Source organism: Notamacropus eugenii, chromosome 5 (assembly GCF_028372415.1).
Source record: "Notamacropus eugenii isolate mMacEug1 chromosome 5, mMacEug1.pri_v2, whole genome shotgun sequence".
NCBI lineage: Eukaryota > Metazoa > Chordata > Mammalia > Diprotodontia > Macropodidae > Notamacropus > Notamacropus eugenii.
In genome coordinates this window covers 88,459,825-88,531,913 of record NC_092876.1, presented here as the reverse complement: position 1 = coordinate 88,531,913, position 72,089 = coordinate 88,459,825, and the positions used below count along the sequence as shown (strand labels likewise).

The window sequence follows — 72,089 nt, the reverse complement described above, 5'->3', positions numbered from 1 at the left end:
GATACCAGATCTATTAAACAGTAGATTGTTGGTAAGGGAACATCTGAAGTTAAACCCCAAAATCAAGCTATTAGGCTTAGAATTTTAGAACAGCAACAGTTAGTTAGGGTCTGTTAACTCTTAGTAATAACATGAAGACAGAGTGAGGGTCTATGAGGTAAGCATGCTTAGTTAATATTATTCTTGTCTCAGTTAGTTAATGTTGAAAGAAGAATGGTTTGTGGTCCATCTTGTAAATACTTTAAAAGAAGCTCCACATGACCAGAAGTTGAAATTGTTTTATGACAAGACATGTAAGCTGTTAAAAATTGTCTATTGTATTTATATATGTAGCAGAGCCTGTGATTAATTCCTTAGTGAAATATCATCCTCCTGAAGGGGGAAATGAATAGTGAATTAATGTAAAATGTAAAAGCAGGTCCTAATGTGAATTTCTTAAGCATGACAATTGGCCAAGTTTCCAATTTTGATTTTGTAAGAGTCATAAAGAGTATAAAAATTAGGAATGGTAATCTCAAATTGTATCAGGGTCAGTTTTTGTAGGAGAGTGGACATCTGGCTTTCTGCCAGAAGATAACAGAAAGAAGATGCTGAGTTGTTGTGCTGAAGATGGCTTGAACAAGCATCCAGGCCAGAAAACTACTTCAGATGATGTTCCTCCCCAGACTGCTGTATGAGATGGAACTTGACAATTCATTGATTTGACTTTTTCTTTTGAGTCCCTGTATCTGTACTTATGAAAGGGAACTGCCCCCTTGTAATTTCTCAAAGTGTCAGTCAACGTTGCTCTCTTCCCATATTCATGCAAAGGGGAGAGAGATGACGGGAAGAATTCATAGGAGAAAGAAAATGAGGAGGTATTGATTGTATTTAGGTGTGAAAACAAATTTTGATAAAAAAAAAAAAGAGAGAGGAATTTGTTCCCTTTCAACAAGGTCAAAACTTTCAGTGGTGAAAGTTAATCAGAATTATGACCTAGAAAAGTTAGATAAAGAAAACTCAGAAACTTCTGCACAGAGTTCACAAACTCTTGGAGGGAAAATCTATCAGAAAGGACATGAAGTTATTGTAAGGAACCAACAAAAAAATCCAACTACACTTGCTAATGACAGAGTGGATGTGTCAAAAGTTTGTTACCCAAAAGAGAATGGACCAATCTTTCCTCTGATGGGAGGATCTGTCCTGCACTAACTTTACAAAAATGCCCTCACTTCCATCTCTCTCTCTCTCTGTCTCTCACTCTCTCTGAAAAAGGGTGGAGTTCACCTTGGCCAAGTTGTTCAATTCCTCTGAACTCCAAGAAATTTCCTTGATGCTTTTTTGTGTGTCAAGTGCATCTCTAATAGTATGTAGACTGTACAGACAAAATGATGCAAAAGGAAAAGAAAGACGAAGAAATTCTCATCTCTCACAGCTTTCTGGTTTTGGGGCCATTTTCTGATAATGTTTTCTGGTCAGAATGTGGTTTAAGCATTCTCCAGTAAATATCTTCTTTAGTATTCCTTGTAGAGATCCTCTTTCTGTTACAATCTCCTACAAAACTGATCTTAATACAAATTTACATTATGCCGCCAATGAATGACCAGGTCAAATAACAAAAGTTAACTCACCCCTTAATCCCTTATTATAAAATCAAAATTTGGAACCCTGTCCAATTGTCATGCTGCTATACCACAGAAACTCAAATTTAAAAAAAGAACCAGAAAAATGAGAACCTATTTTTTATACTTTGCATTATTTATTTTTCTATGAGGATGAGATTCCATTAACAATTATTAGCAGAATTAAAGAATTATTAATGGAAATATTGCCAGATTAACTACCATTGTCAGAAAAGGTTCAAGTATGGTACACATAAATACACTGAGTTGTTGAAGGCCAGGGTGGAGTGCGGTTGACCAGATCAGGATAGACCTTCAGGGAAAATTGTTCTTTGAGACTGCACTCATAATCATCCAGAATGGCTCTCCATGCCCCCCAGATGTTGCTGTCTCTGTGAGACAAACAAGACAATTACAGAAAACAAGGGATATGTAAAATAGATGCCCTCTAGGCTAACAGTCTTTAAAGACAATAAGACTGGCCAAATCACTGGGACAGGAGACGAGCAGAATGTCACATAGACTTGCAGTTTCTGTCTATATATACCTTAACCCTCGGATCAATAAATGGGTTGGTCTATCTTCTACCGCCTCCTGTGTCTTTCTTCTTCACCACATCACCGAGCCATGTGGGGATGCAGGCCGTCTGCTACACTGAGTAACTTATTTTGAAAGGGTACATGCTAAGTAAGTTATGTATAATAAAACAGTTCCAACTTCTAATGATGTTCAATAAGCAACCCCTAATTAAAGTGGATGTTCTTTTAAGGTTTTTACAAGACTAGCAGCCATTCTTCTTCTAAAATTAACTAATGGTAACAGAATTGACAGTTATGATATTAACTAAGTAACAAAATCATATCCCTGTTTCACAAGTCCTTGATCTGATTATCTCCATATTATTAGGAAGAATTTAAGACTATAAGTAATACAAGAATATATACTATTAACAAGTGTCAAAGCTAAATACTTACTTAGTTGTTTGGGCTAAAATTCTAGGCCAAAAACTCAGTCTTATACTCAAATCTTACTGTGGTAATCTCAGATGTTCCAGTATCAATCTATTATTTAATAGACTTAATAGGTGCTTAACAAGACTTTGATTAAAGAAATTTGTTATAAAAGAATAGGGACTTAACTATAGTAAGGGAAAAATGTTTTTCCCAACTTCATGTCAATTCCAGGCAGAAGTTATGTAGATGGCCAATTCGTTTGAGTCTGGTTTGAAGTTGGTCAGATGGGATATTCACATTGGGGAAACTGAGGCAGGAGAATTCTGCCTCAGCTCATGTGGAATAGTTGTTCTCCCAACTGTTACCATGAGATTGCCCTCTGTAGTTCATAGGCACAGTTCATAGACCCACAGGGTTGCTGGCATCATGGATCACTGGATCAATAGCATTCCTTGATAAAAATATCTGGAGTCAGACTCAGAATGTCAGTTAAGAGTCCTACCACAAGGTCTTGAACAAGAGGTTCCAGTAACAATTATATATATATATATATGTGATTATGGTGTAACCTTGGAAACAGTATAAGATTCATCACAGAAAAATACTACTGCTCTCAGAAGCCCTTTAAAAAATGGGAAATACTTTAAGGTGGGTTTTAAGTTGCACACACTTCTTCATGTGTTCTAATTCCAGATTAAATAACAACATGATTAAAATCAAATAAGATAATGCAAGATAGTTCATAAGTTAATCCTCTTAATAGATTCATATCTCTGTATTTCAAGTTTATGTGTCCTTCTCTAACCACACTCAATCTGAAAGAATGAGATACTTCAGAAATTCAATCATATATATACTATATATATGTATATATACATATACATGTATGTATATGTGTGTTATAACTCTTTTTAACTCTTGTTCGATCATGGAATAATTCAGATCAAAACAGCAAGGTACTTCCCACTTACAGCTTTAGTGTTAATTACCAGCTGAGATGTCTGGTGTTGCTTCTCTGACTCTGTTTTTCTGAAAACACTCATTTAAGGCCAATCCAAAGGACATAACAAATCTAGGAAGGAAACTCAACAATTCACAGTAGGTTTACAGAAAATTGTTACTGATATCAAAGTATTGTTTCAATAAATTAGCTTGTAAGTGAATGTTTAGTAGGCCTTCTAAAAATCACACAAAAGATTTTGCAAACATTTCTTCATAGAAGTATTTCTCTTTTTTTAAGGACCGGTCATAATTTATCCTGATGTTACTATAACAAACTAAATTCATGATTACCACAAAATTCTTAGTTACCTAAATTCTGTGGTCAAAAAGGTATTTGTAATGAGGACCTATTTACTCAGTAAGCATTCTACACCAGAAAACTCTTGCATCCAGTTGATAAGAATTATAAGGGAGATATTACAAGGTCATTTCTTTGCATACTTACCAATTTTCCTTTCACAAAAATATTGTTGTAAACACTTGACTTAAACAATAACGCCAAACAGCTTAACAGTCTTAATTGTCATAAATGAGAGTAAATAATTTTAGCTGAAGTTTTCCTTTTAAATATAGACAAAACTTGAAAGATTCTGAATTCTTAAACTATGGTACTTCAGAATATTGCAATACACTGTCAGATAGAATGACCTAATAGCTTCCTAATGCATCCATTTAAAAAAAATCTAACATCATCTAGATTATAAGAAAAATTGCCGTTCTAACAACATAGGTGACACAATTGTCACCAAATCACACAATGTAAGAAAATTTAGAAATATAACAATATCATAAAAATTACTATGTTTTTGAAACTCGAAGCAAACTCACTTCATTACCAGTCAGGTGACCTTCATTTAGTTGAATGTGTTTTCAAATTGTTTTACACAAAAAATCATTCATCTCATCACCATTGAAATCTGATCACATCTAAGAGTTCACAGAAAGTTATCAAGTATGAAATAGCTACATTTAATGTAAACAGTAAACATTCAGATAGCATTTGTCTTATGCCAAACGCTTTACAATCATATGATCCTCACAACATCCCTGAGAAGTGGGGTTCCATTATTATCCCATTACAGAACAGTAAACTGAAGAAAATAGAACTTTCTTGGGGCCATACATTTAATAAATTTTTTAACATCAAAGAACAATATCTTTTTTGTGCTTAATCCTGATAGGAAAGGTACATTCAGATGCTGCTCTTATTCCTTCGGGACAGATTTTGACTAAAATCAAATTGCTTCTGGATTTATTATTGCCAATGGTAAATATTTTAATTTTTTAAAAGTCTAATGCTCCTGGCACTTCAAAAGAAAATAGTATCCATAAATTCATATATTCCCTTAAAAAGACAAGTGGTGACAGTTCCCAGCTCTGAATAACCGTTTTTCTCTACTTCTTTGAAGATCTGAAGTCTCCTCTCTGTTTTAAGGTTTATCAGAGAAAGAACTTCCCAAAGCATTCCAGCTACCCATTCCATCCTCGTGGAAATTTCAGGCTGTATATACTAGGAAATTCATATAAAGTTTTACAAACAGTTCCAAATCACACCTGTTGCCATCAGATTAGCTTAAAATGTGCTATGACAACATTCTAAGACTCTAGGTTGTACTGCTGTTTTTGGCCCAGGCAAAAAGATGTAAGGAATTCGATTTAATGCTCACAGGATGTTGCCAGTCTCCACAGGCAGAAGCATACAGAGCTTTCAGAGATAATAATTAAATAATTGACTGCTTAAGTAACATAGTTTTCCAATTTGAAAATCATACTCACCTTTTTTTCCTGCTTCTCTGCACCTGTTAGCATCTGGAGGGAGTTAATGTTTAATAATTCCCAAATCAAGAGAGGTACATTTCTCTCACACCCTCCACAAACAGCTTTTATAGTGTTAATATGCATCTTAAACAAATCATTGAAATTCTGAAGTGATTGCATTTCAGGCTATGAAATAAAAGCCCTGATCATAGTGTCTTAAAAAATCAAAAAACCTAATTCTGCAGTTCTAAACACATTGTCCTAATGTCAGATATGTTAGGGAGAGGGGTGCAAAGAAAATTCTATTGGTATGTTAGGGCTGCTTATGTAGATCTTATTAGTATAAAGCTGCTGCTATCTGATTCCACCTTCCAACTAACTTCTGGGAAAGTTTTACCCTGCGTTTTCAGTTCCATTACTTATTTTCTAAATTTATTCTTATAACCCCAATTTGGCCAGTGTTGGGCCCCCTCCCCAAAGTAAAGCCTAGGGTGGGAGGTCTTTCCCAGTGTTTCCTCTAATTACAGAGATTAGAAGTTTTCCTGGATGCATTTCAAATCTTTCAACACAAACATGCTAGTCATTTTATGAACGGAAAGACAGAATGATAAGACAGAGTGCACAACAAATCTAATTTTCTTATTGGCTTTTTAAGCTGAGCTTGTTTTTGAGATAAACCAATTTAGGATTAGAATTTTATTTATTTATTTTTTTAGACTGTCAAAATTCAGAGTTATCTTTTAATTACTCTAATTTTCTCCTCACATCCTTTAAAAGCAACCAAATCAGCAAATGCCTCCCCCACCCCCCAAATGAAAAAATAGAAGACAATGTGAAATATCTCCTTGGAAAAACAACTGACTTGGAAAATAGATCCAGGAGAGAGAATTTAAAAATTATTGGACTGCCTAAAAGCCATGATCAAAAAGAGAGCCCAGACATCATCTTTCACGAAATTATCAAGGAAAACTGCCCTGATATTCTAGAACCACAGGGGAAATTAAATATTGAAAGAATCTACCAACTGCCTCCTGAAAAAGATCCCCAAAGGATAACTTCTAGGAATATTGTAGTCAAATTCTCAAATTCCCAGGTCAAGGAGAAATATTGCAGGCAGCCATAAAGAAACAATTCAAGTGTTGTGGAAACACAATCAGGATTACACATTGGTGGGGAAGAGGGGGGAGTTGAGAGGGAATGAGTGAACCTTACACTCATTGGATTTGTCTTAAGGAGGAAATAATATGCACACTCATTTGTTTATGAAAATCTATTTTACCCTAGAGGAAAGTAAAGGGGAAGAGGGGAATGATAGACGGGAGAGCAAATGGTAAAAGGGGGCAATCAGAAGTAAGCACTTTTGAGGAGGGACAGGGACAAAAGAGAGAATAGAATAAATGAAGGGCAGGATAGGATGGAGGGAAATATAGTTAGTCTTTCACAACTCCACTCTTAGGGAAGTGTTTTGCGTGACTACACATGTATAATCTATATCAAATTGCTTGGCTTCTCAATGGGGATGGGTATGGAGGGAGGAAGGGAGAGAATTTGGAACTCAGAGTTTTGAAAACAAATGTTAAGAATTGTTTTTACAAGCAACTGAGAAATAACATATACAGGCAATGGGGTACAGAAATCTATCTTACCCTACATGAAAATAGAGGGAAACAGGATAAGAGAAGGGGCCTGGTGATAGAAGGGAGGGCAGATTGGGGGAAGGGTTAATCAGAATGCATGCTGTCTTGTGGTGGGGGAGGGGACAGATGGGGAGAAAATATTGAACTCCAAATCTTGTGGAAGTGAATGTTGAAATAAATTCATTAATAAAAAAGTAAACAAATCTGATTATAATACAACTTATCACATGCCAATTTGCTCTGATCCATAGCCAAATTATGAAGAATATCGTTTCAGAGGAGAACCGTTTTGAGGTATCTACCCCCAGAGCCTCTTGGAGAGAAAGGTGGATTGCAACCAAATACAGGGAGTCCCAGAGATAGGAATAGAAATTTGGGGGTAAGACTCACCCACCTTTCAGGGCTGAGAGTTAAGGAGAAAAGAGCCCTGTGGATGCCTAATGCCTGCCCTATCAGGGGAAAAATGTCCAGTCTCTGATCCCAGTCCTAATCCAGGTCATGACACTATTAAATGTTCACCTCCACAGAGTTTGTTCTGAGAAAGACAAATGAAATTAGGTTGTGTCCACATTTTAATTTCTCCCAAGCTGGTGACATACATGCATTACATGGGAATTCTAGTCCAGAACTGAGCTCACCTAAGACAGCCAGTACAGATGTAGCTTGATTTGGAGCTTGGAGTGCCCAGTTTATGTATCTTTTCAACAGGAACTGATATCACCCCATTATTATTTTACCTCCAAACAGAGGAAATGTTCTATGAGAGCAATACCCAACCATACCAGCCTACTCCCAGCTTTGGGCTATGTAGACTGAAGAATCTGTCTCCAGCTAAGCTTGAGCAGAACACTGTGGAACTTCTCTGTACCTTTGATAAAGTCAGTTCAGGGTTGGGCTAGGGGTTGACCAGGATAAGGAGTCTCAATGCAACCTCATTATCAGTAAACTGAACTTTGGAAGAAAATGCATTGTTCACAATTCTAAAGACTTAACTAAATGGTATGCTTAAATGATTTGCAAGAATTAGAACAATGAAAGTATTTCTGGGTGGAAAGATTGACCAATTTAAATTTGTCAGTTTCAAAAAGATAATTAAAAGAGAAAAATAGGGAAACCATTATGTCATATTAATCAATATTGTTTTAGACTATTTAAAACAACTAGACAGTATAAGATTAGAATATAGTTGTGGTGTAGAAAACAGTGAGTTGGTGGACTTGGAAAAATATGGAAAGACTTGTCCTTATGAAAGAAAGCTATCTATACTCAGAGAAACAGGAGAAACAAGTCTTGTATGGTGTGGCATACATGCACATGAATATATATGTCATTATATGACTATGATTATAGATATCTAAATATAGGCATGTATATGTAGAAGTATATAAGTGTATGTATATGTATGTGTGTATATATGTATATACTTGTATATTATGTATATATGTATGTGTGTGTATTTATATCTGCACTTAATTGTGATCTTCTTGAGGGAAGAGGGAAGAAGGAGGAAGGGAGAAAAAGAACAAAGTAAAATGTGCACCGCAGAGAACAAAGGAAAATTTGCAAGGAAGCAAAGAAAAGATGGACACCTCTGAACACAATGTGTAGGATTGATTATATTGGCTTTCTTGTTATGGAAATTTTTTGCTGTATATTTTGAGTCCTTTTTAAGTTGTGCTGTGCACATGGCAGTGCATTTTTTTCTTTTCTTAGAATGTGTTTTTTGTTTTCTTATTTTGTATTTAAGTTTAATATAAATTAATTAATAAAAAAAGAGCTCCCTCTCCTATCCCGCACTCTTTGTTTTGGATTGGGCAATGTAGGGCTGGGAAGAAAGAAATATTTTTATAAATTTATCCTTGATTTTATTTTATTTTTTTTTGTGGTTCAAAGTGCCATTTCTTATGTTGATGGAATTCTAATAAAGCTGACCCTGCCCCCAATATTCTAACTTTCCTATGGGTCTCCCTGAACAACAGGCACATCCAGATTTAACCACACAATCTAGCTTTAACCACACCACAGGCTCCCAGCCTCAATACAGCCAATCCCCCTACCTAGCCACTGTGTCCTTCCTTCCCCCACTCAATACCCTGTCAACCTTAGTGTTGGTCTAAGAAAACAAACATGATTAGGTTGTGTCCACCATTTTATTTCTCTCAAAGGTGATGATGGGGTGCTTGGGTGCATGTGCTTGGACCCCCATTCTAAAATCACATTTCTCTCTAAAAATCATATTTCTCCCTAGCCTCTTAACACAATCCCAGACAATTTCTCCCCAGCCCAAGAACAGCCTGCCCCAGCAACATCCATTATCTCTCTTCCTGATACAGAAGCCAGTTGCACCTATAGAATTCTTTAGTTTAAACCAGCTGTGTACTTGTTGGACTGGGTCATAATGACATTTACTACTCACTGTCCAATCTTATGTATCTTACTCTTGGACATATGCAGTGTGTTCCCTTACATTTATCTTGTCTAACAAGACGTTGATGAGAGCAACCTGTTATTCCTTAGTCAGCCCTGACCATTATTTATTTATTTTTTACTTAGTGACACTTCAGACCTAAAACCACACCTCCAGGTAGCTCCCTCTTGGGCTATTTCCTGATGAACTTTGGATAAAATACTTGTGCAACTGATACCAAAAGTGCATGTTTCTTTAAGAACCAATCACTCCTTAACCACTCCCTAATCCCACCCCTAAAACACCTAGTTAGCATATCTGGCAAGTTTTACTATAGAATATCCTATATAAACTTTACTTGTATCCCTCTAAGGTTGCAGGTTCCCTAAGAACTCTTGCCAACTGGAAAGCATAATAAATCTTTACCTTGACCTCAACAATGCTTGAGTCCAAGAATTTATTCCAGGCAATCTGCCCCTCTACTCTCTTCTTTTTGGGATTTCACCCCCACCTCTTTCCAGGCCTCATCAGTGGTATGCATGCATTGGATGCAAACTAACAGTTTGGAACTGAGAGCTCCTTTTAGGGCTGAGGTACACAATTTATACACCCTCTGGAAGAGTATGTATTTCCAAGGGCTATCAATCAACTCTGATTGGTTAACACATTGGGAGGTGGGTTATATTAAAATGAGAGTCCTGTGGAAGGTGTCTTAAGTCACCAAATCTTTGTCAAAGAGTCCTCAATTTCCATATCCCACATTTGGGAGAATCAACATTTTCTCCAGACTTGTCTGAGCAAATACAATGGACAGGAATATACTGAAAAGCAACACAGAGTTTCTTTTACTGTCTGATTATATCTTGTCCTGGGTAAATATTTAAGAAAGATTTCCTGCACCAATTGGTTTCTGGCTAAGGAAGTAGAAAAGGAGTAAAACTTTGGTAAGAATCTATCTCCCCCTTAGCTTGAGGCCTCCCTACCTTTAGATTAAACTACTTCTGAGCTTGGATTTGACCAGGAAAAGGAAGTTAAATGCCATCTCTTTATAAGTAATGTCCTTCTGAAGAAGGAACTGAACATTGGAAGAATGGGCTGGGGGAAGAGCTCTGAATCTCATCTTTCACAATCTTAACTTCCTCATAAGCCTTACTGCCTCACCAGATCAACAAGTATGTCCATGTGATGGAATCCCAGTCCCTATCTCCACTAACCACTGCCTCCAGACCTACTTCTCATGTGTCTCACAGAAACAGGAGATGTATCCATGCATTCAACCATAACCACATCCATGTACTCTCAGAAACGACCACAGTAGCCAGCCAATCAAAAAACAGAACCACAAGGATACCTGAGCAGGATGTGGACTCCAAAATAATAGAAGGAACTTTTCTTAGATAGGTACCTGCACAGGAATAGCAAAATCTATCCTTTAGGTGACCTTATGACATAGAGAGGCTTACTATAATAGCATTATTGTACATACAACGGCTTCCCCTCCCCCCAATGAGATTTTCTGTATGCATTATGAGAAATTGCAAGCACAAATTCACCAAGGTTGGGACCATTTCATTATTACCTAATCCCTAAACAAATCCCCCCTGCCTTTTAAATATTCATAATTTCTGTTGTGTAATCAGCATCATTATACTATAAAATTACCTGTCTTGTCTTCCACTGTGATGTTATTCCTGGAGCCCAGCCCATTTGAGGCATCATTCCCAATAAATGCCTATACTTGGATTAGAGGAGGTCGGACTCTGAATTCTTTGATAGGGTCCCACCACAACACACCATGAAATCACAACAATTTTGGTGTCCTTGGGTGCATAGAGTCTCAGACTTTGACCACAACTAGTGAAACTGCAACATTGGGACCAAACAGTTTTCTATACAAAATTTACAATACAGCATAAAAAGAGAAAAGTCACTTAATGTGGCAACTGTGTGATATATGAGGTGTCAGTGAGGAGTTAAGAATGACAATGAGCTTGTAAACCTAATGTTATATTCTAGTCTTTTATGTTTTGGAGTCCAGATCCCAAAGACTTGGTCTTTTCCTTCTAGGGGTTCAGATCCCATTCTCATCATTCTCCCTTTAAACAAATGGGAACAAATTTCTTTTGGAGTAAGGGACAAAGGCATAGACTTCTGAAACTGCTTCCTGCTGGTAAAGAGTGTAGAGCTGTCCCTGCTCAGAATGGGTCCCCTGGGAGGAGTTTGACTGAAACAGAGCATAGGCTACATCCAGGGGACAATAGGTGAACACAGGCTGGTGCCCACTGTTTTCTACCAATTGTAGGTGAATGGTCTGTAGTCAGGAAGAAACATCTGACAAACAAGTCTGCAGGGCCCAAATATAGGGGGAATAAAAGTGTGAGTCCCATTAAAATCATTTACATTTGATCTGAAGAATTATCTGATGTTGTTACTTTCTCCAAAGTTTCCACTCTGATTCCAAATTCCTTTAGGAGGATCAGATCCTACTGGGAAGTAATCACATTTTCCCAGGTAGAACTTTTCCACCTTTGGTCAGAGACTGACTTTTACTCCTATTTACTCCAAGATTTTGGAGGATACTTAGGTAAGGATGATGCTAACTAGCCCCCTCTAAGAAAATTGATTGCATTGTAATTCTCTTCCTCAAGCCAAAGTGAAGATGTTTCTGAATAAATTTCAATTGTTTTGGGATTTAGAATGACTATACATTCAGGTCAAAACAGTAAGATGTCACATACTTGCATTGTGCTTCTATTTTTGCTAACCATTTGCTCTGATTATAGAAATTTGCTATACAAGAATAAAGCATGGACAAGATTTACAGTTCAAATATGACAGGATAAAATATTTTTAGAATTCAGATAATTCAAAGTTTTCCCACCATGCAATATCAATTTTTCCTCATAGGCAGACTCAGGAATAGCCAGGTGGGTAACATTTCTTTGTAAAGGAACACAATGGTGAAACTGAGCTAGGAGGATCTCATCTTAGCCTGACGCTAAAATTGTCCTCTCAGACTTTCCCATATGCAAACCTCTACCTGAATCATATTCTTTCTGAGTAGCTTGTGGCATTTCCCTCAGATGGTGGATTATTGACTATTAGTTATGGATGAATTGAATTATGATCTGACAACTCAAAATCAGTTATAGTTCTTTGAGTTTTTACCTCAAACATCAAGTTTCACTAATCACAGTAATGAGGGCTGGGGGTGGGGGGGGTGAGACACCCACTAAGACCAGGGTAGGAGGGGCAGGTCCCCTGGAAGGAATTCGCAGACTCAAGCATTGTTGAGGTCAAGGTAAAGATTTGCTACGCTTTTCAGCAGGTAAGAGTTCTTAGGGAACCTGCAACCTTAAAGGGGTATAGGTGAAGTTTATACAGGACATTCCACAATAAAGCATGTGCCAAATATGCTAACTAGGTGTTTTGGGGTGGGATTAGGGAGTGGTTAAGGAGTGCTTAGCCAACATTTGATTGTGGGTAACTCTGGCATGTCCCTTCTAGGCTTTTTGCCCTTTATTTTCCTTGGCAACTTCAGTTTGTACTCCCTTTTTGCTCCGTGTTTTTAGCCTCTCTTAGATCCACAATAGTGTGGGTCACCACATTAATGGGTCATCCCTCATACAGGGCTAATATAGCTACTAAGGGCCCAAAATGTTGAGAAGGTGTTGTCTGAAGCAGTAGGTGCCTCATACCTGCTGCAAAAATCTCCTAATCAGGGCCTCTGGTATTCAAATTATAGATAACATCCTTCTTATACAGTTCCCTTATCACCTGCTGTAGGTCAGCATAAGTTTTCCATTGGCTAGGGGCTGAGTGAAATGTGGACATTGTGAAGATTTCTCACAATAAAAATATGGGTGATATTGTATTTTCTTTAGCATGGGTTAAATAAAATTTCTTTTCCATAAGGCCTCTTTCCCTGTCAGGCATCCAGGAGTTGTGGGCAGCTGGGGCCCCTTCCCTCCTTTGTCTCTGTGATAGTGCTATGGACTGTAGCCGAACCTTGGAAGTTACTCAGATCTCCCCTTTGTTTTTCATACTATTGCCACATCAACACTACGAGCTCCCCTTTTTCACCTCCCCTCCTTTTTACTTTAGTTATAGAATAGCCACATCAGCAGTTAGTTAGGTATTAGGTAAGGAAGTATATTGTGATAGGTGAATATTTCCTGGGGTTCGTCTAGTTTTTCACCCTTAGACTGTAAGCCCACCTTCTAGCCAATGGAGAGGTAGGATAGTGGGGGGTGGGATTCTCTGTGTTAGAGCATATGATGGTGTGTGGGATGACAAGATTCCCTACTTAAATCAATTACTCAGAGGCCTCTCAAAGTGATGACAGAAAGTTTATTTATTCAGTTCTCGAGAAGTGGGGCAATTCCTCCACCAGGTAGTCTGGAGGCAGGAAAAGCCGAAGACAAAGAAAAAGTAGTGATATATATAGACTCTAATGCAAGTCCCTCCCTCCCCACTGACCATTATCCTCATTAGCTGAGAATATGATCTTACATTCTAGACATGAAATCGAGCCAATCCCTTTTGACATGAAGACATTGAAGAATTATGTAAGTTTTATCCAATCATTGTGACCCTAATGTACTACACAGTTTTATATCCTTATATGGAATTATTCCACTCTAAAAATATTGTAACCTTGAGCCTCTTGGTCTTTCTTACCCTTAGGAGAAGAATTACAATCTGAGAAGTCTTCACTAAACCTATTCCACTCAATCCCTCCTCTTATTTATTAACCTGAAGACCTCACAGATATTTCAACCAAAGTTCTGTAACATGATCTCACACTGTCTATTAATTTCTTTATCCCCATCAGGGTCACTCCTGTCTTTGGTCTCCACAGGTGTCCATCCTAACTCCTTTAGTATCATCAACTGAATGACTCCTTCAGTTCTCTCTTCTACTCTAGCAAGCCTTAGTAGAGAATTTCTAACTATTCTAGAAATAAGTGAAATCAAACAAGGTAAACAAATAGGAAGTAATACAATACCACTAATTGCTATGAGGCCAAACCACAGTAATCTCTTCCACCAGCTTCCTTCAAACCAAGACCACCAAGACATATTGAAAAGGGAGTTCCAAGTTTGTACAGTAACGTGGGCAACTTTCCTGATATTCTTGGTGATCTCTTTCACTATTCTTCTATTATCATGAATTTTCAAACAATATGTGGACAGATTGAGTTTTCCACAAACTCTCTCTTCTTCTGCAATTAAATAATCTGAGATCGATCTATGTTGTAGTACTGCTCTGTTACGAAAGAAAACAATAATAACCCTAGTATAGTTCCCCAAACAACAAAACATATAATGAATTTACATACAGGCCTCATTGGCTATCCCTTTCCAATTTTTGTGTGTTCTCACACATGCTTTAAATGGAGCTTTTAATACTGACAAAGTGTGTCTTCCAAGCATGAAGCTTGGGAGTTTAATAACTAATAGTAATTGCCAAGCCTAGAGGCCTGTATTGGGCTACCCGAGTCTTCCTTACCTCACCTCCCGAGGTCTTCGGCTGGCCACGCCGGATGCACGTATGAGAGAAAGGACGTTCCAGAGTCAAACAGGGGTTGAGCTTTATTACAGGGTTTCGGTTACAAGTGTAGGGGGTCTTCTTTCTTAGGACGAAGAGGGGGAGATTTCCTAAGGAGGCTAAGCTTAAGGGATTGGAAGTAGAAGTACAAGCGGGGAGAGAGGGGGAGGGGAGAGAGGAAAGAAAAGAAGCGGAGCCCTACTTTTCTCTTTGGCTCCACACGTGCTAAGAGAGCTTTTAGGCTTCCTCAATCCTACTTAATCTTCAGCCACACAGTTTGCATCTCAATACCGTGCTGTTAGGTAACTAGGTGTGCTCCAATCCGGGACGACCTTGAGGGCAGGGAGACTCCACCCATCAGGTATCTCTGGGGGAGAGGCGGAAATACCCGAGCTAGCCGAGCTAGCTCGGTCTGACCTTCTCGAACCCCCGCTGTTCATGGAGGGCCTCGTAAGACTCTAAGATTTAGAAGTCCCACTTTTACCTGCCCGAGACTGCCCACATGGAATTGAGCTTCCAGTCCCAACAAGTAATAATTATAAATGACAGTAAACAACTTAAAAATTTTTTTAAATGCAATAACCTTCCATAACTTTGTCTACTGGTTTCCCAATCATGCTACACATTCCCTAAATTGGGATGGGGGAATAGATAGTTCAAGGTTCAAGCACATCCCACCCATATTCCTCCTCTCTTCTTATTTATTCCTGTTTACACGCCTAAATCCAATCAATGTATACCTCTTCACATTTCTACGAATCCTTCCCTTCATCTATCTCTCTTTTTGTATGAATATGGGAAGGAAGCAAAGTTGACTGACACGTTGGCAAATTACAGGGGGCAGTCACCTTGTTATAAGTACAGATACAGAGATTAAAAGGTAAATTAATGAACTATCCATTTAGAGGTTCCATCTCATACAGCAGTCTGGGGAGAAGTATCATCTTATGCAGTTTTCTGGTCTGGATGCTCCTTCAAACAATCTTCAGCACATCCTCTCAGCATCTTCTTCTCTTTATCTTCTTGTAGGAATCCAGATGTCCCCTCTCCTACAAAACTGAACTTAATACCATCTTAGATTACTATTCCTATCACTCTTACAAAAATGAAAATGGAAACTTTGACAAATTGTCATGTTTTTTTTTTTAAAACAAGAAAATTCACATTAAAATGCAGCTTCTACATTTCACAGTAATTCATTATTCATTCCCTCATTAGGAAGATGAGATATCACTAAGGAGTCAATACCAGGCTCCAGTACTTACATAAATACAATAAATAAACATTTTTAACACAGTGCATATCACATCATAAAACAATTCCAACTTCTGATCATGTGATGCTTCTTTTAAAGCATTTACAATATAGTCCACAAACCATTTTTCATTTAACATTAACCAACTGAGACAAAATAATAACTATGCATGCTAGTCTCACAAGCACTTGACCTAATCATCTCCACACTATTACTAAGAATTAAAGGACCCTAACTTATTGTTGTCGATCTAAAGTCCTAAACCTATTAGCTTAATTTTAGACTTAACCTCAGATGTTCCCCTACCAAAAATCTATTATTCGATAGATCTGGTATTATAACTTACAAAACTCTTGATTTTAGGAATTTGCCATTAAGAGTAGGGACATTGCAGGGAAACAACATCTCCCTAACTTCATGTCAATTCCAGGCAGGAGTAGATTTTCAAATGGCATTCAGCCAGCCTTAAAGTCTACCAGGTGTCAGTGGGGAAATTGAGTCAGGAGAATTCTACCTCAGCCCAGACTGAACAGCAGCTCTCCCAACCTTCCCATGAGATCACTTTTTTGCAGTTCATACCAGCATTTCACAGGCTTACTGGCATTATGGATCAGTGGCTCAGACCACCTCTCTTGCTATCCACACCTGGAGTTAGACTCAGAAAAATAGTCAGTTAATAGTCCCATAAAAATCTTAAAATAGCAAGCTCCAATAATCAGTTTCAGACATGACTAATTTCACATTGGCCAAGGAACATCTTTTGAAGCAAGTCTTAAGTAACTTACATGCCTTTCTACACGTGTTCTAGTTGTGAATTGAATAACAATCGTAAGTCATTGCTCTAATAGATTTATATCTGTATCCCAAATTATTTTATTTCTTTCTGACCCTGCTCAATCTAAAAGAATGAGCTACACATGTGATAAGTTCAAACACTAACTTGAATTTTTATGTTCTTGTAATGAATTCAAATCAAAACAATAATTTAACTTTCAGTGCCAAATATTACCAGAGGCTACCTACCTCTAAGAAAATTAGACTGAAATTCTTTTCCCCAAACTGAAGATGTCTCTGATTTAGTATCAGTAATTAATTCAGTCAATTGTTTTAATACTAACTGCTTTTACATCATTTTGTAACATGTAAAGATCTCATTCCAAGTTAGGACCTTTGTCCATTACCCCAAAAGAGTTTTAGTCCCATTTGTCTAAAGGCCCTGGAAAGCCTCATCTTGAAAACTCCTTTTTTTTTTTTTTTTTCCCACTTGAACTGGCTCTCCTAAGGTCCACTCTATCACTATGTCCAAGTCTATTCTACTTCCCACGCTTAATTGTATCAGTCAAAGTCTCCAGTTTACTGGCCACTCCCATCAAGACCATTCCTGGAGCTCCCAGACTACCTGGGGCCACCGTTTTGTTTTGTTGTTGTTTTGTTTTTAGTAAGGGACTCCTTTCCTTGAATCCCTCTGTAGATAAGATACAATTACGGTTAACTTTAAATCCCAGTCTTGTTCTATGGAACAATGATACAGCATCTATTTATTCCCATTAGATTTAGAAAGAACGTTCCCAAGGATTTTATCTTACATCTTTGATCTTAAATTTGCCCTAGAAAGCCAATCACTGAAGATTGTTTCTTATACATTTTCAAATTCTCACCAAAACAAGTTCTATATACAATCTCCTCAGCTGTTGGGGCTGTACTTGTTATTAGCCTGAGGACTGCTTTCTTCCCCACATATACACACAGTGTACCAGCTTTAGGTTTTAGCATTAGAATTATAAATGGCAAACATAATTTTCATAAGCGATAACAAATTGTTTTAGCTATGAACCCAAACAATAAATTTCAGATGACATCAATTGCTTTTTCATATCCCATTAGAGAAACTAAATTCCTCCCACTTTTGTAACTTACAAATACAAATTGGATAGGTAGGCCTTCCAAAAACCATACAAAAGATTTTACAAAGTATTTCTTAATACAACAAATATTTCCTCTCTTATGAACAGTTTACAATTTATCACAATCCCCTTAAAACTAATTGACAGAAATCACAAGAAAAGAACTAAACCCAAATCCTTTTCACATTTGCCCATAAACTTTCTTTTACAAACATACTTTAGAGTAAATGCTTGATTCATGGCAAAAACAATTTTAGCTAAAATTTCCTTTTCAACAGCAGAAATAAACTTTTAACATACTTAATACATCCTCAGGTGGAACAGGCTTGAAAATCACACCCATATATATACACATGTACATTTTTAAAGTGTTCTCATTCTCTTAATAAGAATGCTACAACAAGGAAACTCTTACAAAACAATTCATAGCAGCTCCTTTTAACCAATTCATTAATTAACTTAATAATGCAATTCCTAATACAATATTTAGATGGATTACCTAAAAATTTAAACTTATTTAAGTTTACTTAACACTTAAAATAAGCCATTAACCCACTCTGCTTACCACCATGTGGGCACACTATCACCTGATATTCTTTCAGATAGAGTCATCCCAAATTACATGATTTTTCTTTCTTTTTCCTTTTTAAAATACTTCCTCACACCCTCACTACTTACTGAAACCATCTGCAAACAAAATCCTTATTTTTCTAAGACTCTCAATCCCACCACTCAAGACCATCCAGCCTTCCTCCACACCCCAACTACAACTGTCTGCGCTGGAATTCCCTTCCAGCCTAAATACACCATTATATAGCATACATCAGCATTTTCACTGCTCTTTTTTTTTTATAACCAAATATAAGTTTCAAATTATCAAATTTCTATCACATCCTTTTAAAACCCCAATCTATATGTAATTAAGTACAAAGTTAAAAATCGTGTAACAATTACATTAGATTAGTGTTGCATCTAACAAACACCCATCCTTTTGTTACTGGATCTAACATTTTTAATAAAAATGCCACCGGATGTCTCTGCCCACCTCTTATTTGCGCCAGGATTCCCAAGGCCACCCCCTTGTCTGTGTTCACAAAGGGATGAAAGGGCTTCTCTACTGAGGGTAGCATTAATACCAGGGCTGAGATTAAAATTTTCTTGAGTTATTTAAAAACTTTGTTCACTCTCAGAGTCCCATTGAATATGTTCTGGTTTTTCCTTCCAGTAGATGATTATGTAAAGGGTTTAGTTAGGACTGCATATGAGTCTATCAAGTTCCTGCAATATCCCACCAGGCTCAGGAATTTCAAGGATAGTCCAGCTCAGCCTTTCTGCTCCTGCTCGCTGGCTGGCTAAATTTACAACCTTATCAGATAAAACAGAGACACAGACTTTCATTCACACAGAAATACCAACACAACATATCCAGACCCAAACATTAACAAAACAAAATAATACATATAGGTTTAAAGTTTTGGCAAACACAGTCCTCAGAGGAACCATATTTCTGCCAGCTTGTGCCTCCTCCTCCGATGTCTTTTCACCCCATATGAAACAACAATACTTAATCATCTTCTTCTTATCCTTCCCTTTATATTTTGGTAATTTGTGCCAGTTCTGTAATTAATTTCCCAAGGGACTATTTACTGGTATTTCCAGACTCCACTCCGAAGCTCGGGGCTTGACCTGCTTCTTTCCCATTTTGTTTGCATGAGGGCTGTCATCAGACACCTCCGAGTCCAAGACTCAACGAATTATGCTAGCTCTCTTGCTAGCTCTCTTGCTAGCTCTCAGTGGGGGTTGCCCACCCACTAGCAGTCACCCGGCAGTGTTTCTGGGGGGAGGCCCTTTCCCCTGGGGTCTGCAGTCCACTAATTTGCTTGGGAGTAGTCACCTTCTCCCTGAGTCTGTCTAAGGCTCTCGAATTTGACTCTCAGCCCCCTCTCCCCCACCCCCCCTGTGCTTAACCCCTTGCTGGATGCGTACAAGTTGCCTGACTGTAACCTTCAACACCAGCTGGTTGGCATTTCAAACACTTCACAGCTTCAGAGTCTTTGGAGTCTTTATCTTTATGCTTTCTGTTCTCACTGAGTTCCTCTGCTTTGGGTCCTTACTTTGCAGAAAGGGAGGCTTGACAACTCCGTTTCAAGGACCATGGGGGAATCTCCCCACGGGCACGCCTATCCTTGAACTGAGTTGCCAGCCATCTCTCTGGAAAGCCACAGATCCCGGGCCAAGCTCTCAAAAACTGTGTGGGATGACAAGATTCCCTACTTAAATTAATTACTCAGAGGTCTCTCAAAGTGATGACAGAAAGTTTATTTATTCGATTCTCGAGAAGTGGGGCAATTCCTCCACCAGGTAGTCTGGAGGCAGGAAAAGCCAAAGACAAAGGAAAAGCAGCGATATATATGGAATCTAACGCAAGTCACTCCCTCCCCACTGACCATTATTCTCATTAGCTGAGAATACGATCATACATTCTAGACATGAAATCGAGCCAATCCCTTTTGACATGAAGACGTTGAAGAATTATGTAAATTTTATCCAATCATTGAGACCCTAATGTACTACACAGTTTTATATCCTTATATGGAATTATTCCACTCTAAAAATATTGTAACCTTGAGCCTCTTGGTCTTTCTTACCCTTGGGAGAAGAATTACAATCTGGTTAGTTTTCACTAAACCTATTCCACTCAATGGTGCTTTGTTCTTTGTAAACTGCCTCCTTCCATTAGCTTCGACCTGGTAGAGGGACACCCCTTTCTCGAGAATTGAATAAAACACTTTCTGTTCTTACCTTGAGAAGCCTCTTAATTTATTTAAAATTTTGGGTAAGGGTCTTTTACCCCACACCAGGCCAAAGGCAAATCTCCCTGATTTGACCCATTTGCCAGAGTAGCTGTCATCATCCATTCCAGCAGGGAATGATGCCCTTGGATGTGGTGACCTACCTGTAAACACTGGCAAAGAGCTGGGTGAGTAGTTCTAGAAACCACTTTAGCATCTCCATTCCAGATAGCAAAATTCCATTCATCCCCACATCCAACAGGCTCAGAGCTCTGCTGGCTAAAGCAGGTACCTAAATCCACCAATTCTGACTGGATGTGAGGTCTAAACATAGAATGCTCCACCACTTGTGGGAGGGGTGGGGGTTGTGCCTGCCCCTCAGTGACTTGTGGCTGTTGAGTTTTTGTTTTTTGTTGCACAATAGGCTGTGCTTTTAACACAGGAAAATTCAGAAAAGGTTTCTCCTCTTACTCCACTCCAATATATCCAGGCTCCTCCTCTTCTTTCTCCTCCAGCTCTGGAATGGAAGTAGAGAGGGCATCAAGCACCCAAGCTCTAAGAACTTTACAGTCAGTTTCCAACATTTCTCAGACTTTCCCCCAAATCTCTCTTTCCTCCTGCTCCTGAGATAAATCAGCCTGAACCTTCCTGAGACAGGCTTGCACTAACAACAACTTGTCATTAATTTTCTTTACGAACCCACAGCAACAGTTAATATCTATAAAGCTCAGGCACCATGGGGCCCTGCCCCCTGCCTAAAGGCTCTCTCCTGCATTAAGAGTGATTATCAGTAACATAAGCAGCCATTATTATCTGTGAAGCTCAGGCACCATGGGGCCCTGCCCCCTGCCTAAAGGTTCTCTTCTGGACCCTCCTGGTTTAAGAGTGATTATCAATAGTAACTGTTGCTTTCTCCCTGGCAGCCTGATATCTTTCTTTTCTTTGCCTCATTAAAGGGGCCATCTTCTGGCTACTTCTTTAACAGGCCTATTCAATGAATGGGCATTACCTCACTCTAAGTGAGTATCTACAGGTCTCCCATTGCATCTTGGGTCATCTCCAGTCATCCTGATAAACATCAGGGCAAGGGATACAGATGGCCCTGGAGGAGAAGTGAGATTCATGACCTTCACAGCCCTCCCTCACTCAAAACAAAATCAAGTGAAGTCATGTCATCATTTCTCTGATGGCATGATCTTCTTCTGCAATAAATGATGAACACAACCTGTGAGTATATTCAGCTCCTCCTCTCATGTCTGTCTCTTTACTGGCTAGTTTCCCTTCCCTTCCCTTCCCTTCCCTTCCCTTCCCTTCCCTTCCCTTCCCTTCCCTTCTCCTTTAATCTACTGCACTGTGAAGCTCCTCAATGCCTAGAACAACTCCAGTGATCTCACCATCCCCTTTCCTTTCCCCTTCCCCTTCCCTTTTCCCTTCCCCTTCCCCTTCCCCTCTTAAACCTATGACCCTGTGAAGCTAAGGCACTACCGAGTGCTATCCCCTGCTTAAAGGCTCTCTTCCGGACCCTCCTGGGTTAAGAGCCCACAATGAGGACTGCAATGAAAGGGCAATTAAAAAGATTATACTGTGACAAGTCTGTGATGAATCTGTGGGAAAGTCCAGGGGCTTTTCCTTTTGGGGGTCTAGATACCAAAGACATGATCTGTTCTTTTAGAAGTTCAGATCCCATCCCCATCAAGAAGCAGAGTTTATATTTGAACCTTTAGGTAATAAGGATGTAGTCCAGTTTAGTGAGTAGCGGAGGTGCATGGTCAGCCTTGGGCCTAAGAATAGTCACTTTGGTAGTTGTACAGATCATGAGTGGGAGGGGAGAGAGATGATTCCCTGAAATCTATTAGGATGTTACTCTAATATTCCAGACGATGGGTGATAAACTAAGGCAGTGGATGTGCAAGTGGGAAGAAGGGGAGTCCTATGAGAGATATCAGGGAGGAAGAAGCTAGTAGGTCTGGCAACTGAGTGGGCACATGGGATGATTAACAGGAAGAGTTGAGGATGACACTGCTTCCAGGGTTTTTACTGAGCCAGTCTCCCACTTGAGAATGCTCAGAGCCTCACAAAGCAGGCCCAGAGAACCAGAGTGCCAGTAATCCAGTAGTTTGATTAATCAAATTCAGAGTGAGGAAAGTTCTCTTAGCTGAAGCAAAAGCACAGGTTATATACTTAAATCCCAACTGGGGAAGGAGGGGGTAAGGTGGATTACAAACAGTTACTGGTTTCCCATTAGAAATCCATAAGTCCCTCAATACATCACTTCACAGAGTCCTGTGATGGGAACAGGTACTACAGTCTTTCATTTGCCTCACTTCAGGCAGGTAGACAAAAGGATGCCAGTGACTGTGTACCTTGTAAAGGTTTGATTGATTGGTTCAAGCTGCATTGTGATTCTGACTCACAAGCTGGAAAAGGCTGTTCTTGAGAAAACTAAATTATTAGTATATTCATTACACATATCACATCAATTCATATGTAAATTGTAAATTCCTTTCTCAACACAGAGGTTGTAAACTTGGGCAGGATGATGGTACCCTCAACAGAAAAAATGGTGAGGGTTGGAGAGATTAAGGAATGGATAGAGAAACCCCAAGATTAGAGTTCCCTTTGTGGACCTTCTGGAAAAGAATATGCAGATTCAAGTATTCTTGAGATTAGCGAGGTAAAGATTTATTATGCTTTTCAGCAGGCAAGAGTTGTTAGGGAAACTGCAATTTGAATGGGGTGCAGGCAAAGTTTATATAGTGCATTATATAATATAATATGTACCAAGTCTGAAGATTAGGTGATTCAAGGCAGGGATTAGGGAGTGGTTATGGAGTGGTTAGTTCTTAAAGGAACATGCACTTCTAATGTCTACTGCACAGGTATTTTACCCAGAGTCACAGGAAGTAGCCCAAGGGGGCTACATAAAGGTATGGTTTTAGGCCTGAAAATTGACTAAGTCAACTAACGTTGTCAGGGCTGACTGAGAAATACCCAGGCTGCTCTCCATCAATGTGTTGTTAGACAAGATAAATGTAAGGGAGTATACCTATATCTAGGTCTGGGATACATATTGTCAGGCCTAGAGGCCTGTGTGGGCTACCCAAGTCTTCTTACCTCACCTCCGAGGTCTTCGGTTGGCCAAAACTGGATGCTCATATGAGAGAAAGGACTTTCCAGAGTCGAACAAGGGTTGAGCTTTATTTCAGGGTCTCGGTTACAAGTGCAGGGGGCGGTCTTCCTTAGGAGGAAGAGGGGGAGATTTCCTAAGGAGGCTAAGATCTTAAGGGATTGGAAGTAGGAGTACAAGCGGGGAGAGAGGGGGAGGGGAGAGAGGAAAGAAGAAAAGCGGAGCCTACTGTCCTCTTGGCTCCTCACGTGCTAAGAGAGCTTTCAGGCTTCCTCAATCCTACTTAACCTTCAGCCACACAGTTCGCATCTGAATACCGTGCTGTTAGATAACAATAGTGTGCCCAGATCCGGGACGACCTCGAGGGCAGGGAGACTCCACCCATCACGTATCTCCCGGGGAGAGGCGGAAATACCCGAGCTAGCCGAGCTAGCTCAGTCTGACCTTCGCGAATCCCTGCTGTTCATGGAGGGCCTCGTAAGACTCTAAGATTTAGAAGTCCCACTTTTACCCGCCCGAGACCATCCACACGGATTTGAGCTTCCAATCCCAACAACATATGATAGGTCAATGAGTAGTAAATATCTTTATAACCCAATACACAGCCAGTTTAGCCAGTACATAGCTGGTTTATATTTATTTTGCTAAGGCAGGTTATACTTGGACTGGAGAGAAGCTGCCTGAGATAGTGTTCTGAGACCAAGGAGAAATGGGATTTTTAGAGAAGAATGTGATTTTAGAATTGAGGTCCAAGCACAGACACCCAAGTACCCCACCAAGAAGAGAGGTGGGTTTGGGAGTAGGATAATTAGGGCAGTTTTAAAAATTTTGAGTTTGAAATATGTATGGGACATCAATATCTAAATGAGTAGTAGGTAGTTCATGATGTGGAGTGGGAGGTCAGAAGTGAGGCTAAGACTGGAAATATAGATTTGGTAGTTTTCACCTTGGATACAGTCATTAAACATATGTGAACCATTGAAATCTAGTAGAAAGAGAGCCAGATAAAGAGTGCAGAAGAGTTCAAGTCCTGCCTCAGATACAAACTATCTGTATTGCTTTGACCTCTCGGTTTCCCAAGGCAACTCTGCATGAACAAAAGTTGTAGATTAGAGGTAGCTCTTTATTGGTGGAGAGGCTGCTCTATAACAATTGATTCACTGGTCTGTTAAAAATAAAAAAAAATTATTATTATTAGAGCTGTATGCCCTTATCTCTAAATCTGGACTACTTTTCTTTGATCTTTTAAAAAATTTTTTATGGTGTTCCAAAGTCTGGCTAATTAGCATTTTAGGATACAATTGGAGTGGTGGTAGGGCAAGTCTCATTTTCCTCCCTTTTTTTTTCCTGAAAATATCTCTTAATATTCCCTTCTGTCTGTGTGAAAATGCTTTCACTTCCTGTTTTTCAGGTGCCCTGCCTAACCTTCAGGAGGTCTCCCCAGTGTTGTGAACTTCAGACTGCAAGAAGAGCAAACTTTGGTCCTGTGGAAGGCTAGCTGCAATCAGAATTTCTGAAGACAGAGGGGCTTGGATAAACCCACTCATCTGAAAGGGAGAGAAGTCAACAGGTGGCCTGGAGTGCAAGGTGGATGGGGAGGGAAGGGCTGCAGGCATCCTGAGGAAGGGGAGATACAGAGAGAGGATGGAGTTGAGGTTAAGTGACCCACTAGAGGAGTGAAAGGGACTCCTAAGAAGGACCTTGGGGACAAATCTAGGCCAATCTGTTCATTGTGACAATGGGGAAACCAAGTTTCAGAGAAGAAAATTAGGTTACATTAGTAGTGGAACCAGGAATAGAGACAAAGGAACAGAGAGAGAACAAAGGAGGCACAGTTAATCAACCATTAAGCATTTATGAGGCACCTGCTGTGTGCCAGGAACAGTGTTGTGTGTCAGGGTGACACTGACAATGATGAAAGAGTCTGTGCTTCAGGGAGAAAGTGAGAAAAAGAGACAAGAAGATAGAACAAAGGGGAGAGACACATAGGTTGGGAGCCTGGTATGATAGCTATAAACAGAAAGAGAAGAGATAGAGAAAAAAACGGAGCTGGGAGAAGGTGGTGTGTGTGGGGGTGTGAGATTAGGTGGGGAGAGAGAATAAGAGACAGAGAGAGAGAAAGAACATTAGCAGAAAAAGAAAGAAATATAGAAAGAACACAAAGAAGGAGATGAGCAGGTAGCAAAAGCAGAGAGAAAGAAAAGACACAGAGAGTGGAGTTTTGTTGGAGTCAGATTAATCAGGGATTGAAAGAGATCAGAATGTTTGGGGTGATCAACTGGTTCAGGGATCCTGAATCACAGGCTTTAAGACTTTCAGGCAGGCATATGCTTCAGGGGTGCACTGGGGCACCTAGCTCACCCCCATCTAGAGTATCAGTGCATTCTCTATTCCATTTTCCTCTCTCCCCAATGCCAGGACCCACACCTCTACAGTCTTTCTATGGGAGATTACTTATGGGTGGTTCTGCAGTGCTTCTCTGGTCTCCCCCTTCATCCAGGAAAGATGTCTTTGGTCCTTTCTTGCTGAATTGGGCTTATCAGAGGAGATTCATTTATTTCCTCTGATGCCATGCAGTTTGCTGCCCCTTCTGTGAAAAAAAGGGAGTCTGAAATAAGGAATTACATTTTTGAGTGTTTGGCATTTGCTTTTTCATAGGCATGCAATTCCTATCTCCAAACTAGGACTTGTATTTGTTCTTATGGGAGTGGAGCATATTACAGGAGGGGAAGGAGAGCAGATGTTCCCCATTCCTCCCCCTTTCCTTCTATTTTTGTGGGTTTCCAACCTTTTCAAGAATGAGGACTTCCATTTTGTTGTTATTTTTTTTGAATGAAGGAAGCATTTTTTATGAGTATATTATTTTCTTTCCTGTGGTGTATTGATTTTTTTTAATTCATTCATTTTGAGTGCTCCACAGTCACTTCCATATAACCTAGATTTTTTTCCCCTCCCTTCCCCTCCTTCTCCTCTTCTTCCACCTCCCTCCCCGAGACAGCATACAATTCTATATAGGTTCTACATTCCCACTAAAAACTCCCTCACCTTAGTCATGTTGCATAGAAGAATTAAAATGAAAGGGAGAAATCATAAAACAAACCAAAACATAATGCAAAAGAAAATGATCTTCTACATTCTGCGATTGAATTCCATAGTTCTTTCCCTGGATGTGGAAGGCATTTTGCCTTAATAGACCATCGGGAATATTTTAAGTCCTTGCATTGCAATGAAGTTCTAATTCTACCAGAAAAAAAATACTCACACACTGTGGTTGTTGCTGTGTACAAAGTTCTCCTGGTTCTGCTCTTTTCACTCAGCATCAGATCATGTAAGACTTTCTAGGTCTCTCTGAAGTCTTCCTGTTAATCATTTCCTATAGCATAATAGTAATCCATTACTTTCCTATATCACAATTTATTCAGCAATTCCCTAGTTGATGGGCATCCCTTTGATTTCCAGTTTTTGGCTACCACTAAGAGTGCTACAATAAATATTTTTGTACATGTGGGACCCTTTCCCATTTTTATGATCTCTTGGGGATACAGTCCTAGAAGCAATATTCCTGGGTCAAAAGGTATGCACGTTTTTGTAGCTCTTTCAGCATAGTTCCAAATTGCTCTCCAGAATGGTTGGATCAGCTCACAGCTCCACCAACAATGAATTAGTGTTTCAACTCTACCACATCTTCTCCAACATTTATCATCTTCCTTTTTTGTCATGTTAGCAAATCTGAGAGGTGTGATGTGGTTCCTCAGAGTTGTTTTGATTTGCATCTCTCTAATCAATAGTGATTTAGAGCATTTTTTCGTATGACATAGATATTTTTAATTTCTTCCTCTGAAAACTGCCTGTTCATGTCCTTTGACCATTTATCTATTGGAGATTGACTTGTATTCTTCGCATTTGACACAGTTCTCTATTTATTTTTGAAATGAGGCCTTTATCACAGAAACTAGTTGCAAAAATCAATTCCCAGTTTTCTGCTTCCCTTCTAATCTTGGTTGTATTGGGTTTGGTTGTGCAAAAACTTTTCAGCTTAATGTAATCAAAATTATCCATTTTGTGCTTCATAATGCTTTCTATCTCTTGTTTAGTCAAAAATTCTTCCCTTCTCCATAAATCTGATACATACACTATTGGTGCTCCACTAATTTGTTTATAGTATCAATCTTTATATCTAGGTCATGTACCCATTTGGATTTTATTCTTTAGTATGGTGTCAGGCATTATGCCTAGTTTCTGCCACACTGTTATCCAATTTTCCCAGCAATAGATTACTATGTTCATTGACTGCTGTGTCTTGAGTACCTAACATATTCCACTGGTCTATCCTTCTGCTTCTTAGCCAGTACCAAGTGGCTTTGATAATTGTTGCTTTATAATACAATTTGAGATCTTGTAATGCTAGGCCACCTTCCCTAGCATTTCTTTTCATTAGTCCCCTTGATATTCTCGACCTTTTGTTCTTCCAGATGAATTTTGGTATTATTTTTTCCAGCTCTAGAAAATGATTATCGGATAGTTTCATTAGTATGGCACTGAATAAGTAAATTAATTTAGGTAGAATTGTCATTTTTATTATATTGGCTTGGCCCACCTACAAGCAACTGATGTTTTCCCACTTACTTAGATCTGACTTTATTTGTGGGAAAAGTATTTTTTAATTGTGTTGATATAGACCCTGGATTTGTTTTGGCACGTAGACTCCCAAATATTTTACAGTGTCTCCCCTAGCTTTAAATGGGATTTCTCTTTCTATCTCTTGTGGGTGGGCTTTGTTAGTCATATATAAAAATACAGAAGATTTGTGTGGGTTTATTTTGCAACCTGCAACTTTGCCAAAGTTTTTATTATTTCAAGTAGTTTTTTACTTGAATCTCTGGGATTCCCTAAGTATATCATCATGTCATCTGAAAAGAGCGATAATTTAGTTTCCTCTTTGCCCATTCTAATTCCTTCAATTTCTTTATCTTCTCTAATTGCTACAGCTAACATTTCTAGTACCATACTGAATAATCGTGGTGATAATGGACATTGTAGTTTCACCTCTGATCTTATTGGAAATGCATCTAGCGTATCTTCATTGCATATAATGCTTGTTGAAGATTTTAGGTAGATACTGCTCATCATTTTATGGAAAGTTCCCTTTGTTCCTATGCTCTCCAGTGTTTTTAATAGGAATGTGTGTTGTATTTTGTCAAAAGTATTTTCTGCATCTGTTGAGACAATCATGTCATTTCTGTTAGTTTTGTTGTTGATGTGATCAATAATGCTAATGGTTTTCCTAATACTGAACCAGCCCTGCATTCCTGGTATAAATCCTACCTGATCACAATGTATTATTCTCCTGATAAGTTGCTGTATTCTTTTTGCTAAAATCTTATTTAAAATTTTTGCATCTATATTCATTAGAGCAATTGGTCTATAATTTTCTATCTCTGTTTTGACTCTTCCTGGTTTAGGTATCAAAGCAATATTTCTATCATAAAAAGAATTTGGGAGGAATCCTTCTTCCCCAATTTTCTGAAATAGGCTATATAGTATTGGAATGAACTGTTCTTTAAATATTTGATAGAATTCACCTGTAAATCCATCCAGCCCTGGTGACTTTCTCCTAGGGTGTTCATTGATGGCTTGTTCCATTTCTTTTTCTGAGATGGAGCTATTTAAGTATTCAATTTCCTCTTCTGTTAATTTGGGCAATTGATATTTTTTAAAGTAATCATCCATCTCATTTAGATTATTGAATCTATGGGCATAAAATTGGGCAAAGTTATTTATAATTCTTGTTTTAATTTAGTCCTCATTGGAGTTGAGTTCACTGATTTCATTTGTGATAATAAAAATTTGGTTCTCCTCTTTTTTTAAATCAAATTGATCAAAGGCTTATCAATTTTATTGTTTTTCTCATAAAATCAACTCTTAGTTTTATTTATTAGTTCAATAATTTTCTTAATTTCAATCTTATTAATTTCTCCTTTGGTTTTCACTATTACTAATTTGGTATTTACTTGGGGATTTTCAATTTGTTCTTTTTCTAGCATTTTCAATTGCATGCCCAAGTCATTGATGTCTTTCTGTATTTTGTTCATGTAGGCATTCAAAGATATAAAACTTCCCCTAAGAACTACTTTTGCAGTATCCCGTAAGATTTGGCAGGTTGTCTCATTATGTCATTCTCTTGAATGAAGTTGTTGATTGTTTCTATGATTTGTTGTTTAACCCACTCATTCTGGAGGATGAGATTATTTAGCTTCCAATTAATTTTCATTAATGTGTAAAAATTGCATATAATTTTTATTGCATTATGATCTGAGAAGGATGCATTGACTATCTCTGACTTTCTGCACTGGATTATGAATTTTTTATGCCCTAGTTCATGGTCAATTTTTGTATACGTGCCATCTACTGCTGAGAAAAATGTATATTCCTTTCTATTCCCATTCAGTTTTCTCAGGAGATCTATCATATCTACCTTACCCAGAGTTTTATTCACCTCCTTAACTTTTTTTTTGTTTATTTTAAGGTTAGATTTGTCACATTCATAGAGGGGGAGGTTGAGATCCTCCATTAATATAGTTTTGCTGTCTATTTCTGCCTATTACTCCCTTAACTTCTCCTCTAAGATTTTGGATGTTATACTGGAGCATATATATTGAGTAATGCTATTGCTTGGTTGTTTATGGTGCTTTTTAGCAGGATATAGTTTCCTTTCTTATCTCTTTTGATGAGATCTATTTCTGCTTTTTTTAGTCTGAGATTAGGATTGCTACCCCTGCTTTTTTTACATCAGATGAAGCACAATATATTGTACTCCAATCTTTTACCTTTACACTGTGTGTATCTCCCTGTTTCCAATGTGTTTCTTGTAAACAACATATTGTTGGATTATGGTTTTTAATCCATTCTGCTATCCTTCTCTGTTTTATGAGAAAGCTCATCCCATTCACATTCACAGTTATGATTACTATCTGTGTCTTTCCCTCCATCCTCTTTCCGAACATTTGTGCTTCCAGTTCTCCCTTCCCCTCCACAATAGAGTTTCAGTTTTTGACCACCACCTCCTGCAGTCTTCCCTTCTTTCACTCCCCCCCCTTTTACTCTCCTTTACCCTTACTACTACTTCCCTCCCTTTTAGCCTCCCCTCCACTTTTTACCCCATTTCTCTCCTACTGTCTATAGAGCTAGGTAGATTTACATACTTTATTGTTTGTTGTTCCCTCCTGGAACCAAATCAGATGAGAGTATCTCTCAAACAATACTTATCTCCCTCCCCTCTTTCCCTCTACTGAAATGTTTTGTGCCTCTTCCTGTGATGTAATTTATCTTTTTTCTGCCTCCTCCTTTCCACATCTCACATTACAATCCCTTCATACCCTTAAATCACATTTTTATCATCGCATCATTTACTTTATACCCACTTTCCCTATCTGTTTATGTCTAAATCACATACCGTTGTACCGTACCTTGGTATTTGGTGTGAAAGAGTGGTCAATGTTTAGTTTCTGCCAGACTGTTTTCTACTTTTTCCCAGCAGTTTTGTCAAATAGTATATTCCTGTCAGTAAAATTTGAATCTTTAGTCATATCAAAAATAGTTTAGGGTAGTAATTTACCTCCATATATTATGTACTTAATCTATTCCCAATCTGATCAACCACTGTATTTATTAGAGTTATTTATTATGATTCATTTATTAATCATTAATAAAACCAATTATTTAATTATTTATTATGATTACCACTTGAAAATATAGTTTGAAATCTGGTCCTTCCTTCATAATTTTTTTCATTGGTTTCCATGTTATTTTTGGTCATTTGTTCTTCCAGAAGAATTTTGTTATTATTTTTTCCTAGTATTTTGATTTTTGGTAGTTTGAATGGCATGGCATTGAATAAGTAAATTAATTTAGATAGAATTATCATTTGTATTATAATGTCTCAGGTCACCGATGAACAATTAATATTTCTCAAATTCTTTAGATCTGCTTTTATTTATGTAAAAGTATTTTGTAATTGCATTCATATAGTTCCTTGATGTGTCTTGGCAAGTAGACTCCCAACTATTTTATATTATTTGAAGTTAATTTAAATGGAGTTTATCTTTCTGTCTCTGTTTGGTTTTCCTCACAACATATGGATCTCTTATAATTTACATGGGTTTGTTTTATACCTTGAAATATTCTTAAAGATGCTAATGCTTGAACTAGTTTCTTAAGTTGATTCTCTAAGGTTCTCTAAGTACAATATCATTTCATCTGCAAAGAGTAATAGCTTTGCTTCCTCATTGCCAATTCATATTCCTTCAGTTTTTTTTTGTCTTATTGATATTGATCTCTTTCAGCATACCATATTGAATACTAATGGTGATAATGGATATGCCCTGATCTTGTGGGAAAGTCATATAATCCATCCCCATTCCCACCAATGCTTTCTCCTTATTTTATACAGATGTTAATTATCATATTAAGAAAAGCTCTAATTATTCATTGACTTTCTGGGTTTTTCTGGAATGGGTGTTGTATTTTGTGAAAAGCCTCCATCTGTTGAGTAATCACATAAGTGTTGTTGTCTCTGTTTTTGATATGGTCAATTATGCCTAGAGTTGTCCTACTACTGAACCAGCCCTCCATTGCTAATATAAAATCCACCTGGTAACATTTCATGATCTTAATGATATATTGTTTAATTTCCTTCCCATTTAAAAATTATTTTTGCATCAATATACATTAGAGAAATTCATCTATATTCTTCTTTCTTTTATGTTGCCCCTTCCCCCAGCTTTTGGTATCAAAATGACGTGTGTGTTATTATAAGAATTTGGTAATATAACTAGTTTACCAATTCCTTCCCACAAAGAGTTTATATAGTATTGGAATTAATTGTTCTTTAATTGCTTTGTAGAAATCACTTGTAAATACATCTAACTATAGGAAATTTTTTTTTTTAAAGGAAACTCATTTATAGCTTGTTCTATTTCTATTTCTAATATGGGATTATTTCAATATTTTATTTCTTCTGTTAATCTTTGCAATTTATATTTTTATAAATGCTCACCTATTTCATTTAGCTCATTAGATTTTTGGCAAAATATCAACTAAGAATTAGTTTAATTTCATCTCCATTGGTAGTGCATTAATCTTTTACATTTTTTGATACTGATAACTTTTTCTTTTCTTTTGCAGAAATTCAAATTAACCAGTGTTCCTCTATTTCCCCATAAAAAAATCTACTAGTTTTATTTATTACTTCAATAGTCTTTTTTTTTCTTTTTTTCTTTTTTTAATGTTTAACAATCACTGTCATACATTTGCGATTTTTTCCCTCCCCGCCCACCCCCCACTACCTCCCTCCCTCCCCACGACTGCATACAATTCTGTATAGATTCTACATATACTTTCCTATTGAGTATATTTTCACTATAGTCATGCTATGTAGTCAGACTAAGATAAATGAAAGAATCTGTATAACAAATCAGAACATGATACACAAACAGATACACATACACAAACATGATCTGCTACATTATGTGAATGACTTCCATATTTCTCTCTCTGAGTGTGGCAGGCATTTTGCCTTGAGATCCTCCATTGGGATTTTTTTTTTTCAGAAGTTCTTGTGTTATTACAAAAATCTAAGTCTACCAGAAAAAACTCTCACACACTGTGGTTGTTGCTGTGCATAAAGTTCTCCTGGTTCTGCTCCTTTCACTCAGCATCAGGTCATATAAGTCCTTCCAGGCCTCTCTGAAGTCTTCTTGTTCATCATTTCTTATGGCACAATAGTACTCCATTACATTCATATACCATAATTTATTCAGCCATTCCCCAATTGATGGACATCCCCTTGACTTCCAGTTTTTGGCAACTACATAGAGTGCTGCTATAAATTCAATAGTCTTTTTATGTTAAATTTTTCTTTCTTTTGATTTCTATTTTTTTTTTTGGTGTTTAATTGTGGATTTTTATTTCATTCTTTTTCTTGTTTTAAAATTGTATGGCTAATTGGCTGATCTGTTCCTTCTCTTTTTTGCTGATGTAAGCATACATACCTACCCCCACTCACACCAACACCCTCCATTCCTACCCACACCCATACCCATATGTATATGTATATATATATATATGTGTATGTATGTATGTATACATGTATGTACATATACACACATTTTTGTCACTAAGTATTATTTTGGCTGCAGTTCACAAGTTTTGGTAGGTTGTCTCATTCATATTTAATGAAACTATTCATTGTTTCTATAGAATTAGAATGCATGAATATGTTTTTCATTTCTCTCTCTGGAGTGAATTAGCAACAATGAATGAATGAGTGAATAGATTTTTTTAATTTCAAATAAACATTTAATGTAAAAACAGAGAACTGTTTCATCAACTGAACTTTCCCCCCCCCATTTTGTTAAACACATCTACTGTACCATTCAAGTATTTGACCAGCTTACATGATTTCTTCAAAATGTCTCATCAAGGGTACATATAGAAAAGGCATCTTTTTATGAATAGAAACAAAGAAATTTTTTCAGCTTTTATTATAAGATGACATAAAAAGTTTACTCAACAGAAGTAATTTCATTACTGTTTTTTGGGGGGATCACCAACTTTTGTGCAAACATTGCTAGTCTTCTTTAAGCATTTAAGATCATAACTGCTTAAGAAATGACATAAGCAATAATTCTAGACCTACATCTCCCCTAAAATAGTTTATTGTTTTTACATATGTGCACAGCTTTAACAAATTAAAGCGAGAGAGAAATGCTTGAGATCCACTACCAGGAGGCATAACGAGTTATGAGAAATTCTCACTGGAGATCTGACAACTCAAGGACTCTGTAATGAAACCTGCAGTTTCCCTCTTTCCTATTTTTACACAAAAATCAGTGACTAAGAACTTAATACTGGATGACAAATCACATCCACACCATTAATTAAACAGTCTCACAGTTAAAACACATCTTAAAGACCAATCAAATCAGTATTTACATTTTATAAATTTCTGTAGGCACCATTAGAAAACATATATCCCTTCACTAAACAAAATAGGGAACTGCATCTGATGGTGAAGGAATGAAATAAAAAATTAAAAATACCTGTATTTGTAGCAACATTGTTCCTTCATAAATAGAGAATATGAAAATACAGAATCTTAAGGATAATAATAAACTGAGGTGATGTCTCTCAACCACAGTGCTTAGAATTGGAATAAAAACTCATTGGTGCTGACATTGTGCCAGTAGTGAAACAACTTCCCACTAGAGAAAATTCAATCGTAAATGTGTGCAACAGAAGGGTGAAAGTGCTCAGGACTGTTCAGATGAGCGTGTATGGAGTGAGGGGCCTGTTGGGGTAAGCACTCACATGTGGAACAGCTTCTCTGTTCAAGCTCACAGAGAGTTCCTCCCCTTTTTCAAATTAGCATGTGCAAATTCTTCACTCAGTCTGCTATGATACAATGATAATGAGGAAATGTGGCAGCTTGAATTTTCAATATGTAGTTGCTTAATTTAAAAAAATACATATATAGCAAACCATTCAAATTTAAAAGAATACACTGGATGAGCAGTGCATCAAAATTATCCACTTACAAACACACTGCCAGAAACAAAACCAAACAATTCTGCTTGGTAGCTTGTGGTATCAAAGGTGAGAAGTCCACCATGTTCCCAAACAGGCACAAATCAAAGAATTGCTAGCTTATCTTTTTGAAAAGTGTAACTGAATCTGTTGGATGTACAACTGTGTCCAAATTTGTGATTCTTCATTCAAAGTTGATAAATGATTTCAAGAAGCAAGGATCAAGGTCAGGCTGAAAATAGTAATGTACATAATTTTGCCAAAATCTAATTGGATGTCTAAATTGCTTAAAAAGTGAATTCTATTCCAATTCCCACCCCAGTGTTTCACAGTTACAAAGTAGGGAAACAAGTCACAAATGCAGAAACTTATAATTTATCTATGTGTACGTTTTTATATTATCAATTCAATATCATAAGATATTAATCACTCAAGTTACAAAAAAAGCTTTTGGTGTAGTATTGCTTTTCATGCTCAAAGTGAAGAATATTGCAATGACATCACTACAGCTGATATACATGGAGTACTTGCATAATGAAGCCAAGTGGACCTTGGTACAATGTCTTGGTTGAAATCATTTACTTCGTCTAACAGTGCCTGCTTGGAACTTATGATTTACAAAATAAAAGAGAAGAGAAGCTCTTCCTAAAGAGTGTATTCCCCGGAATGTTTTTCAGTATTTGTCCATCACCTGGGATAAACATTGCCTTTCAGAGTTTTTGTTTCTTCCTCTGTTTTGAAACCCCTGAGACCATGTCGGTGTCTGCAATTCTGTCCCTCAGGTGAAGGTCACTATATCTGTTGGAGGTCCCATTTTGCTCTTCCGGTGACTCCTCACTTGCAGGGAGAGCAGCTTCTCCTTTGTCTAATTTCTGCTGCATTTCCCGGAGCTTGGTGACAGCTTTGTGTATTGACATTACGCTAATGAGATTAAAGTCATGCATTTTGACCAGGTGAAGCATGAAGTTTCTCCAGAGATTCTTCTTGATGATTGTCTGTCCATAATTCTCTACAAACAGCATACAGGCATGATTCATGTGATTGTCAGCAATAAACCCATGCTTCATGATGGCATAATTTCATCACTTCTTTCTCTCCTTCATTAACATCAGAAAATTCTTCAATTTGAGTAATGGTTTTTTCTCTTAGCCATTCTGGATCCTTTTCATCTTCACTATCTACTTCCATTTCTTGGGGGCAGAGTGGTAAACAAGTGTCACTATGGAAATAGAGCTGGTTGCGTCCATCGCTATATGTTTGTTGCTGTTCTACTTCTCCACCTTCAGATTCAAGAAATTCAGACATACTTGCTTTTGTAGGTTTTGGTCTACATACAAGAATGTGTGTGATAGGTGTTCTCTTTAAAAAGCAGGCCCATTATGACTAAAGGCAAACCCAGGCTGAGAATGAATATCCTGAGGATTCCCTGCATAGGAGCCATCATAACAGTCATTGATAGAAACATCTATTCTAGAACTCTTCGGATGATAAACATAATTGAAGATAAATCTGCTGTGATAGAGTTTCAGATGTTTAAGTAAACTATAAAGCTTGTGGCAATTCAGCGTGCACCAAGGGCAATGCAAGTCATCTCTGGCCTCAGTTTGCTGTCTTGTATTGTTGTTATAAAGGAGCTGGTAAAATATTTGTAACTTTTGTCTAGGTTCATTTAAAATATTTTTTTTGTTTTCTTGTTTGAAGGTCTGTAGATAATGATTCTTTCACAGCTATACTCTGAGGGGGTTTGACAGAACCAGACTTATTTTCTTGAGGGAGATTCTCTGCATTTCTGGTTGCAAGAGGTTTTGCTATAGGAGCTGTAGATTTATCATTGGTGTCTCCTGTCCAACGAAGCGTGAACTGCAATGTAGGTCCCTGAGAAAATGTTTCAAATGGAGGTAGCCTTTTACCATCAAGAATTGTTTCCCACATTGCTCTTTTCTTACCGTTTGGACATTCTTCCATTTCCTGCATGGCTACTTCATATTCTCCATCTAGAAGTTGCAATCGCCTGTTTTTACCAAATACAGTCATCTGTGCTACAAAAATCTGTTCCCCATCTTCATGATTTGAAGTTTTCTTTTGGCTGGAAGTTCTTCATTGACATCTATATTTTCATTGGTTTCTCCATTAAAATTTCTTCTTCCTGGACGAGTCACTCTAAATAGCAATGAGTAAGACTTCACCATATGGCTATTACTAGGTTCAAATTCATTACTTGAAACAGCAAGGGATGGACAGTTTGCTGCTGGTTTTGTTTGGTTCAGGTCTGGATTCGAAGGCACCTGCTTTTTACCTGTAGAAACTTGTCTCCTTGGACAACTTACATCCTTCCTTTTTTTGTGGGAAACTTTCACAAGTAGAACTTCCAGGATAACAGAATTTTGCTCATTCTCTGAGTTTTGTGACGGCTTATCATTTTTGTAGAAGAAACCAGTAAATATAAGCTGTAGATGACCTGACAAGCTACGAGATTCTTGATCTCCTTTTATTTTCTCTACTTTCGATAGCATGTCATCAATTTTAAATGTTTTTCTTTTGACGTTTGTCCCGGAGTTTTGGTGGGACCTTGTAAGTAAGAGCTCTGTACAAAAATATTGGTGCTATAAGATTTCTAGTCCGCAGAAATCTATAGATTTGTGTTGGTTTCTCGAAGGCCTGAAGGAAGAGCTCGTGGTCAGCCTGGACCTGCTCCATCTTCGGCTTCTTCACGAGCAGCACCGCGGCCCCCGCGGCCGCCAGCTCCCCGCCAGGAGAGCGGGAAACTGGGACTGGGATGGAGAGGCGCTGGCCCACTAGGGAAAGGAGGGAGAGAGAGGGGAGGAGGAGGAGAGGGGACAGAAAGGAAGGAAGGAAGGAAGGAAGGAAGGAAGGAAGGAAGGAAGGAAGGAAGGAAGGAAAGAAGGAAGGAAGGAAAGGAAGGAAGGAAGGAAGGAAGGAAGGAAGGAAGGAAGGAAGGAAGGAAGGAAGGAAGGAAGGAAGGAGGGAGGACGGCGGGGGGAGGGAGGGAAGGAAGGAACGAGTGAATAGATTTTTAATATATGCTTCCAAGGTGCTTTGTTGAATGTACTTTTTATGTTATTATGGTCCAAAGAGAATGCATTTTATATTTCTCTTTTTTCTGCATTTGTTTCTGAGGATTCTATGCCCTAATATATTGTAATTCTCTTATGAAGATGTCAGGTATAGCTGAGGAAAAAAGCATACTCCGTTCTTTTTCCATTTTCGTTTCTTCAGAAGCTTATCATCTCTAACTTTTCTAAAACTGTATTCATCTCCTAAAATTCTTTCTTTTATAGTTAAATAGTTCTTATTTTGATAGGGAGAAATTGAGGACCCCCAGAACTATAGCTTTGCTTTCTATTTCATCTATTAACTGATTGAATTTTTCCTTTAAGAATGTGGATGTTCTCTCTCTCTCTCTCTCTCTCTCTCTCTCTCTCTCTCTCTCTCTCCCTCTCTCTCTCTCTCATTTATTCTGTCCCTCCTCAAAATTCTGTTTTGCTGGGGGGCGGAGCCAAGATGGCGGAGTAGAAAGACGCACATACACATAGCTCTGAACCCACAACCCATAGAATGGCTACAGGGAAGTAACTCACGGCGAATTCCGCACCCAGAGGCCACGGAACATTGGAGCGAGGGAGATTTCTGTTCCAGAGAGACCTGCAAACCTCTCGCCGGGGGGTCCTTCGCGCTGCGGACTGGGCGCCGGGACTGGGAGCTGAGCGCAGCCCTGCCGCGGCCGCGGCACCGAGAGGAAAAGATCCGAGCAGGCTTCACAGACAGGATCTCCAGCGGCCACGCGGGTCCCTCCACCCACAGAGGGATCTGCAAACCTCTCGCAAAAGGTCCGTCGCGCTGCAGACACAAAGCTCAGCCGAGACCTGCTGCGGCCACGGCTGCGGCACCGAGAGAAACAGATCCGAGCAGGCTTCAGGGACGGGATCTCCAGCGGCCGCACAAGTCCCTCCACCCACAGGTGACAGGGGTGGGTGAGAGAGTCTCTTTGGCGGGTCGAGAGGGGAGTGGGGTGCCCCCATAATTCAGGCCCCCCCCGGGAGGTAGAAGCTGAGAGGCGGCTGCAGACAGGGGCTCCCCAAGCGGGCGGGAGCCTGAATCCATTGCGGAAGGTCTGCGCATAAACCCCCTGAGGGAACTGAGCCTGAGAGGTGGCCCTGCCCCGATCTCAGCACCAGATCATAATCTCATACTGAATAGCAGCCCTGCCCCCGCCAAAAGCCCTGAGGCTGGAAGCAGCATTTGAATCTCAGACCACAAACACGGGCTGGGAGGATCAGGAGGTGAGGTGGGTGTGAGGAAAATATTCAGAGGTCAAGTCACTGGCTGGGAAAATGCCCAGAAAAGGGAAAAGAAATAAGACTATAGAAGGTTACTTTCTTGGCGAACAGGCATTTCCTCCCTTCCTTTCTGATGAGGAAGAACAATGCTTACCATCAGGCAAAGACACAGAAATCAAGGCTTCTGTGTCCCAGCCCACCCAATGGGCTCAGGCCATGGAAGAGCTCAAAAAGAATTTTGAAAATCAAGTTAGAGAGGTAGAGGAAAAGCTGGGAAGAGAAATGAGAGACATGAAGTCAAAGCATGAACAGCAGATCAGCTCCCTGCTAAGGGAGACCCAAAAAAATGTTGAAGAAATTACCACCTTAAAAACTAGCCTAACTCAATTGGCAAAAGAGGTTCAAAAAGCCAATGAGGAGAAGAATGCTTTCAAAAGCAGAATTAGCCAAATGGAAAAGGAGATTCAAAAGCTCACTGAAGAAAATAGTTCTCTCAAAATTAGAATGGCACAGATGGAGGCTAATGACTTTATGCAAAACCAAGAAATCACAGAACAAAGAGAGAAGAATGGAAAAATGGAAGATAATGTGAAATATCTCATTGGAAAAACAACAGACCTGGAAAATAGATCCAGGAGAGACAATTTAAAAATTATGGGACTACCTGAAAGCCATGATCAAAAGAAGAGCCTAGACATCATCCTTCATGAAATTATTAAGGAAAACTGCCCTGAGATTCTAGAACCAGAGGGCAAAATAAATATTCAAGGAATCCACAGAACACCGCCTGAAAGAGATCCAAAAAGAGAAACTCCTAGGAACATTGTGGCCAAATTCCAGAGTTCCCAGGTCAAGGAGAAAATACTGCAGGCAGCTAGAAAGAAACAATTCAAGTATTGTGGAAATACAATCAGGATAACACAAGATCTAGCAGCCTCTACATTAAGGGATCGAAGGGCATGGAGCAGTATATTCCAGAAGTCAAAGGAACTAGGACTAAAACCAAGAATCACCTACCCAGCAAAACTGACTATAATACTTCAGGGGAAAAAATGGTCTTTCAATGAAATAGAGGATTTTCAAGTATTCTTGATGAAAAGACCAGAGCTGAAAAGAAAATTTGACTTTCAAACACAAGAATGAAGAGAACCATGAAAAGGTGAACAGCAAAGTGAAGTCATAAGGGACTTACTAAAGCTGAACTGTTTACATTCCTACATGGAAAGACAATATTTGTAACTCTTGAAACATTTCAGTATCTGGGTACTGGGTGGGATTACACATGCACACACGCTCACATACATAGAGACAGAGTGCACAGAGTGAATTGAATAGGTTGGGATCATATCTTTAAAACAAAATGAAATCAAGCAGTGAGAGAGAAATATATTGGGAAGAGAAAGGGAGAAATTGAATGGGGCAAATTATCTCTCATAAAAGAGGCACTCAAAAGATTCATTAGTGGAGGGATAAAGAGGGGAGGTGAGAGAAAAACATGAAGTCTACTCTCATCACATTCCACTAAAGAAAAGAATAAAGTGCACACTCATTTTGGTAGGAAAACCTATCTCACAATACAGGAAAGTGGGGGATAAGGGGACAAGCAGGGTGGGGGGGATGATAGAAGGCAGGGCATGAGGAGGAGAGTGCAATTCGAGGTCGACACTCATGGGGAGGGATAGGATCAAAAGAGAATAGAAGTAATGGGGAACAGGATAGGATGGAGGGAAATATAGTTAGTCCTATACAACACAACTATTATGGAAGTCATTTGCAAAACTACACAGATATGGCCTATATTGAATTGCTTGCCTTCCAAAGGGAAGGGGTGGGGAGGGAGGGAGGAAGAGAAGTTGGAACTCAAAGTGTTAGGATCAACTGTCGAGTAATGTGCTTGCCACTAGGAAATAAGAAAAACAGGTAAAGGGGTATAGAAAGCTATCTGCCCCTACAGGACAAAAGAGAAGATGGAGACAAGGGCAGAGAGAGATGATAGAAGAGAGAGCAGATTGGTCATAGGGGCAATTAGAATGCTTGGGGTTTGGGGGGGGGGGGATAAAAGGGGAGAAAATTTGTAACCCAAAATTTTGTGAAAATGAATGTTAAAAGTTAAATAAATAAATTTAATAAAAAAAATAAAATAAAATAAAAAAAAAATTACAAAAAAAAAAAAAAATTCTGTTTTGCTTCTGACCGTTTCTTCCCTAAATCTGCTCTTATTGCTTCCCACCCTGTATCATAGATCCATTACCTTTTCCTTCCCTGTTCAGTCTGATAGATTTTTATACACAACTGAGTGTATATGTTTATCCATATATACATATGTAACTAAGTGTGTGTATATCAATATTTATACATACTGTTCTATCTTTGAACCAGTTCAGATGAAAGTGAAGTTCAAAAATTTCCCACTCCCCGCTGTTTTTCTCTCTATGTAAATACTCTTTCTTATATGACTCTTATGTGGGGAAAAAATTTTCCCCGTTTCTCTTTTCTTTCCCTTTTCTTCAAGTGCATCTTTGTTTCTCATCCTTGCATTCTTTTCTTGATAACATCCCAATACAATCAACTCAAACCCCTGCCCCTTGTTTATGTACAGTCCTTCTAACGGAATTAATAATGATAAAGTTCTAAAGTCTCATTTTCTTATTTGGGAATGTAAGCATTTTAGTCTTATTAGCTTCCTTGTTATTTCCCACTCGTGTTTACCTTTTGATGCTTCTCTTGAGTCTTGGGTTTGAAAGGCAATATTTCTATTCAGCTCTGGTCTTTCACCTAGAATGCTTGAAATTCCTCTGTTTCATTGAATATCAGCTTTTTATTCCCTTGAAGGATTATCTCAGTTTTGTTGGACATGATATTCTCAGTTATAATCCGACCTCCTTTGCCTTGTGCTCCTTTATTGTGGTAACTGCCAAATCTTTTGTGACCCCAGCTGTGGCTCTGCAGTATTTAAGTGGTGATTTTTTTTTCTGGATCCCTGAAATGTTTTTTACTTGTCCTGAGAGATCTGGAATTTGGTTATAATATTATTGACAGTTTTCATTTTGGAACGTCTTTCAGGGTGGTTATCAGTGATTTTTTAAATTTCCATTTTGAACTCTGATTCTGAGGATATTGTGGCAGATTCCTTTATAGTTGCTTGGAATATGTCATGTATACTCTTTCATTGATAATGACTTTTGGTTAGCCCAGCCATGCTTAGATTATCTCCCCTCCATCCCTTTTCCAGGTTGGTTCTTTATCTAATGAAATAGTTCCCATTTTCTTCTATTTTTTCCTTCTTTAGATTTTGTTTAATTGCTTTTTGAGGTCTCATAGAATCATTATCTTCCACTTGCCCAATTTTAGTTTTTCATTAATCATTCCCCCCCTTTTTTTGTGTATTTATTTCTTCTTAGTTTTCAACATTCATTTCCACAAGATTTTGAGTTCCAAATTTTCTCCCCATCTCTCCCCTTCCCACAATCCGAAGATGGTCTGCATTCTGATTACCCTCCTCCCAGTCTGCCCTCCCTTTTATTTCCCCCTCCTTCATGCCCATTCCCCTTACTTTCTTGTAGGACAAGATATATTTCTATACCCCATTACCTGTATGTGTGTCTTATTTCCCAGTTGCATGTAAAAACAATTTTTAACATTTGTTTTTGAAATTTTTAGTTCCAAATTGACTCCCTTCTTCTCTCCCCACCCACTCTCATTGAAAAGGCAAGCAATTCAACACAGGTTGTAGATGTGTAGTTATGCTAAACTGTTCCATAATAGTTCCATATAATAATAATATAGTATATAATATATAATAATAATGTAATAAATAGTTCCATAATAATAATAATATGTTGTGAAAGACTATATTTCTCTCCATTCTATCACAACCCCCGTTATTCTAATTTCTCCTTTGCCCCTGGGCCTTTCCAAAGTTGTTTCCTTCTGAATACCCCTTCTTCCAATCTACCCTTCTATCATCACCCCCCTTCCCCTTCCCCTGTATTTCCTGTAGGGTAAGAGACCCAATTGATTGTGTATTTCATTTCCTCCTTAAGTCAAATATGATGAGAGTAAGGTTCACTCATTCCTTCTCACCTCCCACCTCTCCCTCCTCCACTGCAAACTTTTTTCTTGATTATCTTATGTGAAATAATTTACTCCATTCTCTCTCTTGCTTTCTTCTTCTCCAAATATATTCCTCTCTCACCCTTTAATTTTATTTTTTAGATATCATCCCTTTATATTCAACTCACTCTGTGCCCTCTATCTAAATATCTATCTGTCTATCTATCTATCTATCTATCTATCTATCTATCTATCTATCTATCTATCTATCTGTCTGTCTGTCTGTCTGTCTGTCTGTCTGTCTGTCTGTCTGTCTGTCTGTCTGTCTGTCTATGTATCTGTTTGTCTGTCTGTCTGTCTATATATTTCCTCTAACTACCCTAATACTGAGAAAGGTCTCATGAGTTACAGATGTCATATTTTTTTATTCAGGAATGCAAATAGTTCAGCTTTAATAAATCTCTTTTGATTTCTCGTTCCTGTTTATGTGTTCATGTTTCTCTTGATTCTCATATTTGAGAGTCAAATTTCCTATTCAGCTCTTGTCTTTTCAGCAAGAATGCTTGCAAGTCTTCTATTTCATTGAATGCCCATTTTTCCCCTGAAGGATTATACTCAGTTTTTCTGGGTAAGTGATTCTTGGTTTTAATCCTCACTTCTTTGACGTTTGGAATATCATTTCCAAGCCTTCTGATCCCTTAAGGTGGAAGCTGCTAGATCTTGTGTTATCCTGATTGTTTTCCCACAACATTTGCATTGTTTCTTTCTGGCTGCTTGCAATATTTTCTCCTTTGCCTGGGAATTTTGGACTTTGGCTAAAATATTCCTAAGAAGTTTTCTTTTGGGATATCTTTCAAGAGGTTATTGGTTATTTCAATTTTTATTTTACCCTCTGATTGTAGAACATTAAGGCTGTTTTCTTTGATAGTTTCTTGAAAGGTGATGTCTAGGCTTCTTTTTTTGATCACAGCTTTCAGTTAGACCAATAATTTTTAAATTATCTCTCCTGGATCTGGTTTCCAGGTCAGTTGTTTTTCTACTGACCTACTTCACATTGCCTTCTATTTTTTCATTCTTTTGGTATTGTTTTATGATTTCTTGATTTCTCTTAATGTCATTAGCTTCCATTTGCTGTATTTTAATTTTTAAGGAACTATTTTTTTCAGCTAGCTTTAAGACCTCCTTTTCCATTTGGCCAGTTCTAGTTTTTAAGACATTCTTCTCCTCATTAGCTTTTTGGACTTCTTTTGTAATTTGGATTAGTCTATTTTATAAGGTGTTACTTTCTTCCATATTTTTTCAGGTCTCTTTTAGCAAGCTGTTGAGTAGATTTTCATTATTTTCTTGCATCACTCTCATTTCTCTTCCCAAATTTTCCTGTACTTTTCTTACTTGATTTTCAAAATCATTTTTGAGCTTTACCAAGGACTGCAACCAATTCATATTTTTCTTGGAGGCTTTTGATGTAGGAGCTTTGACTTTGTTGTCTTCTGGTTGTATGTTTTGATCGTCTTTGTGACCAAACTTAGAATCTATAGTCTGGGCTTTTTCTTTTTTACATTGTATGTTCATCTTTTAAAACAAATACTTGAGTTTTTAACTCTTTGTCAAGGTAGGACTGTGCTTCCAGTGGTTGTGGGAGTGGGGGCATTGTACTGTCCCAGGGTTCAGGGATTTTGTAGCAGCCCCTCAATCCTCAACTATTTGTGGGCCTAGAGTTCTGGAAGCTCACACTGCTGCTGCTGCTGCCATAGCCACTCCACCCCCATTCCCTGGGCTGGAGCTGTCTCCAGCTGGAATGTGTACATGCTTCTCTTTAACCCATGTCCCATAGTGTTTTCTCACTGATATTCTATGCTATGGGTTGAGAAGTCTGGAAACTATCATAGCTGCCAGTGCTTCAGTTAACTGAGGCCTGCTCCTGCCCTGTCTATTCTGGCACTGACCACAACAGACTATACTCTGCTCCCAGCCCAGTGTGATATACACTTCCTGTTGACCCTCCAGGTTGTATTGGGTTGGAGATTTGTTCACTGTGGGTTTTGTAACTCTAGAATTTGTTTAGAGTCATTTTTTTACAGGAATTTGGAGGGTTTGGGGGGAAGAACTCAAGCAAGTCCCTGGTTTTACTCTGCCATCTTGGCTCTGCCCCCAGGAATCATTCTCTTCAGTAAGCTTTTATTCCACCTTTTTCATCTGGCCAATTCCGCTTTTCCATTTTTTTCTTCAGTGTTCTTGTTCCTTTTTTTTCAACCATGTTATTTCTCTTTTCATAATTTTCTTGTGTTGCTCTCATTTCCTTGCCAAAATTTTCTTTCATTGAATTAATTTGATCTATAAAATAATTTTTTGCTTTTTTTGTTGCTTTCTTTATTTCTTCTAGGAATTCTTGTTGGACTCATGTCTAATCTGTATTTTTCTTTTGTGGCCTTGCTTGTAGATGTTTCTATGTCATTTCTTTTGAGTTTGTGGCTTACTTGTTCCTGTCAACATATTAGAACTTTATAGTTAGGTTTTTGCTGTTGTTTTTTTTTTGCTCAATTTGCCCCCTTATTTCTTGATTTTTAAATTTGTAATGGAATTGGGTTCTTCTCATCTCTGGTGGGAGGTGGTGGTCCCCATCCCAAACTTCAGGCTCTTTTGCCCTACAGTTTTCACAGGCGGTTCTGCGGGTCTTTAAGTTTTTGGTGTTTCCAAGGTGAGTGACTTAGGGAGAAATGTGGTCACTGCTCTCTTGGTCTGTGTTATGGTTCTTGCACATAGAAGGTCCTTGACCCTTCACCACTACAGTGGCCAAGACTCCTTTCTCAGTGCTAGAACTACTACCAGGTATTAGTGTCTCAGGTCTCTTTGTGCCATAGAACTTTTCCAACATGACTGCAGACAATCTTATCCATCCTGGAACTGTGACCCAGAATTGGATAGTGGTCAATGGAGTTGCCAAGCACACCCAAGCAAACCCAGTTCTGTGCTCAATTCCTGCACATGAGTCTCCTATAATCTCTTTCTGATTAGTTGGCCAATACCACATACTGTGATCTGTGCTAGTCTCCTTATCAGGAATATAGACCTTGCCTCTTACCCTCTTAAGTTGTCCTGAGCTGTAAAAATATCTCATCCTGATCTATTTTCAGCTATAACACTCTAGAATTTGATTTGGTGCACTACGTTAAAGGTGTTTGGGGAATAATGTTGGGAAAGTTCAACTGGAACTCCCTCTATTGCTACATCTTGTCTCCACCTCCCTACAGTAAACTTTCAATGGCCCTTATTCCTTCTTAAACTGCTAGCCTGTTGAACTTCTACCTTTTTCTGTCAAAATTCCATAAATATCAGTCTCTCCATTCTAGCTCTCTTTAATTGGTTACCATTCTACTCATCCTTCAGGTTCCTGAGTAATGTAGAAATTGGTCCCACCAAATAAATCACTAGTGATCACAGAAGTCATAAATTAAAAGGCCTCTGCGTGTTCCTCACACTCTGTAACCTCTTTGTCATATATGACATTATCAATCATCTTCTTCATATTCTCTTCCCACTTGTGTTGTATTATTTGTTATATTATTTGTATATATTGTGTTGTATTGTGTAGAATTGGTTCTCCAGGTTTTTCTCTAAACATTCTTCTCTTAAAGAAGAAGAAAGATCGATGTATTAATATTTTGTTCAGTCATTTTTTCAGCTGTGCCTGATATTTTGTTTTTTGAGTTTTTCCTGGCAAAGACACTGGAGTGGTTTGCCATTTCCTTCTATAGCTCCTTTCACAGATGAGGAAAATGAGGAAAACAAAGTTAAGTGACTTTCCCAGAGTCATACAGCTAGTAAGTATCTGAGGTGAGATATGAATTCAAGAGTCTTGAATCCAGGCCACCTAGGAATACCTTGCTGATATCAGATGTAGATAAATCACAAGAAATAATTTACTTACCATTGTGGCTGTTTAAAAATTGAATGAACTGTCCAAAGTGGTAGTGTGTTTTCTGTCTCGTGATGGATACTTGAAGGGAAGGCATGGACTCACTTGTCACCTCCACTGTTTTCTCCCTTCTTTACAATATTGACTCTCATGTGAATTATATGTCCCCTTTAGATTGACCTCTTGATACTATCTATCCTATCAACTGTCTTTATCTTTAGTTTCCCCTCTTTGTAGCACTTCTTTTCTTTGGAACCTCTCATTCTCTCAAAACAAACAAAACACCCAATATCTTCATCTCCTGCTGGTACTTCTTTCTTTAATAATAGTAATTGACTGAATATCCTACCTGAGTCATTCAGGCAGAGTTGTCCATTCTTATGTAGGTGTATATCTAAACCAATCACCCCACAACTAATGCAATACAATACATCAGACCTCTGACTTCCAGGACACTGGCCTCCCAGAAAGGAACAGAAGGAGTGAATCAGTCACTCAGACTTTTGATTTCCCACCAGCCAATTGGATCTGCTCAGATACAGAGTTTCATCACCTGAATTTTAGCTCTTTCACTCAAGGGAGAAAATAAAATCGATTTTCTAGTTGGGGCCCAGAGGACACCTCTTTTTGCTGTGGGAAATGATAAGAAAATCATTTGGTTTGTTGGAGGAAAGGAGAAGTCTAGGAATAGTGTCATAAGAAATTTCTAAGTGGAAAAATAACTTTCCGATGTGATTATCAAATGTTATTATCCTTTCCCTGAGGACAGCAACTAAACTGAGCTCCGAAGTAAGGATTTCAATAGTCAGAGACAAGGAAGTGGATCATTGCATTTAGGTACGCTGAAGTACATGGCATCAGGGAGAAACCTGTAAACAATTCAGGTGGAATGTATAATGATGGAAAGATGGCAATGTCAAATAATGTAGGAAAGGTAGGCTGGGTGCAGATCACGTAAGATCTTAAAATTCAGAATAAGGAGTGTATATTTTTGTACTTAGGTCTGAACAGAAAATTTCCAAATTGGCTTAACATGAACCTATTTTAGGGCAAAGATACAGAAGGCTACCAGAAGTAGAAAGAGAGATTTTTCACCTCACTGAATTGAGGGATGTTTGCTATTCTTGATGGGGAAAGGGGATTGAACTACCTGATTTATGTAAATCATTTCACATTCTTGTACTCACCTCTATCCTCCACATAGCTTTGGTCTTGCTAGACTCTGAATGTCATAAACCCAAATCAGGGTTTATCATCCACCTGTAGTGAAGCTGTTGGGGCAAGAGAGGAGAGTGAATATTTCCTGTGGAGCTCCTTCTACAGTTTATACCCTCAACACATACTTTCTGTGCATCATTTTTCCCCAAGTAAAATGAGGTTTTGACTAAGTCATGCTCTGTTCTCTCCTGCAGCCATGTCTATGTCAGGGAATAATGGTGTTGAACCACCCCAGGGAGACCCAAGAACAAGAGAGCTGGAGGAACAGCTGAGAAAATTGGGCCTGGATGCCCAGTATTGGGCACCTAAGCTGAAGGAATACCTGAGTGTGACTTCTGCCCAAGCTTTACAACACCTACGACAGAGGGAAACCCTGACACTAAAATCCCAGGCAAAACATCCTTGGGAGAAGCAGGCTTTGGAGAAACTACTTCAGCTGTTAGGTGCCCAGGCCTCAGAGAAGATGCAAGAGAAACACTGGGTGACTGTGAAGAAGAGACAAGAGAGGGCACAGTCAGCTTTGAGGGAGCTGAGGGAGATGCAAGTAGCAGGCAAAAGCCGCCAGGAGGTGATTGTTAGAGAGAAAGAAGAGGAGCTGAGGCAGGCCATGGAGATCCCACCTAACTATTGGCCACTCCCTGAGAAACCCCTAATGGAGGTCATAGAAAATATGAACAGACAACTCAGTCTCATGGAAGGCACACTCTCCCATAGGGAGAATCTTCCTGACAGGGAGCTCCTCAGAAGGGTGTCAGGTGGCCTTGCCCTGCAAGGCATTTATCAAACCAACCATGCTGAGGATCTTTTGGGGAAGAGAGAAGAACTCCTCAGCCTCCCAGAGGACTTCTTCCTGCTCAGCCCAGCACAGGGAACAAGGATGGAGACAAAGGAGTTTCTGTCTACTCAGGAAGAAGCCATGTTTACTGAAAGCATGGAGAAACTGGGCTTCAGTGTGAGCTTCTTGGCTAAGGGTGGAGGTTGGGGATTTAACTTGGAGGTCAGCACCAATGACACCAGATCTTCTGACTCTAGAGAGGTCCATAAGTCATGCTCTGAACATACTTACAACTGTACCACCAAGTTCTGCTATATCCCACTGGCCTCCTGCCACTTTTCACAAGACCAGCTCCATCTGTCCACTTCAGCTCTTCAAGAGTTAAAAAAGCTGGAGGCACTTCTAACTCACTCCAGTGATACAGAAACCCATCTTAAGCATAGATGTGAGGCATTTTTCCAAAGGTTTGGCTCTCATGTGAACCAGGGTCCATTGCACTTGGGAGGAGTGTTCTGGTGGAAAGCTGTAGCTGAGGGCTTCAAAGCAGAGGAGCTGCAAGATGTGAAGAAACAAGCCTCAGAGGCACTCGATATGTACATTGGAGGCAGCTACAGTGGATTTGGGGTGACAGCTGCAGCCACAGGAAATGCATTGAACTCTCAGTCCCAAATGACTTCCCACAGTACAAGCTCCACTAATTTGCTAGCAAGATTCCAAATGTCTGTATACCAAACAGGAGGCCCCCCAGAGGTGGATTCTTTCCTACAATGGAAAGCTGGTCTTGTGGCCAGTAACCATATCTGGTGTGTCATTGACCGAGGTCATCAGCTAGTGCCTGTCTGGGACATAATTCTGTCTAACCACAGACAAGATTTTCAGGATCCTCTTCGATTAACTCATTGCCTAAGGGATATTTACACAGCCCTGACTGGCCAGTGTGGAAGGATCCAGGATGGAGAGGAGTTATTGAGTGTCATGGAGGATGCCAGATTTTTTGTAGAAGAAGTGAAATCCTGGGAAATCAGTGAGCCTGAAGAGAAACTGATGAAACTCCTTGACTTCAAGCAAAAGCTGAGGGAAAAAACTGGGAACTCTAACATCTGGATTAATATCTGTCTCAAAGACTTAACTCTGCAGCACTACTTGGTGGGCATTGTCAATTTTTGCAAGAACTTCCAAGTTCATGAAAGCAAATTCATTAAATCCCAGTTGCGTAGCCTTCTGTATCCTCATGTCTATCAAGTGGAAGACTTCCCACAGAGTCACTCAGTTTTGCAGTGGGTTTTCCACTCAGCGAAGGAGCAACAAGATATCTGTGTCACTGAGTTTGCTGACTTCATTCAGCTCTTAGAAAAGGCAAAGAATAATCTTCTTGAAATTAATTACACCTCAATTTCCTTAGGAAAAATGGAAGAAGCTCAAATAAATGTTACTTATGAGATCAGTTCATCTCTCAGCTCCTTTCTAAAGGCCCTGAAACAGGCAGAGGAGTCAGGCATACACCTGTTGCTACTTTCCATTGCAGCTGGTGCAGGGTACAAGGAGGAAAACCAAACCTTCCACCATCTCCTAGGATGTGAAGAAATAAATTTCCTGTTATGTGAAATGAAGGAAGCCCATGAAAAATACCATGACCTTAAAAAGGAATGTGACTATAGAGCTCAAGCATTCCTGTTGTTCACAGGGCTCACAGTAACTCCTGGACCTATGGCTGTGTCTGCAGAAGAAAAGATGCAACGATTGAATTTGATGCAATCTCACATGGGACAGTCATGGTCCAAAGAAGTGCTTCATGTCCTCTTGAAACCAAGGGCCAGTCATGATTGGGAAACTCTGGAGAAAGACCTGAATTTCCTCATAGTTGGAGATTATGAAGCTACCAAGAACTGTATACAGATGGACCAGGTGAAAAAAGAACTGGACAGTGTTTTTCAGAGAAAAAAAAAGAAATCTGAAGCAGAACCAAGTACCATCACACACAAGGAAGTGATAAAAAATTCTCAGTTTCTAGAGCTAGCCAAGAGACTTGGTCTGGAGCATTACTACCCAAGGAGAATGTGCCGTGACGATTTCCATCTGATTCACAAGGCCTCCGTACATGAAAGTCAGCCAGATATAGAAAAACAATTGCCATTGTATTTCCTACAGAAGCTGTTGGTGCTGGATTACCGACTGAGATACCTGGTCTGTAAAGGTGATGGAGACGCAATGGGCAGTGGGGTACTGACTCTGACAAATCTTGAGGATGACATTTCTGATCCTTATGATGATTTATTTGATGACAGGATCACACCCTCTCTTCTTTTGTCCACAGACCCACCCCACATCCACCCAATGGACACTCAGATGATGATTTTTCACTGTGCTGATGATTTCATGAGACAGTACATTTCAAACAAACTTTCCATTTGTCAATTTGCTCTCCCCCTTGTGGTGCCCAATCCCTGCACTTCTGTAATAGAATTCCCTCTGTGGTCTCTCAGCCAAATCAAGAGAAGCTGGAGACAGGTAGAGAAATCATCAGGAGAAGACAGAGTCCTTAATTTTAATAACCAACTCATCTGCCAGGCACCCATCCCTATTGTGTCCTTTATAAGAGTTGTGAGTTCTGCTTCTTCTTCCAAATCTCAGATTTTGAACTCTCTGCTGAGTAAGCACAAACATGATGCTTTTTTCCACCGTCACTGCCAAGGCAGCAGCAAATCTTGCCTCTTAATGGGAGGGATGGTAGAAATCTCCTGGTTCTGTCCAGGGGGGAGAGATGAGGACAGATTTGAAAGGTGTGTGGCATTCACCAATCTCCGTGGAGATGCCAAAGATTATGAGAAACAGTTCAAATTTCTGCAGGAAATTGCTTCAGTCACAGTGGTCCTTGTGTCTGCTTCTGATAAAAGTGAGAGGACTGTCCAAATGGTCCGGGACATGTGGAAATCAACAAAACCATTGGTTTTTTTGTTTGATGATAAAGAGAAGACTTTTCGCATTGATTCTGGCCAGAAAGTGAGGATTGGGATTAGGAACAGAAATGAAGCTGAATTAATGGATGAACTCACAAGTGTCATCAATCACTTGCTGAAGTCTTCAGGTCCTTTTCTTAGTCTGGAAGCCTGTGCTGAAGTTGCTCGGCACCATGGCTTTCTGGTAGACGTGGACAGGAAGGAATGTCAGGAGGCTAAGGGAAAGGCACAGGCTTTGCTGGCCATCATGGAAGAGATGAAGTTATCTGAAATTAAGGAGAGATTACTCCCGCTTCAAGGAGAGCTTTGGCACCAGTGGTGTAAGATGGACAGGGAGCTTTGTTACCTGAGAGAGAAGGGGAACCTAAGCCTTGAACAGCACAAGAGTGAGATTGAGACAGTAAAACAAATAATAAGAGAAACACAGCTAAGCAGGGCATTTCCTCTCAATGACTTGATGAGATCTGTGCTTGAAATCCTTCAATCTCACTCAGGGAAAGACAAGAGCACTGAGCTGTACTTCCTACAGTGGTTGAGTACATTCATGGATAACCTGACCAGAGGTCACCTGGAAAAACTCCAGAAGAGGTACAACCAGTTGTGTTCCCTGGTGCTGGCAGAAAATCAAAACGGATCCAATAGTACCTCCTTGAAACACCACCAAGTGGAACTTGAAGCTGTCTCCAAGGAGGTCAGGGATTCCTCTTTGGGTATTGAACATCTCCTGAGAGAGACTGGCCAGATTTATGAAGCTTTGGAAGAAGTGTCACTTCAAATGGACACTGTATTCTTCTCCCTGCCTCAAATTGCTGCTGACCTGATGATCTGTGGGTATCCCCTTGAGCTGATGGATGGGGATGCTTCCTATGTACCTCTGAAGTGGGTGGCAGCTGTTTTTGACAGACTGATTGAGAAAATTGGAGACCAAAAGCTCTTTGTTCTCTCTGTTCTTGGCCTCCAAAGCACAGGGAAGTCTACTCTGTTGAATGCCATGTTTGGCCTACAGTTCAATGTCAGCGCAGGGCGATGTACACGAGGAGCTTACATGCAGTTACTGAAAGTGGAGAAGAAGCTCTGGAAGGAGCTAGGCTTTGGCTTTGTCCTTGTGGTTGACACAGAAGGACTGAGGGCCCCAGAATTCATTGGTCAATCACAGAATCGGGACAATGAGTTGGCCACTTTTGTTATTGGACTTGGAAACCTGACTTTGATCAATATATTTGGGGAGAATCCTTCAGAAATGCAAGATATCTTGCAAATTGCTGTCCAGGCCTTTCTGAGAATGAAACAAGTGAACATTTCCCCAAGCTGTCTATTTGTGCATCAGAATGTGGGGGAAATCACTGCCAAAGATCAAAACATGGAAGGAAGAAGGCGACTGCAGCAGAAACTGGATGAAATGGCAGCTATAGCTGCGGAACAAGAACAGTGCTCTGGTATTACCTGCTTCAGGGATGTCATTCGGTTTGATGTAAACAATTATGTCCATTACTTTACTCATCTATGGGAAGGCGATCCTCCAATGGCCCCTCCTAACCCTAGTTATAGCCATAACATCCAGGAACTAAAAAGAGGAATTCTCTTGGCTGCCAAAGAACGCAAAGGCAGCATACTGAAGATGTCTGAGGTGAAGGTCCGAATCCATGATTTGTGGAAAGCCTTGGTGAATGAAAACTTCATCTTCAGCTTTAGGAATACCCAGGAGATTATGGCCATGATCAAGCTTGAGACAATGTATAACAACTGGACATGGGATCTAAGAAGTCATGTGTTGGGTTTAGAAAACCAACTGACCAATCAGATTCAGAATGGGGAAATTCAGGATCTCCCAAGAAGTTTTATTGAGGAGAACATTGGAAAAAAATATGATGCCATCAGGCAAGACCTTCAAAAGTATTTTGATGAAGACCAAGAGAATGAAATCCTGATCCAGTGGAAGGGAAACTTTGAGAACAAACTGAGAAATCTTAAAGAAGCACTTGTTTCAGAATGCTTTAGAAAGTCACATGCTTTCCTTAATTCAAGGAAAAGTCAAGATAAATTGGATCAAAAGAAATCAGAATATGAAAAAGAGCTGTTGTTAAGAAGTAGAGATGTGGCTCTGTCTTTAATGGGTAAAGAATTAAGTGAGGAGGAGCTGAGAGACACATTCAGTCAACTTTGGACAAAGTGGGTCTGTGAAGTATCCTCACATTTCCCTCCTGCTGAAGACCCTAATATTGATATTGATTTGGAGAATGTCTTTCTGGACCATTTTAAACAGGAGCACAATGTGAAAAGCAAACTTCGAGGTCATTCCAGAAGAACAAGGTTTTCCATTAATTATGACAAACATGTCATAATGAAGACAAAAAGCATATTTTCTAGGAAATCCGTAGAAGAGTGTGATAAGAAGATAATAGCACAAACTTCCCAAAACATTATATCATTGATTACTGAAAATATTGAATCTAAATTGAGAAGGGGATTGGATTATAACATAAGTTATTTCCACGAAATACTGCGATTAATAGACAAGGACACTGATTCTGCATCTGAAGGGGCACGGTACACACTTACAAATGAATATAAAATAGATTTGTCCTTATATTTGTGTCATAGTTCAGTAGCTAAATTTAAGGACATGCACTCTGCCTTCAAGACAGCACATGATCCTGTCACATATCTACAAAATAAGAAAGAGGATTTCTATATGAGTTTTAAGATTTCCTGCCAAGGTGCAACCTCTATCACAGCATTTGCTGACTTCCCGTGGAGCAAGCTCACTGCTTCCCTACCGATAGCCATCTGGAAAAAGATAGCCCTTGACCTTGCTGGGGATATTAGGGCTAACTGTTCTGCCTTCAATGGAAACCGATCCAACCTGGAGAAACACATTCTCATCTCTTTGGCTGAGGAAGAAAACTTTGAGAATTATTGGGAATACATCCACACACCAAAACAGTTTTTTAAGAATTACATTGAGAAGGAGATTCAGGCATACTGTATAAGAAAAGGAAAAGAGAAACTGAAGAATTTTTTAAGCAATAGTTTGGAATTTTTTAAGGAACTCATCTCCTCTGCCATTCATAAGTCAACTCTGGTGGCTAAGGATCAAAACAATTCTGCCTCTGTATGGCTAGACACATTGTGTAATTGCCTTGTGTGTCATCTGACCCTTCCAAGAAGAGACTTAAGAAGTATTGAACATCAGGCGATTACAGACATTGAATTCCTCAAGGAAGCCATGATTGAACACCTGGATCCCAGAATCCAAAATGTAGGAGAGACCTGTGAAATTTCATCTATAAAGCAAGTTGTACCTGAGATTCAGGCCATGCTCTCTGATCAGCTCAGTGGCTGCTGGAAGCAGTGTCCCTTTTGCAAAGCAATTTGCACAAATACCGCCACAAATCATTGTGAAGACCACAGTGTCCCTTTTCATCGTTCTCAAACTGTCAGAGGTACAAGATGGTACAAGACTAATGAGTTTTCACTTGATTTCTGCACCAGTTATGTGGCAAGTGATCTTCTGTTTGTTCTTGAGGATGGCAGGTGTTTCCCATATAAGACTTATCGTCAGGCAGGTGGTGAATATGCCACATGGAGCATCACTCCAGATACATCTACCCAACCATACTGGAAATGGTTTGTGTGTCGCTTCAGGTCACAGTTAGAACAGCATTACAATTTCAGGTTCAGTGGCAGAGGTCAGATTCCTGATGCATGGTCCAGAATCACTAAACAAGATGTGATGAATGACCTGAATAAATAATAATTGTCAGTGACACCAAGGACCTGAATGCAGAGAATTTTGAGAACTTTTTCTCTCAGAAATGATTTTTCAAAAGAAGAATGACAGTGGCATAGCACTACCAGATATATATGATAATATAGTAATCCTTAAAACTCTACATTACTGTTTAAAAAAATAAAATGAGATTTAGAGGAAAAGACTAGACAATGGAGTGCCAGAAACCTTCATCTTAATCTAACAGTTTTCAAAAACAAGAATACAAATTATTTGTGGAAGAACCCCTGTTTGCAAGAATTGTTGGAAAAATTGAAAAAGATTTTTCACAAAAAATTGGTTTAGAGTAGCAACTAACAGCACACAACAGTGTAAGTAATAACAGATATGTAACCTCAGTGATAAAAGGTAATAATATTAGAAAATTAGAGAAACAACAGAAAATGTACCTTTCTTATCATTGAGCAGTGGTACAATATTTAAATAAACAAGCAAGATAGACAGTTATAAAACAAAGATAATATGAAATTGAAAAGATTTTACACAAACGAAATTAGCATACCTTATACAAGAGGGGGGGTCAAATGCAAAAAATTTTCATCAAATATTTCTGACAAGAATCCAATATTCAGGCAACTAACAAATACATAACCAGAAAAAGGCCATTTTCTAGTGGTTACATGTTGAAAGGATATAAATAAGCAGTGCTCAAAAGAAAAATTTTGAAGTCTTAAACATTGTAAGAAAAAATCCTCAAAACCACTACTTAGAGTAATCAGAAATCAAACAACCCATGGGTGTTATGTCATATCCAGTCACCTGCCAAAGATGACATAAGATAGGAATAATCAAAATTAAACTGAGGAAAGGGATGGTATTGTGGAAAGGAAGATACAGTAAAATAACCAGATTAGAATGTAATTTAGGAGAGGAGCCAAGATGGTGGAGTAGAATGATAGCTCCGAACCCACCACCCATAAAATACCTGTAAAAAAGAACTCCCAACAAAATCTGGAGCAGTGGAAGCCACAAAACAACAGAGCAGATGAGATTTTTGTTCCAGGGAGACCTGAAAAACTGTCGCAAAGAGTCCGTCAGGCACTGGACCTGGAGCAGCACCCAGCCCTGCCTCAGCCGCATGGCACTGAGAGGAGCTGATCCAAGCAGGCTTCAGGGGTGGAATCTCCAGTGGCCACACAGGTCCCTCCACCCACAGGAATCACAGGTCAGTGAGGGAGTCTTTTTGGCTCGCCAAGAGGGGAACGGGATGTCCCCATGACTCAGGCCCCCTCAGGAGGCAGCAGAGGGGGCTGTGGCGACAGACAGGGCCTCCCAAAGCAGGCAAGAGATCAGATCCATTGTTGAAGGTCTCTGCATAAACCCCTGGAGGGTACTAAGCCCTGTGTGGTGGCCCTGCCCCAACCCCAGCACCTGAACTTAATCTCACACTAAATAGCAGCCTTGCCACTGCCAAAAGCCTTGAGGCTGGGGAGCAGCATTTGAATCTCAGACCCCAAGCACTAGCTGGGCAGAAATGGAGGAGAGATAGGTGTGGAGAGGAAACTCAGAAGTCAAGTCACTGGCTGGGAAAATGCCCAGAAAAGGAAAAAAATATAAGACTATAGAAGGATACTTTCTTGGTGAACAGATATCTCCTCCCATCCTTTTGAATGAGGAAGAACAATGCTTACCATCAGGGAAAGACATAGAAGTCAAGGCTTCTGTATCCCAAACATCCAAAATAAATATTCAATGTGCTCAGGCCATGGAAGAGCTTAAAAAGGATTTTGAAAATCAAGTAAGAGAGGTGGAGGAAAATCTGGGAAGAGAAATGAGAGAGATGCAAAAAAGCATGAGAAGCAGGCCAACACCTTGCTAAAGGAGACCCCCAAAAATGCTGAAGAAAATAACACCTTGAAAAATAGGCTAACTCAATTGGCAAAAGAGGTTCAAAAAGCCAATGAGGAGAAGAATGCTTTCAAAAGCAGAATTAACCAAATGGAAAAGAAGGTCCAAAACCTCACTGAAGAAAATAGTTCTTTCAAAATTAGAATGGAACAGATGGAGGCTAATGACTTTATGAGAAACCAAGAAATCACAAAACAAAACCAAAAGAATGAAAAAATGGAAGATAATGTGAAATATCTCACTGGCAAAACAACTGACCTAGAAAATAGATCCAGGAGAGACAATTTAAAAATTATGGGACTACCTGAAAACCATGATCAAAAAAAGAGCCTAGGCACCATCTTTCATGAAATTATCAAGGAAAACTTCCCTGATCTTCTAGAACCAGAGGGCAAAATAAGTATTCAAGGAATCCACCAATCACCGCCTGAAAGAGATCCAAAAAAGAGAAACTCCTAGGAACATTGTGGCATTCCCTGGTCAAGGAGAAAATATTGCAAGCAGCTAGAAAGAAACAATTCAAGTATTGTGGAAATACAATCAGGATAACACAAGATCTGGCAGCTTCTACATTAAGGGATCGAAGGGCGTGGAATATGATATTCCAGAAGTCAAAGGAACTAGGACTAAAACCAAGAATCACCTACCCAACAAAACTAAGTATAATACTTCAGGGGAAAAAATGCTCTTTCAATGAAATAGAGGACTTTCAAGCATTCTTGATGAAAAGACCAGAGCTGAAAAGAAAATCTGATTTTCAAACACAAGAATAAAGAGAAGCATGAAAAGGTAAACAGCAAAGAGAAGTCATAAGGGACTTACTAAAGTTGAACTGTTTACATTCCTACATGGAAAGACAATATTTGTAACTCTTGAAACTTTTCAGTGTCTGGGTAGCTGATGGGATTGCACACACACACACACCCCCCCACACACACACACACAAACACACACACATGCACACACACATACAGAGACAGAGAGCACACAGTGAATTGAATAGGATGGGATCATATCTTAAAAAATGAAATTAAGCGGTGAGAGAGAAATATATTGGGAAGAGAAAGGGAGAAATGGAATGGAGTAAATTATCTGTCATAAAAGAGACAAGCAAAAGACTTTTCAGTGGAGAGAAAAAGAGGGGAGATGAGAGAAAACCATGAAATTTACTCTCATCACATTTGACTAAAGGAAGGAATAAAATGCACACTCATTTTGGTATGAAAACCTATCTTACAATACAGGAAAGTGGGGGATAAGGGGATAAGCAGGGTGGGGGGGGGATGATGGAAGGGAGGGCCATGGGAGGAGAGAGCAATTTGAAGTCAATACTCTTGGGGAGGGACAGGATCAAAAGGGAGAATAGAAGCAATGAGGGCAGGATAGGATGGAGGGAAATATAGTTAGTCTTACACAACAAGACTATTATGGAAGTCATTTGCAAAACTACACAGATATGGCCTATATTGAATTGCTTGCCTTCTAAAAGGAAGGGGTGGGGAGGGAGGGATGAAGAGAAGTTCAAACTCAAAGTTTTAGGAACAACTGTTGAGCACTGTTCTTACTACTAGGAAATAAGAAATACAGGTAAAGGGGTATAGAAAGTTATCTGGCCCTATAGGACAAAAGAAAAGATGAGGACAAGGGAAGGGAGGGCTGAGAGAAGAGAGGGCAGATTGGTGGTAGGGGCAATTAGAATGATCAGTGTTTTGGGGTGGGGGGAGGGGAGAAATGGGGAGAAAGTTTGGAACCCAAAATTTTGTGAAAATGAATGTTAAAAGTTAAATAAACAAATTTTAAAAATTAAAAAAAAATGTAATTTAGAAATATTTAACAAAATAAATAAAAATACCATAATAGATAATATTAAGAAGTAGTTTTCTAAGTCAATATACATCTACACAGATAGACATTGACTGTGCATTGGTCTGCCTTTCTTTTTGAGTCTGAGACATTGCACTAAAGCTTCGTGTTCACACAATCATTCTGAAAAGCAATTTTAAATTTTGCAGATGAAGTGACTAAAATGGCCATACCACTCAATCTAGTGATTATATTGGGAGGCATAAATCCTGAGGAAGTCAGAAAGAAAAAAGAAAGATTTCTTACACATAAAAACAGATATAATATCACTTTTTGGAAGGAAGGAACTGGAAACAATGTAGAGTCTATCAATAGGGGAATGGCTGAACAAATTGTGGTGCCTGATTATAATGATGTATTATTGTGAAATATGGTCAATTAATGATCAATCATTTATTTTTAGTTACATTCTTTAATTACACATGTAATTTAGTTCTTATAAATTATAGTAGATTAAGAAGTATATGTGAAATTCTATGTTGACTGACAGGACATCACCTCCACTTAGTTCACCTGTTAACCAAAATTCTCACTTCTGTTAAAAGCCTTTGTCCAGTTAAATTTCTTATATCTGTTAAGAGCCTTGTTGTGGATTATAGCTATAGATATTCCTTGACTCCATAAATCACGTGAGGTTAGGAAACCACTGGATATTGCTGACAAATTGCTGTCAAAGTTCCCCATTCTTATTAATATTCCCTATTCTTATCAAGGATGATTACAAGAGATTGACTTCCTTGATTACAATGGAATCTCCCAAAATACTCCAACCAATCAGAAGATGTAGGCCCCTGCCATAATCAATATTATGTACTTCAATTTGTGATTAATATTCTTCATTTATTATGTTCCCCATTCTGATGCTTTTCATTTATGTCTTTACAAGTGCTCTGTAAACTCACTTTAGGGTCCTTGGACCAACTGAGGTGTTCTTGGACCCATTTTATTGGTAAATTGCTAGCTATAACTAATAAACTGATTGTGCTTGAAATTTTTTCTCCTCAGTTTTCTTTATTCACAGATTTCAATCAATATTATAGTGCTGTAAAAATGACAATCATGATGAATACAGAGAATTATGGTAAGAGTTGTATGAATTGATGTAATATGAAGTTGAATGTTTACAACCAATATAAATGTATATATGTATGTAAAATGACAATGTAAATGTAAAAAAAAGCCAATCATAAAACAATCAAGAAGAATTTAGCAAAATTGCAAGGCTCCAAATAAAAGATATGATGTACCTCTACCTAATTCTTAAGAGAGGTGGGTGAGGGTTCACAGGTATATAATTTCAGATATTTTCAATGTATTCATTGGTTATTTTGAATTTTTTCTCTCCTTTTTTGTTAAAAAAAATTTTTTTTGGCCAAGATGGCAGAGTAGAAAGATACACATATGCTAGTTCAGAACCCACAGCCCATAAATTACATGTAAAGAAGAACTCCCAACAAATTCTGGAGCAGCAAAAGCCACAGAACAACAGAGTGGAGGAGATTTCAGTTCCAGAGAGCCCTGAAAAACCGACGCCAAATGTCCTTCATGCCTCGAACCTGTAACAGAGCCCAGCCCTGCCTTGGCCGTGTGGCACAGAGAGGAGCAGATCCGAGCAGGCTTCAGGGGCGGAATCTCCAGTGGCCACGCAGGTCCCTCCACCACAGGAGACAAGGGTCAGTGAGAGAGACTTTTTGAGTGGCTGAGAGGGGAGTGGGGTGTTCCTGTGGCTCGGGCCCCCTCGGGATGCAGCAGAGGGGGCTGCGGCAGCAGACAAGGGCTCCCAAAGCAGTCAGGAGCTCAGATCCATTGGTGAAGGTCTCTGCATAAACCCCCTGAGGGAACTGAGCCCCATGTGGCTGCCCTGCCCCCACCTGAGCACCTGAACTTAATCTCACACTGAGCAGCAGCCCTGCCCCTGCCCAAAGCCCTGAAGCTGGGAAGCAGCATTTGAATCTCAGACCCCAAGCACTAGCTGGGCAGAAATGGAGGAGAGATGGGTGTGGAGAGGAAACTCAGAAGTCAAGTCACTGACTGGGAAAAGCTCAGAAAAGGGATAAAAAGATAGACTATAGAAGGTTACTTTCTTGGTGAACAGATATTTCCTCCCTTCCTTTCAAATGAGGAAGAACAATGCTTACCATCAGGGAAAGACATAGAAGTCAAGGCTTCTGTATCCCAAACATCCAAAATAAATATACCATGAGCTCAGGACATGGAAGAGCTGAAAAAGGATTTTGAAAATCAAGTAAGAGAGGTGGAGGAAAATCTGGGAAGAGAAATGAGAGAGATGCAAAAAAGCATGAGAAGCAGGCCAACACCTTGCTAAAGGAGACCCCCAAAAATGCTGAAGAAAATAACACCTTGAAAAATAGGCTAACTCAATTGGCAAAAGAGGTTCAAAAAGCCAATGAGGAGAAGAATGCTTTCAAAAGCAGAATTAACCAAATGGAAAAGAAGGTCCAAAACCTCACTGAAGAAATAGTTCTTTCAAAATTAGAATGGAACAGATGGAGACTAATGACTTTATGAGAAACCAAGAAATCACAAAACAAAACCAAAAGAATGAAAAAATGGAAGATAATGTGAAATATCTCACTGGCAAAACAACTGACCTAGAAAATAGATCCAGGAGAGACAATTTAAAAATTATGGGACTACCTGAAAACCATGATCAAAAAAAGAGCCTAGGCACCATCTTTCATGAAATTATCAAGGAAAACTTCCCTGATCTTCTAGAACCAGAGGGCAAAATAAGTATTCAAGGAATCCACCAATCACCGCCTGAAAGAGATCCAAAAAAGAGAAACTCCTAGGAACATTGTGGCATTCCCTGGTCAAGGAGAAAATATTGCAAGCAGCTAGAAAGAAACAATTCAAGTATTGTGGAAATACAATCAGGATAACACAAGATCTGGCAGCTTCTACATTAAGGGATCGAAGGGCGTGGAATATGATATTCCAGAAGTCAAAGGAACTAGGACTAAAACCAAGAATCACCTACCCAACAAAACTAAGTATAATACTTCAGGGGAAAAAATGCTCTTTCAATGAAATAGAGGACTTTCAAGCATTCTTGATGAAAAGACCAGAGCTGAAAAGAAAATCTGATTTTCAAACACGAGAATAAAGAGAAGCATGAAAAGGTAAACAGCAAAGAGAAGTCATAAGGGACTTACTAAAGTTGAACTGTTTACATTCCTACATGGAAAGACAATATTTGTAACTCTTGAAACTTTTCAGTGTCTGGGTAGCTGATGGGATTGCACACACACACACACCCCCCCACACACACACACACAAACACACACACATGCACACACACATACAGAGACAGAGAGCACACAGTGAATTGAATAGGATGGGATCATATCTTAAAAAATGAAATTAAGCGGTGAGAGAGAAATATATTGGGAAGAGAAAGGGAGAAATGGAATGGAGTAAATTATCTGTCATAAAAGAGGCAAGCAAAAGACTTTTCAGTGGAGAGAAAAAGAGGGGAGATGAGAGAAAACCATGAAATTTACTCTCATCACATTTGACTAAAGGAAGGAATAAAATGCACACTCATTTTGGTATGAAAACCTATCTTACAATACAGGAAAGTGGGGGATAAGGGGATAAGCAGGGTGGGGGGGGATGATGGAAGGGAGGGCCATGGGAGGAGAGAGCAATTTGAAGTCAATACTCTTGGGGAGGGACAGGATCAAAAGGGAGAATAGAAGCAATGAGGGCAGGATAGGATGGAGGGAAATATAGTTAGTCTTACACAACAAGACTATTATGGAAGTCATTTGCAAAACTACACAGATATGGCCTATATTGAATTGCTTGCCTTCTAAAAGGAAGGGGTGGGGAGGGAGGGATGAAGAGAAGTTCAAACTCAAAGTTTTAGGAACAACTGTTGAGTACTGTTCTTGCTACTAGGAAATAAGAAATACAGGTAAAGGGGTATAGAAAGTTATCTGGCCCTACAGGACAAAAGAGAAGATGATCCTTTGAGAGATAAGAGGAGGCATATGCAAGGCATAAATCTAGGTGATTTTGAAAAAAAATCTACAAAAATCCTATATTTAAAAATGAACTTAATGTTAGTCAGAGCAACTCTTACATTTTTCTTCAAACGAAGCAAATTGACAGTGATTATAAAAGATTGGAAAAGTTGATGCTAGATGTATTGTGGAATGAGTAAAACTAATATACTGTGGGTAGAGTTTTGAATTGGTCTAATCATCCTGGAGAACAATTTGAATTATGATGAGAAATGAACCAACAATTCTCACCATATCCTATGACCTAGAGTTCTTATCACTATGCATATACCATAAGAGGACCAAAGATAAGAAGATACAGTGTATTCTATGTATTATCAAATTATTTTTAGTAATACTTTTTCTAGTAGCAAAGAATTTCAGAAAAGAAAATTCACATGAATTAGGGTAAGGCAACAAATTGTGGTACATGAATGGGATGGTATAGACATAGAAAACCAAAACAATCCCAAACCAATGATTATAAAGTATAAAATTGTGTTGATATGTTGGACTTCCTGTCCCAGAATCAGATGAGTTGTACTTCCCCTTCATGATTGTAGGGAGTGCCCAGCTACCTCTCTCTTTCAGAATGCTGTTATCTCAAGTCCTCATTGGGTTCTATCTCTGCTCCTACTCCTGCCATTAGCATCCAGTGATAAGCACACTAATTGCTCCAGTTAGTATAGAATTGTTTTTGCAAAGGGATATTCACTTTGTAGCTAATAGAAAAAACAGAAGTACAAACATTCTTCTTCTCACCAACTCTGGGTGGGGTGGGGCAGCCTCAGCTGGGAACACATAATCCCTAAACCATCTGCAAAGTGGAGAGAGAGCGATCAGTCAACTAAGTTTTTACATATCCTAGTAGCAAGTTTCCAGATGCGGTAGGACTAATGAATGAAATACAGATCTCTGCTCCTGCAGGTCTAGGTTTAAGTTGCTTAGGAACTCACACCTCACCTTGTATCTTCTGGTATGGATTCCAACTTCTAGACTATGACGTTTAATATGCCTGGTGTTTTTTAGTTCACAAGGTCATAGTCATTTCTGCTCTCCATCTAAAACAGGAAAGGAAAAATGCAAAGAATCAAAGAATTGAGTCCTGTATTCACAGGACACATATTCATCTCAGATGGAGTGGATCTGACAGTTTTACCCTTATAGCATTATCTTTCTCAGTGTCATGTAACCAGGTAGAAAGAAGATGGATAAAGAGCATGTCCCCCAGATCTGATGACATGGCCAATCAGTGGTCTGTGTCTTTGGGAGAGGTGGTAGAGCCAGCTACCAGTCTATACATGTTCCAAAATGGAAAACAAGACTCTTCCTATATGCATTATCAGGTATTTCCAGAAATAGAAGATGTATGGATTTTATTATTTCTTTATATTAATTTTTCTTTTAATTTGTCATATACTGTGCTTTCAAAGAAAATCATCATTTTGGTATTTTTTTCTTTTTCATAGTATCTTTATGAAATTAACTGTGTGTCTGTTTGATGAATGTAAATGGTTATTTTTTTGGTTATCATTTTAACTTTCATTTTTATATAATGTCCTCATTTGTCACTTTCAAATTTCTGCTAAATTGAATTTCACTTTTTCTGTTATGGCCCCTCCTCCTTTTTGTAGTTACACTTACATAGTGTATTTTATACCAGCCTTTTAATTTTTAAATCAGCCTCTTATTGTGTTTCCTGTAAACAATATACTGATGAGTTTTTTCTTAATTCATTCTATTATAATTTTTCCTTTAATGGGAGAATTAATATTACTTAAATCTATTGTTCTAGCTAATAAACTTGATATGTTTTTGGTGACTTCCTTCTTATTATTCTTTTTGAGGCCTGAAGAGAGTGAAATTTATCTTAATGTTCCATAAATATTTCCACTTTAAAAAAAGGAGACATAAGACTTCATTGGCATAGGTAACCTCTTGTCAACGATGATAGACAACTGCTTTACATTTTATTTTTAGGGAGTTGCCTGGGAGAAAGGAGAGACTAAATGGCTTCCCCAAGGTCACATTGCCAGTATATAGCAGAAGCAGGATTTAATCTTGGGTCTTCTTAACTCTAATGTCAGATCTTCCTTTATTTAAAAAAAAAAAACAAAACTGTTGCTTTATTTGGCCTTACATCTTGGGTTAAAACAAATACCAGGGCTAGAGAATTTCTAGAAAATTGATACTCATGGAAATAATACAACTACAAAATCTGTTGTTATAAGGCACAAGAGCAGGAAAACAAAACATGTCTATACACAATAAAATTACTGACAGTTTTTTTTTTTTCCTGCATGCAAGAAACTCCTGGTCCCAAAAGTCAGGGAGATGTGTTGGGGAGAGAACATGCTGAAAGTTGGGGTTCAGGTGGCAAAATTATATACCCTAAGAATGGGCTTTGTTGGGAACAGATGATTAGCGTCAGATGTAGGACAGAGCATTTCTTTTAAATTTACGTATATAATTATACCTTATTTATTTTAACATTCTTTGTTTTTAAATTCCTAGTTCCCAATTTTCTCCTTTCCCTCTTCCCCTTTCTCACCTTTTGAGAAGGCAAGCAACTATATATGTGGAGTCATGCAAAACACATTTCCATATTAGTCCCATTATTAACAAAAATCAAGAAAAATAAAGCAAGTGAAAAAAGTATACTTCTATTTGCACTCAGACTTCATCAGTTCTTGCTTTGGTTGTATACAACATTTTTCTTCATGAACTCTTTGGAAATGTCTCAGATCATTGTATTGATTAGAGTAGTCAAGTCTTTCACAGTTGATCAGTTACATTATTGCTGTTACTGTGTACAGTGTTCTCGTTCTGTTCGCTTTACGTTGCATCAATTTATGTAAATCTTCCTAGGTCTTTCATCACCTTCATCATTTTTTTAAAGCGCATGAGTAGTCCATCACCACCAAATGCCCAAACTTTTTAGTCCTTTCTCCAATTGATGGACATCTTCCCAATTTCTAATTCTCTTCTACCACCAAAAATAGCTGATATAAGCATTTTTGTACACATAGGTCCTTTTCCTTTTTCTATGATCACTTTGGGATGTTGACTAAGAAGAGTAGTTTTATAGACCTTTGACTATAGTTCTAAATTGTTTTCCTGAATGGCTACACCAGTTCACATCTCCATCAGCAATGCAATAGTATACCTATGTTCCCATATGCTCCAACAGTTTTCATTTTCATTTTCTATCCTGTTAGCCAGTATGATGGGTATAAGGTAGGAGGAACCATTCCTAATTAGTGAAGTTCAAGTAAAGAGAATTTCCTTATTGGGATCACAAACTTGTGGGAGGATCCAATATATACTATCTAAAGCAGTAAAAGGAGAACAGTGATTCAAAGTCCCTGCAATAGGTCAAGAATGTATCTAAACAAAGGCTAAAAGTCTTGTCTGCCTGACAAAGAATTAATAGAAGAAAAATACAAACTATTTCACCTGTGCTTCTGTGGGCACTTGAACCACTTAACCTAAGTGACTGAACATTGAATTCCAATCATTATGAATATAAAATACCAAACCATAACTATTTTTATCATAGTTGAGTCATTTCATTTGTGCCTGATTCTTTTTGACCCCATTTGGGATTTTCTTGTCATTTCCTTCTCCAATTCATTTTATAGATGAGGAAACTGAGGCAAACAGGATTTAGTAACTTGCCTAGGGTAGTAACTTGCCTAGCATCACAGCTAAAATCTAAGGGCAGTTTTGAATTCAGTAAGATGCGTCTTCCGGACTCCATGCCCAGAACTCTATCCACTGCATCACCTGGTTGTCTAAACATAATCAAAATATTGAATGCTATAAGATTCACAGCTATCACAATCCACTCCTTGACCTTAATGACCAGTAAACTAGCAATAATAGGCTCATACAAGTCATATTTTACTAGTAGTTTAATGGTGGAAATCCCCGGAGTGCTAGGTGACACAGTAGATAGAATGTTGGGCTTGAAGTCAGGAAGATTCATTTTCCTGAGCTCAAGTCTGGCCTTAGACACTTAATAACTTTGTGAGATTGAGAAAGAGTCACTTCACCCTATTTGCTTCAGTTTTCTGGTCTGTAAAAGGAGTTGGAGAAGGTAATGGCAAACAACTCCAGTGTCTTTACCAAGAAAACCTTAAGTGGTTTTCTTAACCAATAAAAAACCAGTAAAAACCATAAAGAGTCAGACATTACTGAAATGAAAAAAAATCCTACTGATTTTTATATGGAGGTGTTGCCAAAGAAACTTAGTGTCAATGACATAAAAAACCCCTATAATTATATGATAATAACAATCTCTAAAAGATCAAGGCCTAGCTGTATTACCCCATATGTAGAATCCAGGGAAATTGATCCCATATAGGAAAGTAGACTAGGAAAGATCTCTTGAATAGTCCCAAACAACAAGTCTCCAGGTCAGACAAAGTCTGTCAACACTGAGGTCTATTTAATTAAGTCCAAATCTTATCCATTGGTATTGACACATGAGTTAGATACACTTCTCAATCAATGAACAAATAACACAAAATAATTTGTGGTGTCATTTTTCGATTTCATAGTACTTAGGGATGTACTCAGATGGCAGATTGAGACTTTTCCTTTTGACATAGTTCATGCATGAATTAATTTTGTTTGACTAGCAACATTTCAAACAGGTTTTGCTTTTCTTGCTTTCTCATGATGGGAATAATTGCACTGGGGCAATCTTGGCCCAGAAATCTGTCTGCTATTTTTCACTACTTTTTTTTGGCGGGGAGGCGTGGTGGTGCAAAGAGGGTATGTATGCCCAGAAGAATTTATAAACCATTCACAACAGAAAAGAAAACATCAATCAGGGCATGGAGAAACCCAAGGTGACTAAATGACAAATGATGCACTGAAGACAATAGACTTCAAGCCTGCTGTTCCTTGTAGTTATGATTAGGGAGGTGTATCATTAAGGGTTAAAGCCAGTGACAAACAATCAAAGTAGTGTTTGGAACAAAATGTGTATTATGATGAATAGAAACAGATAGAAAGAACATTAAAATACAGCATTTTTTTTTAACAGAAATATACTTCAGGAAAATGAGAAATAAGTAGGAGAAAAAGGAAAGGAAGCAGGAAATCTAACAGGCAAAATTCTAACTACAATAAGAAAGAGGTAAAACTAAAGTATGTGAAAAGATTAAAGATGGAAATAGGGTATATTCTTCCTTAGATTTTAAGAGTAAAAACCAATTGATGAGAAGCAGATCTCATCTCATAGCCAGCAAGACCTAAGATCAAATTCTGCTTCTTTTTGTGTGATCTTGGGCAAAGCATTTAATCTCTCAAGTATCCATAGGCTGTGCCCTAAGAATAAATTATGAAGTAGGTGTCAATTATCTCTGGTCAGAAGATTTCCTCCCAAGGAATTACCCATACCAATGAAATCTTATGTCTATTTTTTAAAAAGTGGAAATATTTAGGGAAGATTTAGATAAATTTCATTATCTTCAGGCATTAGCAAGAATAATGATAAGGAAGTGACACAAAGCTAATTTATTAGATTCAACAGTGGATATGAGTAGTCTGAATTCTCCCCTTAAAACAAACTGCATTATAGAAGGGATTAAGAAGCAAAGCCCACCAATAGGTTACTTGCAGGAAAGGCATCTCCAACAAGAAGACATAGTTAGATTAACATTAAAATGCCAGTGAAAAAATCTATCATTCATATGCAAGCTATAAAAGCAGGAAGGACTGTTTTAGTATTTGATAAAGTAGAAATCAATTTAGAAAAAAAGTGAAAGAGATAAACTAGGACATTATATAATGTGAAAGCAAAAATAAATAAATACAACTATTTTCCATTTCTTACTAAATACTTCAATAGTTAAATTTTGAAAAGAAAACTTGACAATGGCATAAAAAGCCATAAAAATATCAAAATGAAGAAAGCACCATGACAATGAAACAAATAAAATAAAAAAGTAACAATAAAGAAACAAAAATCCATGCAACTACCATTTGCTTCTTAAAATGTATGATAGTATTTAATGGAAATGCCTTGCTTCTCAATTTAGAATATTGTTGAGGGCCAGGATGAAGTGCTGTTGGCAAAGTTCAGGATAGATCTTTGGGGAAACTCTTTTTTGAGACTGTGCTCATTATCATCTAGAATGGTTCCCCCCTCCCCCATGTTTCTGTCTCCTTTAAATAGAGAACTACAGAATACAAGGAGTATGTAAAATAGATGCCCTCTAGGCTAACAGTCTTTAAGACAATAAGACTGTTCTAATTAGTAGGACTGGAGATGAGTAGAATGTCATGTAGACTTGCAGTTTCTGTCTATAAATACCCTGACCCTCGGATCAATCAATGGAGTTGCCCTATCTTCTTCTGCCTGCCCGTGTCTTTCTTCTTCACCACATCACTGAGTCATGTGGGTACACAGGCCATCCTCCACAGAATATGTGCAGATAGATATCTGGCTGTTTGGATCCAGCTTGTTAACCTTGTGATGGTAATACAGACCATTGATTGACTACATAACTAGATCTGAGCAATACTCCAAAGACACTAGTCATACTGAGCCTTGCTCTTGGTTTATCTCTTACCTACCTGCCTGTATTTCACTGTATTTCACTGCTACTTATAGCACAATGCTATGAGTATAGAGGTCTCAGGTCCTCTTTACCTAAGGTCAGTATTAGGCTGGTGAATATGGACCTTGGTTCTTTGCCTCTTCAGATTTGTTCTTTCCAAGTTTAGATGGAGATTGGAGATGGTTATGATGTTAAGAATGTAAAAGGGCTAGCATAAAGTATATCAGGTATATAAGGGCTGTGGTACACCAGTCAAGAAGTTCAATTATGTGTAAGGATTTATTAGAAACTACATAATGAGGAGTGAGGTTCCCAAGGAACTTGTTTGATCTGGTACAGCAATAGCAGTGACACAGACACATCTGTTCATCCCTCTGTCATGATACATCTAGAAGTGAACTTTTTAAAAAAAATTACTTAATCTTTTATTTTTTCTCAATTACATGCAAAAGCAATTTTGACATCCTATTTTTTCTTTCAGATTTTGAGTTCCAAAGTCTCTCCCTCCTCTTTTGCTTCCTCCCTCCCCAATAGGGAAGGCAAGCAAATTGACATGGGTTATACATGTGTAGTCATGCAAAATACATTTCCATGTAAGTCATTCTGTAAAAAAAACAGACAAAAAACCTCAAGAATAATAAAAAATTAAAGAAGAAGCATCTTTGATCTGCATCCCAGTACTACCACTTCTTTCTCTGGTGATGGATAGCACCTTCTATTATAAGTCCAACAGAATTAATTTAGATCATTGTATTGCTGAGAATAACAAAGTTATTCCTAGTAGGTCATCATACAATATTGCTGTTACTGTGTACACAATATTGCTGTGTATTGAGTTTTGCTTCTGACTTTTACTTTCCCCAAACTGCCTTCCCTTCTGTCAGCTTCCCCTTCTTTTATCCCCTTCCCTTCCTACTTTCCTGTAGGGTAAGATAGATCTCTACATTCAACTAAGTGTGTTTATTATTCCCTCTTTGAGCCAATTCCGATGTAAGGAAAGTTCATGTCCTCTCCTCCCTGCTTTTCTCATTTTTCCCTCTACTGTAAAATCTCAGGCCTCTTTTATGTCAGATAATTTATCGAATTCTACCTCTCCATTTCCCCTTCTCCCAGTGTATTCTTCTTTTTATCCCTTAATTAATTTTTTAGATAATTATCATATTTAACTCACACTTGTGCTTTCTGTTTAGGTATACTCCTAA

The 72,089-nt window shown here is 38.6% G+C and overlaps 1 protein-coding gene and 1 pseudogene across 1 annotated transcript; one reads left to right on the top strand and one right to left on the bottom strand.

Annotated features, from left to right (window-relative positions):
* Positions 1-35,532: 35,532 nt before the first annotated feature.
* Positions 35,533-45,728, bottom strand: LOC140507532 (polycomb protein SUZ12 pseudogene; annotated as a pseudogene).
* Positions 45,729-49,147: 3,419 nt separating this feature from the next.
* On the top strand, positions 49,148-59,618 carry LOC140504791 (interferon-induced very large GTPase 1-like). The gene has a single exon (XM_072610111.1). It carries the CDS (start codon positions 49,251-49,253, stop codon positions 56,538-56,540), a length of 7,290 nt encoding a protein of 2,429 aa, XP_072466212.1. The 5' UTR covers positions 49,148-49,250; the 3' UTR covers positions 56,541-59,618.
* The last annotated feature ends 12,471 nt before the right edge of the window (positions 59,619-72,089 follow it).

Bases quoted from the DNA above. Each gene is read 5' to 3' on its own strand.
- LOC140504791 (XM_072610111.1), top strand. From the start codon at position 49,251: ATGTCTATGTCAGGGAATAATGGTGTTGAACCACCCCAGGGAGACCCA.